The sequence below is a fragment of the Phaenicophaeus curvirostris genome, chromosome 2, assembly GCF_032191515.1.
Source record: "Phaenicophaeus curvirostris isolate KB17595 chromosome 2, BPBGC_Pcur_1.0, whole genome shotgun sequence".
In the NCBI taxonomy this organism is placed as follows: domain Eukaryota; kingdom Metazoa; phylum Chordata; class Aves; order Cuculiformes; family Cuculidae; genus Phaenicophaeus; species Phaenicophaeus curvirostris.
In genome coordinates this window covers 10827650-10899738 of record NC_091393.1, presented here as the reverse complement: position 1 = coordinate 10899738, position 72089 = coordinate 10827650, and the positions used below count along the sequence as shown (strand labels likewise).

The 72089-nt window shown below is 41.0% G+C and overlaps 1 protein-coding gene across 4 annotated transcripts; it reads left to right on the top strand.

The window, feature by feature from the left end:
- The first annotated feature begins 37703 nt into the window (after positions 1-37703).
- Positions 37704-71886, top strand: CYB5R4 (cytochrome b5 reductase 4). 4 transcript variants are annotated; one of them, XM_069851274.1, is made up of 16 exons: positions 37704-37722; positions 39739-39892; positions 42828-42928; positions 44748-44832; positions 48561-48602; positions 53742-53796; positions 55896-55953; positions 56071-56164; positions 56748-56780; positions 57465-57587; positions 61523-61663; positions 62853-63005; positions 63617-63767; positions 68771-68857; positions 70220-70384; positions 71262-71886. In XM_069851274.1, exons 2-16 carry the CDS (start codon positions 39766-39768, stop codon positions 71314-71316), a joined length of 1470 nt encoding a protein of 489 aa, XP_069707375.1. In that variant the 5' UTR covers positions 37704-37722; positions 39739-39765; the 3' UTR covers positions 71317-71886. The 4 variants fall into 4 exon arrangements, with proteins under 4 accessions (XP_069707375.1, XP_069707376.1, XP_069707373.1 ...); XM_069851275.1 differs by lacking the exon at positions 37704-37722 and adding an exon at positions 38404-38503; XM_069851272.1 differs by lacking the exons at positions 37704-37722; positions 48561-48602 and adding an exon at positions 38424-38503.
- Positions 71887-72089: the final 203 nt, after the last annotated feature.

The following is a 72089-nucleotide window of genomic DNA, read 5'->3' as shown; positions in this document are numbered from 1 at the left end:
CAGTGTGATGTGCAATGCCACAGAGGAAAATTGCCAACAGAAAGAAGCAATGATACAAGTTGAAACCAACTTTTTTTCTTTTTAAATGAATATTTTTTGTATTTCAGCTGCATAGTCTCTTGAAGCACATCTGTGTGGTCAGTTCTAATTATAGAACATTTCTGGGACATAACCCTGCATACACTGGAAACCAGGGCTGCATGAGAGGCTTTGGAAAGCAGCAGATGAGAAGGGAGATCCTGCAGATCCAGATTTCTCTGAAAGAGCAGATGCAATTTTGGTAATTCAAGGCGAGCAAAGTTGTCAAAGATGGGGCAAATTGAAGGTCATCTGTGTTCTCAGTGAAGGGAAGCAGGATTGACAGCAGTGGATAATTCTGGGCTTTGGAGATGACTGCATCTCTGTCAATGAGCCAAGAGAAAAGATAGATTCTTCTGCTTCAGCGGGGTTGACTATTGCTTCAACTTCAGAAACTGGCTTATTTGTATAGCTGCATTTAGATGCTTTGCCAGAAGTGAGGCTGCTGGCTATGTACTAGTTTCTTTTAGAAAAGATATGTTCAAATATTACAAATCTGCAAATGTTTCTTTCCTTTTTATCTCTGCAGCATACCCTGTATATGAAAGGATGATAAGAGATTTAACCCCTTCCATATTAAAAACCACTAGAATATTTGCTATAATAAAAAATATTCTGGGTTTAAAGATCAAGTAGAGTAAATACTCTGGAAATACTGCAGATACAGAAAATATGATTTTATTTTCATTCAGATTTGCATTTTGAGGCACCAGATCATGATATGCAAGAGATCCCTGTAGGGTACAAACATGATCCAGTAAAATATGGACGTAAATCCAAGATGAATACATACCTGCAAGCAAACCCGCAAATGTACAATTGACCGCGAAGTCTGTGAAGTATCCCCCAAAAGGATTTGAACATCAAATTTTTGCAATATTTTTATAGTATTTACAGTAAAACCATCAGAACAGTCAAACAATAATGATTAATTTTATGCTTTAGCTCTTTGAAAACACTAGTTCATCCTGTGACCATGGAGAGAAAAAAAATGCATAAATGAGTGGGTTCCTAGTTATCAGCCCTCCTTGGTATATGCCTTTCTCATTCAGAAAACCCTTAAGTTCCAAACTGAGTTTGTAACAACCTCATCCTGGGACAAAGATTGTATTAATACACCTCTGTCAAGGGTCTGGACCAGTTTAATTGGCAGCTAAACAGAGTTGTAGAGTGGTCCCAATGCCCTTCCCCACCCCCACCAGGAAAAGAGATATGGGAGAGACTTGTGGGCTGGAAATTAAAACTAAAACAGCTTTAATGAAACAACAACACAATACTACTACTACTACTACTACTACTACTAATAATAATAATAATAATAATAAAGTATTAATAAGAAAATAATAAAATGTATATAAAAACGTGAAAATGCCCCACCTCTTGATGACTATGTCACCACTGATGCTGCAGGCATGGGGAAAAGGTCCCAGGCTGGACTCAGCGGCAGGAGGGAGCTGGACTCAGGAACTGAAGTCAGGAACATATGGATCCAGGATCAGGGGCAAAAAGACAGACTAAGTCCTCACTGAACGTTGGCCATCAAAGGAAAGAGCTTGACCCTCATGATCTCTCAGTTTTATACTGACTATGATGTATATGGGATGGAATACTCTGTCAGTCAGTTTTGGAAACTTGTCCTGTTCACTCCTCCCTGCAGGCGTGACCCTTTTTTGCCCCTTTCACTTATGGCATTCCACCAGCTCAAGGATGGCTTTGGTTTCTACAGAAAAAAGTATAAGCAGTGGCCTTTCTGCATACCAATGACCCATGTTATCACTTCTAGACAGAAATACTGTCTGAAAAATATTTCAGAAAATGAAGTCACTTAGATGGGGCTTAACTGAAAAGTTAGAAAACTGATTCTACTTCAGCTCAAAACAGAACACCCTCTGCCCTAGCTAGCCAAATACAGAGCTTGGTCCTCTAGGTCTTTCTCAGGAGACATAAGCCTTTAGGTCCTGCTCCACAATGTCTTAGATTGGCCTCTGCTCAGGCACAGCCTGGTGCAGCTGAGGAGAGACAGAGCTTAGGAAGACAAGACAGCCAACTTAAATCACTGCAATGTGAAAAACTCACCTCCATCCTCTTCTGGGTTTGCTGGGTAAAAAGGTCAAAGAAATGCTGCATTAAAAGCAAAATTGCAAAAGAGCCAATGGATGTTATACCAGTGTAGGATGTACCGTGAGTCTCCACTGGAGCTAAAGAACTCAGACTGGGACACTGTCAGGCAAAAGAGACAAATTATAATCTTCTTACAAGTGGCTAGGTGAAAAACTTCATCATCTAGGCACAGTAATGTAGATGTCAGGTCATTTATCCAGAAAAGAAATTCTAGGACATATATTGAAAGGATTTATGACGTATTTATGACCTCTTCTCCCAAGTGACAGGGGACAGGACAAGAGGCAATGGCCTCAAGCTGTTCCAGGGGAGGTTCAGGCTTGACATTAGGAAAAAAAATTTCACAGAAAGGGTCATTGGGCACTGGAACAGGCTACCCAGGGAGGTGGTTGAGTCACCTTCCCTGGAGGTGTTTAAGGCACGGGTGGACGAGGTGCTAAGGGGCATGGTTTAGTGTTTGATAGGAATGATTGGACTCGATGATCCGGTGGGTCTCTTCCAACCTGGTTATTCTATGATTCTATGATTCTATTTATATCACAGTGATCAACCTAATAAAAAAATATATGAATAAGCTGAGATCTACAAAGAAAGAAAGGCAACACAGCATTCGTATATTTGCATTCACTTTCACGTGTTTGATTTGCATAAAGTCCCTGTGTTTTTTCATGATAATTAGACACAAGCTGTTTTGAACTGCGCATTGCTCTTTCTGACATGAACTATGAACTAAAGGATTCACTTAGTCTCAGTTCTTCTTCACCTCCTTGTCCGAAAACCAAGAAAGGTTTTGCTTCTTGTTGAAATAAATGGCATTGTAAGTGCCAAGTATTACAGTCCTGTTGTCTGAAGAAGATCAAACCCATTATTCCAGGTGTACAATGCTGAGACTGGCTGCTGTATTTACTACCGTTGAAGTAATTGCACTTGTAAAGCTTAAAATGTTATTTCTCTGACTATGTATTGGTAAGTTTGATTTTTAAAAGCCAAGGGCCTCTTAAAGGCTACTACACACCACGCTCAGACAACAAACAATGCCAATTGTGCCTTACAAACACAGTTGCTTCAGCGAAAACAACTGTATTTCTAAAGTTCTTTATACCTTCTGTTCCTCTCTTCAATTTTTTCCTCTTTTGTGAGGTGGGAGGAGAATGATGGCATGCCAGAGATCTGCCTGATTTACTTTTACAAGATGATAATGGAGTAAAAGACTTCTTAAGAAATTGCTGTGATTATTAGACTATTGGAGGATAGCGTTGCTATCACTGACCAAATTCAGTCTCAATAGTGCCATATCCAATCCTATTTCATGTACTTTCAATAATACAGAAGCCTTCAAAATTCTTTGTAAGTTCTCTGTAATGTTATACCCAATCACCTTGAGAAGAAAAGGTCCCAATACTACAGTGTTTTTTGTCATTTAACAGCTTTACCATATTAAATTCCCTCTTTCTCTGATCCTGTATCCACTTTTACTATAATCTGCATCCACTTTTTTCTCTTTAATATTCTTGTATGTTTTGCATGTCAGGGCTTGACACCTGTTGTTTTTTGTGTCTTTTCCCCCTACTCTCCAGCTGCATTTATTGCTTTCTATTATATATATCTCCTGAACAGTTTAGGTAGCTAACATTGATTCATTACATTTGGTTCCTACAGAGGCTGGAATACCTGGAAGCAATACCTCTTTCTAAGTATTGTCTTTTTCTAAAATCCAACAAATAAATTTGCAGCCTATTAGCAAAGTAAACATCACAAACAGTGAGGGGCTTTCAAATTCTTAGCCTTCAAACCCCTTACTAGTAAAATTCTGGATCATGTGTCATCTACAGCAATTTTATTATCAATGTGAAAGAGCTGATTTTAGTCAAAATATGAGAAGGCATTTCCTACCCCTTTTCTCTGGCTCATGCAGACAGCATGCATATGCACAACACCTTCTCCAATCAAGTATTACATCAGAAACCTCACTATCATTGCCGGAAGATGCACTGCATGAATAAACATCAGATGATTGAGACTAGATATAGATCTGTAGACAATTTTTGAGTCATTTGGCTGTTTAAATAATAAGTTAAAATATCCTTTTAAATTCAGTAGTCTCCACAACCTGAACTGTCTAATTAGCACTGCAGCCATTAATTGTGCCAGTAGAAATTATTGGTGCAATAGTATGAGTAATTGAAGGAAATTCTGAGGTCTGTTTTGTATAAAGACAGCACCAGCTGGTCATGTGTTGTCAGTCGCTCTGAGAAGACAGCAATACAGTCAGTAGGATTCAGCTCAAGGCCAACACACCTGAATTTAAGTGCCACACAGGCATCTAGATCCTTTTGAACATTCCTTGGGTGTCCTGCCGGGCCACCAGCTCCTGCTGCAGAAGAGTTTGTATCTCCTGCAGGTCACATTGTCCTGCGTGGCAGCTCTGTGTGGATGAGTGAGATACTCAAAGGGTAGCTCACACGGCACTGTGTGTTTGGGCACTGCCTCCCACTCATGTTGTCTCTCAGTGGTGGCAAGAGTTTGGATGCTTGGACCATGTGTACACCTAGATCTGCAGATATCTACGTGCATATGTTTGCATCCTTCCCTGTATGTCATCTAGGAGACACTCTCATTTCAAGAGGCTGTTTGGGAATACCCAAGTTTGGTCCCAGCCTTGGTGTGCCCTAATTTTCTCCAGAGTTACTTTGGGAGGCCTCACAGCTGTTCGCAAATGCAGATTTGGATAATGGGACTGAACCGAGAGGAGGACTTCTGCCTCAGGACAGGGAGACCCTGCAAGGAGCACTAGGTTTGTGCACATGCCCTTGCCCATGATGCTGGTTGCCCCCCAAGCAGAGGAGCTGCTGCAGGGGATGGAGTCCACAGGCAGCACTGCCAACATTGCTTGCCTAGAGACGGATACACAGACATGCTGCAGCATGGCAGGGATGAACAGCCCTGCCAAAGCCTCTGCTTAGCCACTCAGTAGACTTTTCATCTGAGAGCCAGTTTTGTAAAGCCGTGGTCACAGCCAGACAAGATCCACTGAAACCACACAACCGCCTCTGGCCATGGCACTGACTGCTGCCCATCCTTGAGGATATACAAGAAGGGGAAAAGATACAGCAACCAACACCTGTAGTGAATACATCATTTGTATAGACAAACAGATGCTCTATTTTCTCCAACACCATGCTTCATTTTCTCCAGTACAGTTTCTGAACTCCATACTCCAAATTAATGTATTGTACTTGGTCTACGAAGGCCAAGCTGAAAAATATTTAATAACTCCAGAAGCTATGAATAGCCTATAGAAGCTCATTGATAGCATCCAAAAGCTGGCAGAGAAGTGATATGTGAATAACCATAGATATATTTATAGATGCATTGTATATCAGTGTAGTTGCTGATCCCATTAAAACACATCTGCATACTTGCCTTCTTAAAATGATCCTAGGATGTATGAAGGATTTTCAGTCTCTGGCCGTAGATGGCACCAAACAACCATGAGCGGAGCGATCCCTCCTTGCTACTGGAGCAGCCAGGGCGAGGCTGCTGGCTTGCAGCTGCACCCAGAGCAGCCCCAGGAGGAGACCTTTGTGATTTAGATGCTACAAATTTCACAGCTGCTTCTTCCACCACACAATTCTGCCTATCCCTCAAAAATCAAATAGCCTTTCTGAGCTTCACAACTAGTTTTCCCCTGCCCCCTACTTCCCACTCCATTCTTTTTTTTTAAAATACAGCAATATAAAAAGAGCCCATCCATGGTCAAAGATGGCACTTTGAAGGAGCAGAAGAAGGGACCATTGCTGCCTTGAAGACCTAGCAGTCTGGATAGGCTGCTGCATAGGATAGTAAGGGACTTTCAGAGTCACAAAGGTTAATGTTTGCTTTTGCAGGCAATTAAGTAAAGTAAGCTATTCATAAATGTGTGAAAATCTATCTTAAAATCTAGTTAGAGTCATAGAGTCGTGTTTTGGGTTGGAAGGGATCAGGAAGGTCATCTAGTCCAATCCCCCGGCAGTGAGCAGGGACATCTTCAACTAGATCAGGTTGTTCAGACCTTAAATGTTTCCAGTGATGGGGCATCTACCACCTCTATGGACAACCTGTGCCAGTGTTTCACTGCCCTCAAAGAGAAAAAAATTGTTCTTAAAATCTAGTCTAAAATTCTCCTCTTTTAGTTTAAAACCATTAGCCCTTGTCCTATTGCTAAAGGTCCTGATAAAAAGTTTTTCCCCTTTAAGTCTTGAAAGGCTACAATAAGGTCTCTTCCGAGTTTTCCCTTCTCCAAGCTGAACAACCCCAACTTTCTCAGCCTCTCTTCACAGAGCAGGTGTTCCAGGCATTTGATCGTTTTGACCCATTCCAACAGGTCCATGCCTTTCCTGTGCTGAGGGCTCCAGAGCTGGATGCAGTATTCCAGGTGTAGACTCTCTAGAGCAGAGTAGAGGGGCAGAACCACCTCACTCAACCCACAATGCTTCTTTTGATGCAGCCCAGGACATGGTTGGCCTTCTGAGCTGCAAGCACACATTGCTGGTTTATGTTTAAGGTTTTTGGGAGTTTTGCCTCAGTAAAGACTGGACGCAAAGTGCTAAACTAGGATATAAAAAAAGCTCAGTCAGCTCTGACTGGATACATGATCTTCATCCTATCAGAAAGTGAAGGGTCAAGGGGAACATAAAGGGATACTGTTTTACGTCCACAGCTTCCAGGAGTCTGGCACTTGTTCTGGTTCATAGTCTGCTTATTCTCAACTCATCTCAGCGTTGTAGTAAAATGCATTTTGAAAGGTTGCATATTGTTAAAGAAGTGAGGGTTAATAGCTCTTGTTGTTTAGACATTTCATGTCCTTGACATCTGTTTCTTTCCTTTTAACCTTTGGTGGTGGCAAAGCTAATGTAGTCTCAAGACCTCTAACACCAATATTTATTTGAGCAGATGCATAAATTATATGTAAGACAGATAAACTGATACTCAAGCTCAGATATCACAGCTTCTTCTCCCCCTTATCACAAAGCAAAATACCTTAAGCACTTCTCTTCTATTGTATTTGCTACTGGTCATTAAGTGATTACTGTGATACGTCCAAGTAACAGCTGTAGGCCGTGTTCACAAGTCTTCTGTAATCTGTATTAGTGTATTTTCTTCTTTAAAGTACATTTTGCCATTGCTGTCCAACAGAATGAAATGTTGATTAATACCAGCTCACCAAAGGAAAACAGGAAGGAGAAGTGGAATAACTAGACTGGTCACTACCCTTATCTGAGTTTGCTACAATTAAAAAAACATTTTCTATCCTTTTTTCTATTTGCTAAATAATGTAATAGTGATTTTATTTTATAGCTTTCCCTGAACTTCATCTGTCCTTCCTTTCCTTTTAGCCATTTAGTCTTTTTCCTTTTTTTTTTTGCTTAATTTTCTGCATTACCAATGACCCCTCTGAATTAATGCTCATATAAAAAATGCAGAACATTTTCACTTTCAGTTCAGTATCTATTTTCTCTCTCTCCTTTACAGAAATGAACTCCAAAGCAGGGTGCCAGATAAATTCACCTGCCTGTCTTCAAGTCCCACACACCTAAAATCAAACTCTTGCTTTTTAGGCAGGCTGAATGTTTCACATTTTCCAAAACCTAGCAGCACTGAGGGTGGGCTTGTATTATCTCAGGCAATAAAACCATTTCTGCATGCACACGCAGGCAGAAAGCTCCCAGGGTCCCCAGTATGCCTGAGTTCCTGGAAAATTAAGACTCTCCCTTTGGGTCCTGGAGGGATTTGGAACATTTACTGCTGGTGGCATGGAGGGTGTTATTTTTCCCCTGACCCCGAAGCCTTGAAGCATGAAATTTTATTGTAATCATTGTCCCATTGCAGAGCTGCAAAATTTATGAGCATTAAGAGCACAGCAGCAAGTTTTCTTTTTTCTGCAGAAGACCATCAGTGGGTATATGGGATTAGCTCCAGATTTCATACACACACACACACACACACACAGAGCGCTTTCCCTGCTGGGGAGAAGTAAGACAGCTAACTCACCTGACAGCACATGAGCAGCATTTATTGCTTTCCTGCGTAAGGTACTCAATCGTTTTGTTCCTATTTCCAAGGATTAAACCACCTCAGTTTCTCAGCATGAGACTCAGTTATCCAGTCACTTCCTAGCTTCCTTTTGTGAAAAGTGTTTTGTAAGCTCTGGAATTATTTCTTGTCTCTTCTCAAAGCTGGTGCAATGCAGGAACTCTCCCAGCTGGGCTGCATGTAAGGCAGGTTTGTCTTGTTGCTCCAGGCCACCTCCTTCCTGAGGTGACCTGAAGTGACCCTCCCTACAGCTGCAGAAGCAGCAGTGCACCACAGTTTGTCTTCTTCCCCCATGCTTCCCTTTCCAATTTCATTATCCTCAGAGCTGCTCATTTCCAGCACATTCTCTCGCATTGAAAAGTGTAGAAATAACTTCTTCCCTCAATAACTGTATCTTTCTTTTGTACGTGTTAGAACAAGCTCTACTGGATCAGAACAACATACACAGCAGATCCAGAGATCCAACTGCTGATCCAATTGCAAATCCAATTGCTAGTATGCATTACTGATGCTGTCTCCTGAGATCCAAAAATCTTGTCAGCAAAGTCTTTGTGACACACCCTGTGAATCATCAGGATAAATGCTGAGTAGCCTTGGACTAGGAACTGAGTACTGGGAAACCCGACTGAACAAGCCCAGTTTGTCAGATGTCTCCTTTCTCTTCTCGCTTGAGATCTGTGAACCACTGGTTATTGATGCGCTGTGCCTTTACTCCGTATCCTGCTCTACAGGGTACAGAGTACTTGAACCCTTAGCAAGTTTGCGGACGACACTAAGCTGGGTGGAAGTGTCGATCTGCTGGAGGGTCGGGAGGCTCTGCAAAGGGATCTGAACAGGCTGGACCGCTGGGCAGAGTCCAATGGCGTGAGGTTTAACAAGGCCAAATGCCGGGTCCTGCACTTGGGGCACAACAACCCTATGCAGTGCTACAGACTAGGAGAAGTCTGTCTAGAAAGCTGCCTGGAGAAGAGGGACCTGGGGGTGTTCGTTGACAGCGACTGAACATGAGCCAGCAGTGTGCCCAGGTGGCCAAGAAGGCCAATGGCATCTTGGCTTGGATCAGAAACGGCGTGACCAGCAGGTCCAGGGAGGTTATTCTCCCTCTGTACTCGGCACTGGTGAGGCCGCTCCTCGAATCCTGTGTTCAGTTCTGAGCCCCTCACTACAAGAAGGATGTTGAGGCTCTGGAGCGAGTCCAGAGAAGAGCAACAAAGCTGGTGAGGGGGCTGGAGAACAGGCCTTATGAGGAACGGCTGAGAGAGCTGGGGTTGTTTAGCCTGGAGAAGAGGAGGCTGAAGGGAGACCTTATTGCTCTCTACAGCTACCTGAAAGGAGGTTGTGGAGAGGAGGGTGCTGGCCTCTTCTCCCAGGTGACAGGGGACAGACAAGAGGGAATGGCCTCAAGCTCTGCCAGGGGAGGTTTAGGCTGGACATTAGGAAGAAATTCTTCACAGAAAGGGTCATTGGGCACTGAAACGGGCTGCCCAGGGAGGTGGTTGAGTCACCTTCCCTGGAGGTGTTTAACGCACGAGTGGACGAGGTGCTAAGGGACATGGTTTAGTGTTTGATAGGAATGGTTGGACTCAATGATCCGGTGGGTCTCTTCCAACGTGGTTATTTTATGATTCTATGATTCTATGATTCTGTGATACAGCTTTTCTCTCCCTGACGCTTAATTCTGATCTTCAGTGTGTACTTAAGCCCTACAAAAAAAATTAGCTGACATTGCAAAGCGTTTACTGTGTATCTTGGCAGTAACTGCATTGCCAATCTTGTTTTCTCTTCGCAGTTATTACTTATGATACCTGTATCAGGCCTTCCCCTGGAGAGCCTAATTGATGTTGGTGTTATCGATGGCTGTGGTTTGGTGACTCTGCCCTTTTGTTGCGCTGGGGCATTTTGCTCTCAGATTGCATCAAATATTATTTAAAATTATTACTGAATTTGAAATTACAGAAATGAGAGTGGATTCTTTAAACCACTTCACCTTCAACGTGGAAATAGAATTCCTATGCCTAGCTTACATCCTGGCAATAGTAGCTGTGATAAAGTGCTGGGGTGCTTTGGGATCACTCAGGGCACTTCAGTAGTTCCCCTGTGAGATTCAGTTGTTTCCTTCTTGTTACATTACACAATAAGAGGCAGTTGTGGTTTTTTTTCTTATGGACTATCATTGCTAAAGAAAATCACAACAAAATTCTTGCTGCTTCAGAAAGCTTAACCTGAAGAACAAAATTCATGGCATGATGTAAAAGTGCCAGGAAGCGGAGGGGGAACAAAAGGCAGCAGGAGGGAAAGGCTGGGGAAATGCCAGGTGTGCCAGGCTGGGGCTGTATGGCTCACAGAGCAACTGCTGCTGTGGCATCGCTGCAAATATTTCCTCTACTAAAGAGCCAGGTCAAGTCTACCAACCTGGCATCTTTTTGTCCTGCCAGACGAGACATGGACAAAATAGCCCAGACACAAGATGAAAGACACTTTCCAGCCTGTATTTCTCAGTAGCCTGCAGAAGCAGAAGAGCCACTGGAAGCTGAACTGTGTGTTGTCCCCAAAAAAGCTGAAGTGGAGAAGAGGGCCTGCCTGGCTCCAAGGTATAGTATCCTTTCCTCACTGCTTCCTTTGCATAGGAACTGCTGAAATGGAGAAAGGGAGGTTTTGGTACAGTTACCTTTGCTTTCTGTTACGCTTAGCAGACAGAGCTGAACGGTTGGCGCTTCTGGAAATCAGACTGGAATCCCAGCCAAGGCTCCAGTTCTGACAATATTAATATTTGTCATTTGGTCAGTAAAACATGAGTTTTTGTCAGGCCTAATTATCGTCCTGTTTGGTTTAAGTATTTGATTCTCATGTAATATGGATGTGAACCTTAGTTGCTTTAACTGAAATATTAAAATAAATCCTAAAGGATTCTGCTGTTAGCTGCTTTTGTAAAATGCTTCTGATGCTTTAACCAAATTGTCCACAATAGCTAAGCAGGTAGACAAAATCACATTCAGGTAAGAGGAAGGGCTGTGCTCAGATATTTTTAAATATTGCATTATACGATCTGTACTGGAAATTAACATACCTTTGAAGACATGCATATGTGAGCTTAACTCGTTCCTACTTTGTTAGAACACTTGCATGTAATCTCTCCCTCCTGTTAAGCGATCTCACATTCTCAGGGAAGTAATATAGCACTAATGGGAAACATTAAACACAAATCTATTTTTTATATTTAATAGCTGTGTCCGCAGTACAGATGAGAAATGCTAAAGTGTGCTGATTAAATGCTGCCCTATGTTGGGCAAGCATATGGAGCAGCTGAAGAGCAACATAGACATAAACATAGAATTAAATGTGGATCTTTCATACTGAAGGAACCAAGTCAGCTTTTCAATGAACTGTGAAACCTGGGAAATCTCACAAACATTGGATCAGTGCACAGGCTGAGAGCAGTTACTGATCCTCCATGCCTGCTGCTTCTTTCAGCTGAGCTGTGGTTTTGTTAAAGTATCAAAGATGCATAGCATCAAAACAACTAAATAGCACAACTGAGCCTTTTTAGATCACTCTGCTTCTTACACGTGACAATTACAGGTTCCCTAGACAAGCAGGGATTCAATAGATATAACATTAACACAAGTTACACATGTATTCATAGTGCAATAAAGCTGTTAGTGTACATCTGGGAAAGCACTACTTTTATTACAAAGTACATCTGTAAATGCATTTGCTTTGTGTAGGAGCTCCTCTGCTGCTCCTTCCATGAGACACAGAGGAGACAATGAAAATATCAAATGAACCACTTCACAGTTTGAAAAGAGAGGGTGTGTTTCCTTGGTTTCTTGTAAAAAAAATCCATTAGCTCCTCAAAACATCGGTTACTTCCCTCTGTGGTTAGCATGGGAGATGCAAAAACTTACAGTGCTCAAGTAGAGCCATGAAAGATAGCAAGCAATAGGGAGATTTTATCCCCAGGCCGTTTTAATTGGAGATCGTGAAATGATGGTGATCCCCAAGAATGCTTTGAGTGATGGGTCAGCAAAGTGTGAAGTCAAAGGCAGCTGCTTTCAGTGAGCTGAGCTGAACACAGGGAAGAATAATATCTTTTTAATGATGCTTCCCTAGGGGACACCCATATGGGAATTATAACTATAATGTGGTACGCTTTATTTAAAAGGCAGTGCTTTACTTAAAGGATGTGAGATCATAACTCAGGAGTCACTCTTCACTCACTGGCAGTTGGTTCTGAACCAATGATTTAATTGTAGTAAGTTTTAAAAAAATCTTCATCTCTAATATGTCTAAGCTAGTAGAGCAGGGAAAAAGAATATGCATTAAAGTATAGAGGCTCAAATTAAACAATACCCTTGAAAAGCTTTTTTAATCAAGTGTCCACTATAAATAAGTCTGCACTTGAACAGGCTGAATGGGCATTTCTGACATTACATAGCTTCAGCTTTTGTTGTTTTACATGCTCCAATACCAATATGAGTCCTGATCTCTGCTGCAGTTAACTAGGGAAGATTTAATAACAGGTCTAAGACCTCATTTTTTTCCCTCTTCCTTAGATTCCATTATTATATTTCAATTTTTCAGATTCCTTATTTCTCCTATTTCATATAATGAAATGTAACACATATAGTTGTACTGGCACAGCCAGCAAACCCCACCTTTGATGCTTTAGTGACTGTGAGAAATGCGAGATGGTAAAAACCTTCAGGATAAAATGCCTGTCAGGGACCCCCAAATTTAATTTCTCATGACATTGCTTTATTTTGTGCTATTAAATCTAGCTGAAAGAAAACAGGATCTTAGGTTCCTAAGACTTTGTTTCCTTCCACTATTTTTTCCTATACTAAGCCACAGATTGTAATCCTGTTTGTCATTAGCCTGTCGTGGGAATTATGATATAATGCCATTCTCACTGACGGCAAAATTCATTTTGACTTAGGAACACAGGCAACCACATTGTATAATCTCTTTCCTCAGTTTATCTGATATACAGTCAGCACTAAGGTATCAAATGGGATAAAGGGTGCAACACTCAGTTCTCATACAAGGAAAAGATTTAGAAAGTAGAATGTTCTAGGTATAAGAAAAAGAATGAATGAATGAATGAATGAATGAATGAATGAATGAATGAGAAAAATATCAAGAACTGTAAAGAATTTTTCTTATAGACACAGTACATCTTTATCAGAAAAGAAAGGTTATATGAGAAAAAATATACAGGGTATTGGTGCTATACCATGATCATCAGATTTCCCACTATGCTTTTAATGCACCTGGAGTAAGGAATGCACTTTCAATCTATTCTTCTGTTACATTATAGAAATATGCAGCCTAAGAAGACTACTACACAAAATCTTCATGGATTATAAAAGAACATAAAGCTCATCCTCTAAAAGACTGCTCACCTTGAGTCTCTTCATAGATGCTGCCTACCAAAAAGACAATCTCTGTACTTACAAGTAATTGCACTTGCAAACTCATCTTGCAGACTTTTCTCATCTAATTTTGTGCATTGTGTTGGATGAAGGTTCAGCCAGATTTCCTCAGAGAATTGCCAAGGTTATCAAAATACATACTCAGGGTTTACAGTGAGGAAGAAAAAAATAAAGGCATCATACTGGCAACAGAGATAACGAGGGGAGAGATTGAGACAGCACACATTCAGCATCTTTTCTTTGCTGATCTCTGGAGAAAAAGCAGGTCATTCTCATATTGAAGAAGTGCCGACAGGTGGAGTTAAAATTGGAACTCAGAAACCCTGCATTGAATGCAGGGAAGGTAATTAAGCAGGTGAAAAGGTAAAATCAGCTCTGAGAGCGGCTGTATCAGTGGCATAGTCAGCAAGGGAGGCTCTCAAGGAGGAAAAAAGGCAATATTGAAAATGCTTCTGCACAAGGAAGTCTTGAAAGCAAAGGAAAAATAGACATATATTTTAGCAACAAGAGACATTTTAATTACTTAACCTGTGAGCATGGATCTTGAGAACAGTGCCACTTTGCTTCTCACAGGATAATCATGCCAATAGTTATAAATTATGTTTATGCATCTGACAACATCCTCCTCATGTGGACTGCAGATGGAGGTTTCAGTAGCAAGGCACTCACATCCTTTGGCCGTGTTCTCCTCCTGCCAGCCCAGCGCCTCTCACCCAAATTAAAGAAGAATGAACTTTGATGAAATTGAGCAAAGTGCAGCAGTGATGGAACCAGAACTGGCTTCAAAAAATGGCAGCCAGCAACTTCCTTGAGATCAACATCTTCGACTCAGCGACTGCAGGCATGGGCTGCACCAGGTACACCAGCCTCAAGCTCCAGGTGCAGCAACAGTAATCCAGCACCACACACCATCTTTCCCACCCTAAAGACTGTTATGATAGATGGAGCCTGAAGTCATGGATTAAACGAACTCAATGCACGTTTTAGAGGGATGGCCCATAGGCTAAGGGAATGATATCTCTGTGTGTATTTTATATATCAAAGACAGGAAAATTGTGGTGATTAGTTGGAAGGTAAAGGGTCTGGGAATGACGTGGATGGCATAGAATAAGGGGTGGATGGTATAGAATAAGGGGTGGATAATGTCCTGGGTTTGGCTGTAGTAGAGTTCATTTTCACAAGAAACTGGGAGGGGACACAGCTGGGGGAGCTGACCCAAACTGGCCAAAGGGATATTCAACACCATGACATCATGCTCAGTATATCAAGTGGGTAGTTGGCCAATGTGTGGGGTTCACGGCTTGGTTTTGTGGCTCGGCTTGCAGCTTGGTTCACCATTTGGCTTTGCACCTCAGTAAACACAGCTCAGTAACTGTGACTCGGTAATTGCAGCTTGGGTCACAGCCTGGGTTTGTGGCTCAGGAGCACAGTTTGGGATTCTGGATTGAGAGCACACGGGGCATCGGTTTCCAGGCAGTGAGCAGTTTGCATTATGTAACATTTGCTTGTATATTATTTATTTTTATTGTTGTTATTGTTTTTCTCCTCCTTTGCTGCCCTGTTAAACTGTTTTTATCCCAACCCATTAATTTTGCCTTCCTTGTTTCTGATTCTTCTCTCCATCCCATGCTAGGGTGAGAAAGAGTGAATGAGCAGCCACACGGTTCTTTGTTGCCAGCTGGGGTTAAACCATGACATCCTCCCTAGATGTTTTTCCATGCATCCTCTTCCTTACACCCATTTCCTCCCCAGTATAGCTGATGTGCTGAGAGGGCTTGGGCTCCTACCATCCTTTCATGATCTGTTTTCCTCTGTAGATTCAGGAGATGCTTTCCCCTATCTTCTGCCATGAACCCTGAGATACTTTTCTGTATAACAGAAAGAGTGTCTTCAGGAGAGTTAGAAACCTTTTCCCTCCAGCAACAGGATGGCCTGTTGTCTCCTGATAAGGCCATTTTCTAGGGAAGCTGAAGACCTAAATTTCAGTTCTTTCAGCCTGAGATAACAGTGAAACAGATATACCGTGGGGCAGAGCTCAGCTGAGATCTTTCAGATGGATTATAAGAATAATCAACCCCACCTTCAGCTGATAAATAAGGCAGATAAAATGGATGTAGCCCACTGCAGTTGATGGTCCACCCTGTCTTCTCCCCGAATTTAGCCCTCCAAACACAGTGACGTGTTTTTCTGCTCAGTTCAAGATACACAGCTCTGTGGGTACGGATAGGAAGTTCCCGTGCACATTATGTCTACAGCATTTCTAATTGTAGTATTATTTTAAATTCAGGAAGGCTGGTGAGATGTGAAAACATAAAGGGAACTGATCCTGATGATAACGATAAGGACAACTAACTAACAAAGGGCCCTTACGTGTTTAGCTCATGTTCTCTGAGACAACTGCCTGGTAATAAAAGGGAACAAAAGAAACGTGATGAATGAGAGTGGGACTCCTAAGAGGAAACAAAACACAGTTGCAAACAAAGATAGTGAAATAATAGGGAACCTTTAAACCAGTCGGCACTTTCCTGCAAAACCTACAAGACACAAAATCCACATAGGCCAAAAAGGCTGACTGCTAAACATGTACACGTTTGTAAACAAGACATAGTTTGGAGTCAGGAAAAGGGTGAGGACTAGATGATGTGTTGACTGAACAGCACATTAATTGGGTCAGCTGATCCTTCAGTGCTCATATAACTTCAAAGACTTATTTCAATAATATTCCTATACTATATTTCAAATGAAAAAAATAATCTTGGATGCAAGAATTTTCCTATTTTCAGATTTTGCTAGACATAATTTGCCACTCAGCAGCAGAACACAAAATGCACAAAACCACAACAAATGAACTGAGGGGGGTTGCATCTAGTTTGGAAGAAACAGAAATAATAAAGAATATCAAGGCAAGTAACCAGGCCAAGGCCTGATGTCCATCAGTGCAAACAGATGCTTTGGTTTCCTTTTACGGAAATACTGACAACTCACAGAATCATAGAATCATAGAATCACTAGGTTGAAAAGGACCCACTGGATCATTGAGTCCAACCATTCCTATCAAACACTAAACCGTGCCCCTCAGCACCTCGTCCACCCGTCCCTTAAACACCTCCAGGGATTGTGACTCAACCACCTCCCTGGGCAGCCTGTTCCAGTGTCCAATGACCCTTTCTGTGAAATATTTTTTCCTGATGTCCAGCCTGAACCTACCCTGGCGGAGCTTGAGGCCATTCCCTCTTGTCCTGTCCCCTGTCACTGGGGAGAAGAGGCCAGCACCCTCCTCTCCACAACCTCCTTTCAGGTAGTTGTAGAGAGCAATGAGGTCTCCCCTCAGCCTCCTCTTCTCCAGGCTGAACAACCCCAGCTCTCTCAGCCGCTCCTCATAGAAACCCTTTCAGCTTTCTCTTTCTACATTGTAATCAAAGGCAGAAGAAACAACAACAAAAATCCCATTTTACCATTTTCACTGCTACTTTCGTTGCTAAATTTAAACATGGCTTAACTCAAAGTGAAACAAGATCCAACCTCATTGCTCAGTCTCGTTGACTCTCACTAAGTTTCTGCATTTCTGATGCTTCACTGAGCTAGCGTGCAATGCACACGTCCCCACAGGGCCGCAAAGCTACCTTACCAAAAACCCTTAGGGAAGCTCTACAGAACCTCCAGAAGGCCCACAGGACCTCAGCTGTGCTGCCATTGTTAAGCCATTGCTCCACCACGTCATTGTTCCCAAATTCTCCTCTTATGAATAAGTTCAAGAGTTAATGGTCCTTATTGATCAATATAATAACTCATGTATAACTATGCACATGCCAAAGCAAATGTGCCTTTTGCATATCAGTATAAAATATAGATGCCAAGTACAAAATTGGACAAAAGTAACTCTAGCCCTTCCAGACCATGGCAGGAGGGTGGGCTGTAAAAAATCCAACCTGCTCAACATCACTGGGGAATATCTGCAGATTTAAGTTCAAGTTACCTGGGGGGCTGGGTTTTGCTGTTTGTTTTTACGTCTGGGAGGATAATTTAGAGCCTTCTAAGCACAGATCACCCCTTCCTTATCCCAAAGAAATAATTTCATGTATTCACACAAAAGATTCCACTCATGAATAACAAAGTGAGAAGTGTGATCAACACTTGCGAGAAAATATTTCAGGACCATTTGTAAAAATAGCTAAGTTGTGTTGTTTATATTAGCACTCTGAACTGTTCCCAAGCTGAGACCAGATTTTTCTGTTTGCTCAGGAGTGAGGGCAAGTGTTAATATTTACTGAGTCAGAAGGAGCTTAATTAAATTTATTATTCCAGACTCATACTGTCTCAAGACCAGTCACAGAATGCACCAAGCCACCAAGACAGATAAGAATAACACCATTTTCTATGTTTTCTGAGTAACCAACTGCAATGAGGAGAAGCATCAGTCTGAAAATTACCCTATTATTGTTAACAGTTTTTCTTACCAAATTCTCACTGTAACAGAGGAATGTGAAAGTGGAAATCATTGAATTGCACATTGAAAGGGATATATTTCATAGAATCATAGAATAACCAGGTTGCAAGAGACCCACCGGATCATCGAGTCCAACCGTTCCTATCAAACACTAAACCTCAGCACCTCGTCCACCCGCGCTTTAAACACCTCCAGGGAAGGTGACTCAACCACCTCCCTGGGCAGCCTGTTCCAGTGCCCAATGACCCTTTCATATGAATTTCATATGAATTAAAGATGTTTATCTTAATTGAAATAACCAAACAGAGGACTGCTGTGCTTCACTCAGTCAAGAAAGGCTTGATATTCATGGTTTTTTTTCCATTTACAAATGAGAGCCCCTGGGATATGATAACTTAGCTGGAACTGTTCATCTTGAAATTATCACTTGGAATCCAGCCCAGTTTGCAATAATCAGAGGTTACTGTCTGATGGGTAGAAGTGGAGAAAATAATAACCTGTTTTTTCCTCCAATTTGTAAATTACTTTGGCTAGAAGGTAAGAACAGCTACCCCCAGCTACGCAAGGCACCTGTCCAGTTCAGTCTCTGATGCTGGATGCTGAGAAGGCTGGGATGTATCTGTCTTATCTGTGGCTGATACTTTTCAAAACTTCTCTCTGCTTTTGATCTCTATGGCACCCTGTGGTAAGAAATTTCTCAGTTTAATTACACATTATATGAAAAAGGATCTTCTGTTATTTTTAAGTCCACTACATGGCAACTTTATATGATACTTTGAGATCTTCGATTATGAGAAATATCTGTTTATTATCTCTGTATCATTAATGATTTATAGGTATACAAAAAAATACTTTGTCACCTTTTTTTTCAAGCTGAAGATGAATGTTTTCTCTCTCTGCCTAGATGCTGTTTCCAGTCTCTGATCCTAATTGCTGCCTTTCTGTACCTTTCCTAGCTGTACAATATATGTGGAGCAAAAGTCTTTGCAATACTTCAATACAAGCCATGCTTACTCCCTCACATACAAAACATTCACCTTTATTTTATTCTTTTATGACTCTCATCACTTACTTTTGACTAGCTTCACCATTCATAAGCAGCTTGCTTCTTGAACTTGGGATGTTGGTGCCTTTTCAATTTTTGCAGAGGTACTGGATTTGAATACCTCAGACTCACTGCTACAGAGCAGTAGTAGTCATCTATAGTCATCTGTAGAAACAGCTCCTGCAGACTGCTCAGAATTAAATCTAGAGTGGCTTTTCCTCTTGTGGATCATGTGACTCGTTGGGCCAAGAAGTAAAACTGTCTAAAACTGTCCTTTCCAAACAATACCATGCTCTGAACTTTTCCCAATCCCCTTGTAGACAGCTGAAGTTTCCCATTGAACCTAACTGACCCTTGCAGCCCTTAACCTGAGGGTATGTTGCAACTGTTGTCACTACCTGGTGAAGTCAATAGCAGCACAGTTTTGATCATTGGGTGGAGTTATTATGTTTAACTTTACCAACTGAACAGTTAAGCATTTTGTCAAAGCTTGCCAGGCAGGCTCCTGAGCTTGTCATCAGCAGAGGGGGATGGGCACTTGCAGAGAGGAGCTGGTTCCACCCATCTGTTACCCTGCCTTGGGATGAGGTCCTCTAGATAGTCTGGTCTGACCCCCAAGTACAGGACAACTGGGTTTTGACTGTTGCTTCTTCTCAGGCAGGGAATTTCATCCCAAACAGATTTTACAGCTTATTTTCACTCTGTCATGAATTTGAAACTTAGCTTTCTTTTAATAAATGCTCCTGCTCCACTAACGGTTTAATCATCTCTGTCATTCAGATATATGTACTCTACTGTATTACAGTATCCCACTGATTATCTTCTAGCAGATACCCACTGTTATAAACATTTAAAATTACATTTGAAATTCCAGTTCACTAATCTCCAACCTTAGATTCCTGTCACACCCTTTTTGTATGTCCAGTTTTCTTTTGGATTGTTTGCATTGATCTTTGTTGTCTCCTATCTAGATTTCACCATCTTCTCTTGGGCATACAGAGTGTTTTTGGTTTTACCCTTTCAACAATGAGTCACTCCAACTGGCGTGCTCTTCTGCACCTGTCATCTTGTCCTCAATCCTCCATTTAAAAACACTCCTATGGTCTGTTTTGAATCCTGAGTGCTAGCAGACTCCTTCCACTACCCACTGGAAGCTAGAGTTTTCACACGCTCTTGATTTGCCTTTATTCTGTTTACTGGAATGCTGATTTATGAAAATAAAGACCCTTAAACACAATCCTGGAGATGTTTGGGGAAAAGAAAACTGACAAATTCGTATGTGTGCAAGATCCTCATTGGAAACTTATTCATAGCACTCCAACTCAACAAGAGAGCAGAGAGACATGAAGAGTCTGTCTGTCTCTCTGACAGACTTCCTCAATACAGCTCAGTTTGGTTAGAAGGAACTGCAAAACCAGGTCATGCATAATTTATTGAAATTGTCATGTGTGATTTAAAATAAATTAACAAAATCCAAGTATTTCTCAGCCTGTTCACAATTATACTACAAAAATAAAGAAACATGCACACTTGAACACAACACGCAGAGATGAACCTTTTGAAATAAATGATTTGTTGGAAACTATTCACCCTGTTGCAGTGCTCATAGGGGCATGCTATTAACTTGAGCTAATTTCTCGTATCCGCCTCAGAAAGCCATTACTGCAACTGTCACTATGGTATCATAGAATCATAGAATCACCAGGTTTGAAAAGACCCACCGGATCCTGTATGCACACACAGGACAGAGGAGAACACAAACCTCATGTCCTCTTCCTCCAGGGAGTGCTGTCAGAAAGCTTATGCTGCCACTGCTTTCTGTCCTTGATATCCATAAAGATTCATCCTGCTACTTGGCTTGTGACAGCAAATCCCACATCCATATAAAGCCTATAAAAATAACAAAGCCTTTTCAATGCATGCCTCTGCTCTTTCTCCACTACCAGCCTTATATACGAAATTGCCACAGGCACCGAAAGGATAAGCCAGGGAGGCTGAGGCTGATGCCACTCATAAATCTGAGAGTTTATAAGGTATTCCTGATGCTTCCTCTGTCATTCCAATATGGATGTGAGGAGAGATTAAGACTGGTCAAGCCAATACTTCCCAGTGATACTACCCTCCCCCTAAAATACATCTGAAATTCTCCAGAAGATTAAAGCTATAAGTATCTATGATATGATATGATGCCTGAGAGTAAGGAACTGAAAAGCCAGTGTTGAACTTCCTGCGTGTGTTGTGCATGCAGAGACCCTTGGGCATTTTACACAGAAATGTTGATTATAATTATAGGACTAGAACATATTTTTCTGCCAAAGCGTCTGCCTTGCACCTGCTCTCCTGCCATGGAAAGAGAGCAATAAGAGAGAACAGAAGCTGCAGCAGGAAGAGGAAGAAAAATAGCAACCTCTTTAGAAAAGCTCCATCAGTTTTTCTTCAAACAATTTTTTTCTTGGCGTCAGTGTGGGGAAAAGCAAGTGTGGCTCCTCCACTGTCTCCTTGCTGATGGATATAAGCAATCTCGTGAAAGGCATCTCAGCTCTACATTTCTTTGAAGAGCTGAAATGAAAGGACGGGTCCTCAGAAGCTGGCATTTTCTCTTTGTCTGGCTGAGCAGGCACAGGTCTTGCAGTGTCAAGACACACTTTCTTTCACTCCTAACGATGGCAACACCTTTATTGGCACCGTGGCATGGCCTGAGAACTGACACAACCCCTTTACAGTTCAAAGTAAAGTTGCTGCAGGATTCAGAGGGAGCAGGGGCAGCCTTCAAAGCTGCCTTTCCTTTTGAGGACATTGAATTCCTTTTGGATTGCCAGCTTGATGCCAGTCAACACGAGGATTTTTTTCTGATAAAGCAGAAAACGTACCAGGAAACAAGACTCCACCTGCTCTGTAGTTCCTACATAGTCCTGGTTTTCCTCTGTTACTAATATAAGCCCAAATTCAAAGAAAAATACTTTGTTTCAACAATGTACTTAAGAAAATATATGTATAAAAGTTGCTTGAACAGAGCATTTACTTAAAACTTTTAGAAATTAAGTCTCACGCTCCCTATTTGTGTCCTCTGAATCCTAAGTAAATCAGTAAATAAACCCATCATCAAATATATGTGTTTAAATGTATTTAAAATACTTGTTTCAGGCAAAAAAAGCTGCTCATTGTCCATGTCAATATTTTATTTGGTGTATTTGTTGAATGCTAATGTCATGGACAGTATAAGGGATCTCTTCAGTGCTGAGACAACGAATACCCAAGGTAATCATTTCCATTAAGCTGGAAAAAACACTCAAAACTTCCTTTGTGTTTTAAATTATTCCTTCTTAATAGTAAAACCATTTTTAAAAATATATATTTATCAAAACTTACGTACTTAGGAAGAGATATCTGACAAAATTTAGATTTTTTTAATGTGTCAGTTTCCAACTAGGTCATATACATTCAGGTAAAAATGAATTTAGTATGTATTTTGTATATATAAAAATAAACCATGTATATATATTCATATTAAGAATATATATTCTTTCTATATATTTTATATGTATTATAGATAGATAGCATAAATAAATATACACATACAAATACTATAACTATAACTATAACTATAACTATAACTAACTATAATTATAAATTCTGCAAAGGTAAGACCAACCAAACATCAAGAACTTATATCATCTAGTACAGCCATAAAGCATTTCAACAACAAAAAAATTTATATGATACGAACTGTTATTTTGGAGAAAGAACTAGTTTAAAAAGACAGGAGGTAAATGTAATGGAAAAAAATCTCAGACTTTTTCTTTAATACTTATGCTGCATTAATGCCTTGAGGCCAGAGAGATACTTGGCTGACTAACAAAATTATAATTATTCAGAGGCTTCTGCTCCACAAAGTAAAGCCACATCAGTAACTTGGGTAGTGGGATCTGTGGAATTCTTAAAGCGTACTAATGAATAAATCTGTCAGGAGAAATTGTAAATGATGAGACAAGACAATTTTCAGAAATTTGACGTCACTCTGATTTGCTCTTCTGTACTGTGTGTTTTGAATGCTAGGATGTATAAGAATGTAACATCTGATAATGAGATTGGCTACAGGTCAAAGAGAAAAGAAATCAAACAAATGTTGAGCAGAGGAGGCTGATAAGAATATTGAGGATGCAGCTATAAAAAATGCTATAGTAGTTCTTCAAATTCTTTAAAAGTGACACATTTATGTCTATCAGAGAAAATTTGCCATCATTGACTTTTTAGTTTTTCCTTTTATTAACTTCAGCATATATATTCGTATCAAAATCAAGCACTGCAACCCAGAGTTTATCACCCTATATAAAGTAAATTGAATATTTTGGTATGTTTTACAGTGAATACTCTTAATGTCTCAATATTGAGTTAAGGCATATAAAGACATGTACAGCAGCTTTTGAGGGTAATTAAAAAAAAGGCAGGATCTCAGACAAATTATCCAGATGGAATAAACCAGAGACAAATCTGTGTCACAATCCCTGACACTTGTGTTTCAAAAAAACCCACATTATTAAGACTCTGACAGCAAGCACCAGAAAGTTAGAAAAATGCCAGAATAATGGTTGTCTGCACAACCTAAATTCAGTTCATATGTGTATATGCATTATGGCAGTCAATGGCATCACCATATTCTGTTTTTCACAAGTTCCTTCCTTCTCCCAGTGCCCAGACTAGGTGATGACAATGTACTGAGATGCTATTTATTTGTTCTCTACACAGCTTGCACACTCTGGTGTTTTTCTTGCGTAGCAGAAATTTACAGATGGGATTTCAAAATGCTGCTCTGATGAATTTCCCTAAGAGTTTTCTGCAGTGCCAGTAACTGTGGTGGCAGCAGGAATTAATTAACAGTCTTCACAGAGCCTTCAGGGATTGAGGGTGCCTTACTACTGCTGCCATTTTACACACAGGTAACAAAGGACACACATTAATGCTAAAAAGGCTCTTTAAACCTGGCTGGCCAGCCTGAGATAACAATGATCTCATTTTTATACAGCCTTGCATTACATATTACTGCATTTAAGGCATGATTCTCATTAATTTCAGCTGCAGTCATCCTTCAGCTGCACCTGAAGCTGCAGAGCTTCAGATCATAGAATCATAGAATCGTAGAATCGTAGAATCATAGAATCACCAGGTTGGAAAAGACCCACCGGATCATCAAGTCCAATAATTCCTATCAAACCATGCCCCTCAGATCCATAGTGTTCAACCTATTTAGGACACACAAACGCAAGAGGGAATTTGCACTTACAAACTGTGGGATAGCTGGACTTAAACGTTTCTACAACTCATACTGCACATTCTCATGTGAGACACAAATACAGAAACACATCATTTGGATTCACATGACCTAGCCCGAGACATCTAAAAGCTCTTTGCAAGCTCAACTGGTCATTTCTAAGCTAAACTAGTCATCTTTTATAGTCAATACAGAGATACAGACAGTGCCAGCGAGCGTAACATCTTGCTTGCCCAGTACATTTCAGACATCTCATCTTAGAATTAAGTGAGCTCTCCTCCAAAATCTCCAGTCTAACAGCAGTCTGAATCCACTGTCTTAGACTTAGATGACTAACCCTTAAACATTTAAATTAGATGAAGTATAACTCACACATAAACCCCACAGAATGTTTTTTTCAAAAATTTCAGGATTTTTGAGGGATTGACTTTGCAGTGTTAGAAGTGTTCCTCATCACAGTCTGAAGGTAAATTCCTATGTTTGTACGACTGTAAACAGAACTACTAGGGGTGGAGGGGATTATCAGGTAATGCAATAGTAGCACCTGGGAAAGAAAACTTCAAGTCTATGAAGCAGGCTTTTCAGCTAAAAGAGTGACTGTTAGTGGGATCGACTTGCAGCTTCCCTAGAAAGTGATGGGACCTTGCCAGCAGGTTTCTCAGGCTTTGCTGGAGTGAGGTCTCCCAAGGTCCATCCTAGGCTTTGGAAAGGCATACACTGGGCCCACAACACCAATACCGTTTTTTTTCCAAACCTTACTCCTTTCTCCCTTCCCCTCAACTGCACTAATATGTTCATCATATCTCTTTCTGATTTTGGGTCTACCCAATGTTTCTACCATTTCTTCTTCATTTTTGGAAATGGCTCAGTTTGAGATGTCTTATTTTGACTGCAGCTTTCCTCCAAATTAAGCCAGAATAAACCTTCCATGGAAAAAAATTTAGTCTGAATAAACTTTGAAAAGTTATAAACCATGGAAAATGTGATTTTTAAGGGAACTGACAGGCAGTCTTAAAAATAAGTGCCACCAATATCCACTTTTGGTACCCCTGCTATTTATCTGCATCTTCATTAAGACAAGCAGGCTATTACCAGCCTGTGCAATGAATTCCCTATTCTCTGTGCTTGACACTACCATTAAGGATCACTGGGAGGTGAAATTCTGTCATGATAGAATTTGCAGCCTCATAACATCAGCCACCAGGAGCCAGGGCGGAACCGCAGGGCTAGAGGGTCTCTGTCAGTACTTATCTCTCGACACCTATGTGACAGCTCTGACATCCCCACAGTGCGGTGCAGGATTCCGTGTGTGCTCCTCAGGGCTGGCACTGTGGTCTTCAGGATTCACATTCTCTTTCTCAGGTGCTTCTTTGTCAGAGGTATGGCTCACACATCACTGTTTCTTGCAATTCACTCCCTCCTGCCAGAGGTTAAATGCTACATTACATCTATCACCAGCTTAGTGGCATGCATTCTTTTTGACAGTTGATGCTGGGCTGATGTCTCAGAGATACAGGGGAAACCAAAAAGCAAGCACTCTGCCTCCATGACTATCTTTGTAGCCAGGAAAGCAATAAATCTGAAGAAACAGTTAATTGAATGAACATTGTGAGAGGAGAGATGACATTGCTAGGGACTCTTATTACCAGTCAGAGGAGACAGGTCAGGACATTCCAATGCTTACCTAATTTCTTCAAACCTTCCATCAATAGCTGTTGGGCTAGAACAACTTCATTTCATTTGGCTGCCTCTCAGTTCTTTTAAGAGGCGAGAAGGCAAATCCTTCCAGTACCACACTGCAGCACGACGCGCTCCAGCTGCAGCAAGCACTGTGACTTTCTGCTGCATTATGCTGCGCGAGCCAGACACTTCTGCTGAGCCCTGGAATTAACGACGTATCAGTGTTTCACTGCCTCCCATTCTATCAAAACAAGTCAGAAGATGGGTGTTCAGCACCAAAGTCTCTGTTTCTTATTTAAAGTGCCCATAATTCAACAGCAAGCAATATTCTTATTTTTAAAAAGATCCTTGTAACTCGTGGCTGGCCCCATTCCACATTCTTGGTTCCTTAATGTGTTGCTTTCCCATGTGGCTCCGTTATCCCTTACCATTTGCCAGCCAGGTCCTGGGAGCAGAGCGCACTGGGGGAAGGAAATGAGGACGCCCAACCTGCTGTGTGGGGTCACACCTCGCCACATGGACACACCGGGGACTCAAGTAGGTGTGCGTGTGCCACACACACAAACACAAACGTATGTTCCCCAGTAGATACCAATGATTCCCCATGAATGCTTATGCGGCCACAAAGTTTATGATGTTATCAGGCCTGGGATAAATCTGGAGGTTTTTAGTTCCATTGACAGAGTGAACCGTAGAGCTGTGCCACTTGGACTGAGGCCATGTGCTGCGGAATCCTCCAACCCCAGACGATGGTGCGGCCCAAATCACCGGGAATTAGGTTCCCAATAGCACAAAGAGGGTGAATAGACATTTCCTGGAAATGCATCTGTCCTTTTCACAAAGTTTTCCTTCCAGTGTTTTTGCAACCCTTCATCTCCAGCTGAATAGAGGAAGGGGAAGAATAATTTTCTCCATAAAATGAGCCTAGTCAAAATCTGTAGAGACAGGAAGAATGTCTCCATGAAAGATGGACGTCTCCATGAAAGAGCATTTCATTTTTAGGCCCCTAAATATACCTCTCTGTAAGAAACACCAGGCACTCGGGCTGAAGTGGAATTAGACTATTTGAATATGTGCTGCATTTTTGTAAATAAATAAGATGGAAAAAAACCCACAACAACCACAGGACAAGCATGGCCTTTATTAGCCAAATACTAGCTTTATAGCCATTGGTAATGTGAATAGACTGATTTGATGGTTAAGTTCTGTTCCTTTTTGGATGGGGGTTTTTTCATATGAAAACTTAACTTGTATTTATGTTATTTCTTAGGACCTAGTTTGGATCTCATATTATTTACTGACAAAAAAGTCATTTTGGGGAAATGTTGAACAATGCCCATTTTCAGGTATATTTGTGCTATTAAAAACACAGTATCAAAACCAGATAACAGCAAGGACAGAGGTTGGCAAAACCATCTATGCTGTTCTTTTTTCTTTACAAACTGATGATTTACTTTCAAATTACAGCAGAAAAAAATTATCACATATATAACATTACAACTACAAAATGCTTGATGCCTCAAAAGACACTACTGCTAAGTTTCCAGTTAATTACAATTGCACACAAATTAACATCTACTAAAGTTTTGCACATAAATTTCCTATACAAACTTTGCATTTACTGGCAAAAAAACTACCCACTTATGAGCTAACAGAACAAGCATATAAATAAATTACATATACACGTACAGCCAATATTTGTATGCAAATATCAGGCATACACTTATTTTCCAAAACCTGGCCATACAGTGTTGCCAAAATTGGAAGCACCAAGATAAAGCTAGTCTGTAAAATACTCAAGACAAAATATTGTCTGTTAATCAGTTACCTCAGTCCAGTCTCAGTAAACAGTGGAACAATTCCATGTGATTCATCCTGCTTTTCTCACTAAAACAATGTCCTAACAAGATCAAGCCTATTCTCTCCCTACATAAACTTATGCAATAATTTTCATTCAAAGGCCCCATTTTACTAATAAATGAGAGCTATCACTGCCATCAGAGAAGCTAATATGAAGCCAGTTGAGTATCCTCTGTCCAGATATTCCCATGTCCAAGTGTGATTAGCACTGTCTTGTCAAATTTAGCTCTAAGCCATTTGTGAACACCCTCTTTGTTTGTAGTAGCACACAAATCTGCACAGACCTCTGTGTTTGCTCTTCTGTGTATCCTATTAACGGTGCATTACTTTTCAAGATGTCATACTGCAGGAAGCCACAAAAGCACTTTTAATCAGTTTAAACTAAATCAAGTGAATTACTTTGATTCTGGATAAATACTGCTCGGTATACATTCTGAGAAAACAAAATTGGCTCTTCAGTCCTACTGCTGTTCTATATCCAGCGTAACTGTAAAAGAATTATTTGTACTGTATTAGAAATTGTTCAATTGCAATTATACAAAAATCCCTACAAAAATCAAAATACGGTTAAACAGGAAGAATTATATAAGGAAATAAAAAATCCATGATCTTGAGAGAAATTTTCAAGAAGCTGAGAACTGATGGAATGCCTAGATATTTTATTATTGAATAAGAAAGTAAATAAAACTGTGTAACATCATATTTCAGTTTTTGTCCCACTATACTATTTACAGCACAGTGTATTGGCACAGTGTATTAGATCCTGACTCCTTGCCTTGCTTTACTAAAGATAGTCTAGTTACACACACAACCAGAACAACCTTCAGCTCTGCCTCTATCAGACTTTGTGAATTCTCAACTATACTACCCATAACTATATGAAAAAAAAAAATTTGATTTAAAGATTTCTAGCCTACATTTCAAGGTCAGTGCCAATGAGAATAAGCTATTATTGCAAAGACAGACAATTGTATTTCTCTCAATAAACAGGACTTCATTACTAAACTGTAAAGCCAAGAGGAGTCATCGAGTGTGAAAAAATGCAGAGGAACAACAACTGTTAGTCATTATTTTCTCCTTATCTTTTCAACACCTCAGTTTCAGTTTGCTCACTAATGGGTAAATCACACTTTCTCCCTGGGACATTTTCTCATCCCAGGCAGGTACTAAAAAGAATCCTGAGACAATTAAGAGTAATCAGCCAAAGACACCCCTTCTTTTGTCGCTTTTACTATATACACTGAAACTCATTTTTATGCTTTATCAAACAGATAAAGCTGATGCCTCCTCTTTGCCCTTTTGTCAGTACTAATGTGATGGAAGTTGTGCCTTTTCTTCTTTACACAACGGACCTTGCCTTGTTTTTTTTTCTTCTTACACAGCCTGTGTTATGTTTCTCAGAAGAGAAACATGAGCTACAAAAAATATTGCTCTCTCTCCATTTAGGCAAAAGAAGAACAGATAGCTTTTAAACATCTGTTTTACGCTTTACCTCATCTGACAAGTTTTCACAGTAGCCATTTGGAAACAGAGAAAAATAGAAAAAATCTTACTTATGATCAAACTCAACTTACGGCACAAGCTACTTTGCTCTGTTCTCAATTTCTCAACTGCAAGATAAATATTTACAGGGAGTTAGAGCCTTTTGTTCACTGTGATTTTAGTTTATCTGACTCTGGGCACAGTGAAAATCAGGCAGGAAAAAAATACAAATGGCTACAAACATCATAGTAAAATTACTCTGGAAATCTTATTCTTCAATACACTCGGTTTAACTCTAATGTCCTACTATGTGGGGCTTTTCACTGTGAAATACATTTTCCTTTAATAACTCCTAAAGTCATAATAACTGTCATTTTTTTTCCAAGTGGTCAAATAGTGGAAACTTTTGAAATGACAGACATCCACTGTTGAAGTTGGAATGTATCACAGCATGTGCAAGCTTAAATGTGTGCACTCTTCCATCTGTTTGTCTTTCAGAGTAAAAGGTTGTTCTTCTTCGGAAAGGCAATTCAGTCAACATTGGGGTTTGACTTAAAGATCTGAAAAAAAATGCTATTAATCAAATGCTATTAATCTGATTACATTTCCCACACAGCTTCTAATATTTAATGCCTTTTACAACTGGTACTGCTGACACTGTTTAGTGAAATGGATAGTGCTGAAGATACTGCAGAGAAGGCACAAGTAACCTTCTACCTGCAGCTGTCCTTGGGCAGTGCTAGGGCAGACACACTCCTTATGGCTTTGCTGAAAAAGGCAAAAATATTATTCCAAAGGGTATATAGTGCCTCAGTCTTTGTGGTGCCTCCAGGCTTGTTCAACCTGGAGAAGAGAAGGCTCTGAGGAGATCTTATAGCGATCTTTAAGTACCTGGAAGGGGCCTACAGGAAAGCTGGAGATGGACTATTCATAATGGCTTGTGGTGGTAGGATGAGGGGGAATGGGTATGAACTGGAGAGAGGCAGATTTAGGCTTGATATAAGGAGGAATTTCTTCACCATTAGAGTGGTGATGCATTGGCACAGGCTGCCCAGAGAAGCTGTGGCTGCCCCATCCCTGGAGGTGTTCAAGGCCAGGTTGGATGGGGCCTTGGGAAGCCTGATCTAGTGGAATGTGTCTGTATCCATGTCAGGGGGGTTGGAAACGAGTGATCTTTAAGGCCCCTTCCAACCCAAACTATTCTATGATGTCTTCACCTGGTTCGAAGCTTTCCTTCAGCGTCTAGGACAGCTCCATCCCACCAGCCCTCCTAGCCTCTCCAGGACTGATACTGTTTCCTAGGTCTTGTATATGGTCACTCTGTGGTTTATGTCCTCCTCACATGCATCAGTGACAGCAATGTCAGAAAGAAAAGGAGGAGAAAAAAAAAATAAAGCTAGAAATAAATATAAGCTCCCTTGGAACACGGAAATAGTATGAGTTTAGTGGCTGATAGGAATGGTCGGACTCGATGATCCTGGAGGTTTTTTCCAACCTAGTGATTCCGTGATTCTGAGCTTGGCATGAAACGTTGCACATGTAGCAACAGCGTGTGGTGCTGGCGGAGGAAAGAGGTATTGGGACCACATGGGAAAAAATAAAGGAAGGCACGTTTCCTCAGTAAAATACTCTATTAAAAAATAAAAATAAAAATAAAAAAAAGCCACTCTGCTAACTAAGGAAGCAACGTTATCTCCATGGAATGTGTCATGGAGATTACGTGGAGGGGAGGTGGGGGGGATGCGGTAGCAATAAGGACCCCTGTGAGGAGCATCATTTTCTCCACGACCCTCGGGGGGAAATTCCTTTGTGTGCGCCCGGCATCCCGCGTGGGCAGCGCCGTTCGGGGGGGGGGGGGGGCAGGGGGCACACAAACACGTTCTCAACAACAAAAGCGAGCGGCCCCGGCACGTCCCCGGCGCTGCCCCGGCCCCGCTCGGCTCCCACCACCCCCCAGGCACCAGCCATGTGGCCGCTCGGGTGCGATTAACACCGACTCGCCAAATCCATCCACCCCCCTCCCCGAGCCCGGGGGCTATAAAACCCTCCGGGGCGGGCGGCAGCGGCCGAGCGGCGAGGATGCAGGGCGGAGGGACGGGGTGCGGCTGCCTCCGCCCGCAGGGATGCTCCAGTCTCTCCTCCTCCTCCCGGCGCGGAGCCGCAGTCCCGGCGCTGCCCCCGCAGGGATGCTCGCCCCTCTCCTCCTCCTCCTCCTCCTCCCGGCGCGGGGTCGCGGTCCCGGCGCGGCCCTTCTGGCGGCCCTGGGTGGGCGAGGCGGGCGGGCGGCGCGGCGGAGCGGTGAGTGGGGAGGGCGCGGGGGGCGATGTGCGCGGGGGGCGCCCCCGGGAGCCGCGGGGGCTCATCGCTGCTCTCTCCTCCCCAGCCTCCCGGGCCCCGCGCGCCGGTGGAAGCCTCCCCAAAGCTGGCGCCGTTCGCGCACCCCGTCAGGTAACGGGCTGGCCCGGGATGCGCCCGGGGCCCGCGGGAGGGAGGGAAGGAGGGAGGGAGGGACGGAGGGAAGGATGGACGGATGGAGGGATGGATGTTCCCGCGGGAGGAACGGAGGAATGCTCCCGGGTTCCGCGGGAAGGATGGAGGGATGCTCCCCGTTCCCGCAGGATGGATGGATGGATGGATGGATGCTCCCGGTTCCCGCAGGAGGGATGGAGGGATGTTCCCCGTTTCCTCGGGATGGATGGGTGGGTGGGTGGATGGGTGGGTGGATGGGTGGGTGGATGGGTGGGTGGATGGATGGATGGATGGATGGATGGATGGATGGATGGATGGATGGATGGATGTTCGCATGGGATGGATGCACCTGGTTCCTGCGGGAGGGAGGGATGTGTGGATGGATGGACGGATGGTTGTTCCCACGGGATGGATGCTCCCGGTTCCTGCGGGAGGGACGGAGGGAGGAAGGGAGAAAGGGAGGAATGGATGCTCCTCGTTCTCGCAGGAGGGATGGGTGGATGAGTGGGTGGGTGGATGGGTGGGTGGATGAGAGGGTGGGTGGGTGGATGGGTGGGTGGATGGATGGATGTTCCTGCGGGATGGATGCTCCCGGTTCCCATAGGAGGGAGGGACGGAGGGATGCTCCCTGTTTCCGTGGGAGGGATGGATGGATGGGCAGATGGATGGATGTTCACACGGGATGAATGCACCTGGTTCCTGCGGGAGGGAGGGATGGAGGGAGGGATGGATGGATGGACGGACAGATGGACGTTCACGCGGAATGGATGCACCTGGTTCCTGCTGGCTGGCTGGCTGGCTGGCTGGCTGGCTGGATGTTCACGCAGAATGGATGCACCTGGTACCCACGGGAGGGAGGGAGGGATGGATGGATGGATGGATGGATGGATAGATGGATGGATGGACGAATGGATGTTCACGCGGAATGGATGCACCTGGTTCCTTGCTGGACGGATGGACAGATGGATGGACGGATGGACGGATGGATGGAAGTTCACATGGGATGGATGCACCTGGTTCCTGCAGGATGGATGGATGGATGGATGGATGGATGGATGGATGGATGTTCCCGTGGGATGGATGCTCCCGGTTCCCGCAGGAGGGACGGAGGGATGCTCCCCGTTTCCTCAGGATGGATGGATGGGTGGGTGGGTGGATGGATGGATGGATGTTCGCATGAGATGGATGCACCTGGTTCCTGCGGGAGGGAGAGAGGGAGGAAGGGAGGGAGGGATGGATGCTCCTCGTTCTCATGGGAGGGATGGATGGGTGGATGGATGGATGTTCCTGCGGGATGGATGCTCCCGGTTCCCACGGGAGGGAGGGACGGAGGGATGCTCCCTGTTTCCGTGGGAGGGATGGGTGGGTGGATGGATGGATGGATGGGCAGATGGATGGATGTTCACACGGGATGAATGCACCTGGTTCCTGCAGGAGGGATGGAGGGATGCTCCTCGTTTGCACAGGAGGGATGGGCAGATGGATGGATGGATGTTCGCGTGGGGTGGATGCTCCTGGTTCCCACGGGAGGGAGGGAGTATGGGAGGGAGGGATGCTCCCTGTTCCCGTGGGAGGGAGGGAGGGAGGGAGGGATGGATGGATGGATGGATGGATGGATGGATGGATGGATGGACTTTCACGCGGAATGGATGCACCTGGTTCCTGCAGGATGGACAGACAGATGGAGGAACGGATGGATGGATGGATGTTCATGCAGGATGGATGCACCTGGTTTCCACGGGATGGATGGATGGATGGATGGATGGATGGATGGATGGATGGATGGATGCTCCCAGCTCCAGCCAGGGGGAATGCTTCAGGTTCCCATGGGCAGGAAGATGCTCCCAGTTCCTGCGGTGAACACCTGCAGGCAGCCGCCCCACAGCGCTGCAGGGCCTGTGGTGCAGGCACCAGAAGGGCCTCCTGCTCGGCAATGTGGGGCCAGGCTGGCCAAGAACTGGCTCCCCCACCCCTTTTGATCCCACCCATATAATTTATGTGGATATTAAAGGGCCTTTGCTGTGATTTAGTGGTCTAAGTGCTTTTGAACTGACAGGTCTTCCAGCAAATGATTGCCAGCACTTGTGGATTTACCAGATCTTTAAGATGAACTTTTGACGTTCTTCTGCAGTGTGGGACTTAAGATGTGTTACACAGTGGTTGTGGCTTTCTTTATTTGTGGTGGCAGGGCTGGCAGAAGCACCTTGCTACTCATTCCTGTGCCCAGGATTAAACAAGAGGGCAGGGGTAGTTCCTAGGCTGTCTGTCCGTGCAAACCTACAGTGTCTTCCTAGTGCAAGGAAGCTGGTGCAGGTATGGGACAGAGTGGCAGGAGATGAAGTTATGGACTAAGCAAGCATTGGCTGAGTTACTCGTGTAACTCCTGCTTTAATGATGAAGGCCATGACAGCAGCTGCAGTGTTGGTTCTGAAAAGGAAATAAAATACCTACAGTTGAGCCTGTAGGAGAGTCTGTATTCAGAAGTACTAGTAGGTGTTGCAAGGTGTTTGAGGTGAACGCACATGTAGTTCTTCCAGATAAGATACAGCTTTATCCCAAATCTAGGCTCTGATCTTTCAAATACTGATGCACCAGACTATCTAAACAACTGTACAGACTCTGACCTCACTTTGACTGCTCCCCTACTTAGGTGCGGGTGAATGCTGCAGAGAGCACTGAGAATGCAGAGATGTTACCAAGCAAGTGTCAGTTGTGTCCTGTTAAACGGTAGCCTAGAAAGCACTTTCTGTGATTGCTAGAAAACCTCTAGTTCTGTTTCTTAATGTATTTCTATCATAAGCAATCTGTAATCAGCCTTTAATTATATTGCACGTGCTATTCTTGTAGATCTTGGGACTTTCATTGTCTGTTTTTTTGAGGTACTTCCAAGCTGTAAGCAAAAGAGGATGCTAACTGAAATGGAACAGGAACTGTGGAGTATAATAAATGCAATATATTAATTCAATCTCCAATAGCCCTTGTAAAATCAGAATACAACCAGCAACTTTTATTAATTTCTGGATACAACACAGACTACTTTAAAATCTAGACCCAGGGGGCATCTTCTGTAAGGAGTCTGTTGGATGCTTCTTCTTGAGAAGAGAGGAGTTTCAGGTGAAACATCTGGGGTTGATTCCCTTAGGCCTTTAACATTCCTTTCATTTGGAGATTTGTCTCAGACCATTGTAAACAATGAATGAGGTGGGGGACCTTCAGTAACAAAATACATACAGTTCAATCCAAATACATAAATACATAAGAGATCCTGTTTCACACCCAGTATATTCCATAGGAACAATTCCAGTAACGGCAGTACTTTTTGAACAGGATCCCCAGGTTATACTGTTAATGAGGTACTGGAGTGGTAAGTTCCAGATGCAGTGGACCTTGGGCTTTAGAGAAGTTTTACTGCAAAACTAGCAATTTTAAGTCCATCTTCATCCTTTCAGGTGAAAATACAGTATCCAGAGAATATTTTTCTACTTAAACATAGAAAGCATTTAATTAAGCATGCGAGGAAAAATTCTGCAGGATGCTTAACAGAATTTCAGTGCTGTTTCTTGTCTGTCAGCCTCCCAGTACATCATGTAATAAATAACAATAAGCAAACCTATTGTGCACTTTTTTCAGACTATTTTGGCCCAAATCAAGATGCTATGATTATTTATATCAGGAAGCTGAAGCACTTCTGAAAAACTTTCCAGTTCAAGCTACAATTTCCTTTTATGAAGATTCGGATAGCGAAGATGATGAAGATGAACTGGAAGAAGACTCAAGAACAGAATCAGATTGCTGATTGCAGGAAAGGCCAATGTGACTTCAAAGATTTAATATAAACTTAATATAAAAATGTATTATAGTATTTTTAAAGATAATATATTTGTATATAAGTTATTCTTAATAAAATGGAAAAGTTTTGTAATTTTACCTTTCTGAGCCTTTTCCCTTTGTTCTACTGTTCTGTTTTGGGCAGGGAAGGTGTACTTTTTATCTAAGGTCCTACATTTTGTAGACCAAAACTTGGACACCACTTTTAGGAGCAGAGAATGGATGTTTTGTTTTGAAGGGCTCAATTGTTATGTGATTTCCTCAAAGTCTGAGGATACATGGGAAGTTTTTTCACTGTGATTTAGGAGGCTCCATGTGGAAATGTATCAAAGAACCATATTGGATTAAGTATTCTAATGTTGTGCCTGCTGTTACAACAGAATTTCAAACATGGAAAAGAGAAGCTGTTTTCCAGATGGACACAAGGGTCCAAATCCCACTCTAATTATAATGATTCAATTTAGGTTTTGCTCTTAAGGAAAGGGTTTGCCTTAAGTCACTCACGCTCTCTTATGTGTGTGAGCTGTATTGTTATACATAAATGTGGTAGGAGACTTTCAGTTTTGTTTGTAAAGCAGACAACATTTCAGAAAAGAGAAAGACCTGCTCTGAGTTGTTTCAAATGTGAGCTCGTTTTCTCTCAATGAAGTCTGGTACTCATCACCATGCAGGCCAGAGCCCCTGAAGGGACTGTTCAGCCTAGAGAAGAGCAGGATCCAAGCAGACCTATAGCAGCTTTGCAGTACTTAAAGGGGGCTACAGGAAAGCTAGAAAGGGGCTCATCATAGACTCACCAGGTTGGAAAAGACCCACCGGATCATCGAGTCCAACCATTCCTATCAAACACTAAACCATGCCCCTCAGCACCTCGTCCACCCGTGCCTTAAACACCTCCAGGGAAGGTGACTCAACCACCTCCCTGGGCAGCCCGTTTCAGTGCCCAATGACCCTTTCTGTGAAATTTTTTTTATAATGTCCAGCCTAAATCTCCCCTGGCGGAGCTTGAGGTTTGTCCTGTCCCTTGTCACCTGAGAGAAGAGCCCAGCTCCCTGCTCTCCACAACCTCTTTTCAGGTAGTTATAGAGAGCAATGAGGTCCCCGTCAGCCTCCTCTTCTCCAGGCTAAACAACCCCAGCTCTCTCAGCCGTTCCTCATAAGGCCTGTTCTCCAGCCCCCTCACCAGCTTTGTTGCTCTTCTCTGGACTCTCTCCAGAGCCTCAACATCCTTCTTGTGGTGAGGGGCCCAGAACTGAACACAGGATTCGAGGAGCGGTCTCACCAGTGCTGAGCACAGAGGGAGAATAACCTCCCTGGACCTGCTGGTCACGCCGTTTCTGACACAAGCCAGGATGCCTTGTGATCAGCAAGTACAGGGATAGAACCATTTCAGGATGAAAGAGGGGAGGCTTAGATTAGATACTGGGAAGGATTTGGTGAGGCAATGGTGCAGGTTGCCCAAAGAAGCCGCGGATGCCCCATCCCTGGAGGTGTTCCACACCAGGTTAGGTGAGGCTTGGAGCAACCTGAAGTGGGAAGTGTCCCTACCCACGGCAGAGGGGTTGTAACGGGATGACCTTTAAGGTCCCTTCCAACCCAAATCATTCCGCGATTCTATTAAACCTATCACTTCAACTGCAACGCCAGCGCCGCTGTCGGCACAGCCTGTACACATGCCCCAGCCCCTCCTCGCCGGGCACCGGGCTGCCTCGGCGTGGGAACCGCATCCCTGGAATGCGCATCCCTGGAATCTGCTCCCAGGGGCCCCGACGCAGCTCGGCAGCAGGGAGCCGCCCTCCACGCAGAGCCACCCTCGACTTTCTGCCTCCGAACGGCGGGCAGCAGCGATCGCGCCCGCCGGGACCCTCTCCGCGCTCCGACCCCGCACCCGGAGAAGCGGCGGCGGGAGCATCCTCGGCGCAGCGGGACACCGGCTCCCACGGTGAGACAAAAAAGCGAACGCAGCGCAAAAAGGCGAACGCGAGAGGCGTCCCTCCCTCCGCACCGCCCGCCGGGGGTGCCCTTGGGATGGGGGGGAGCCGCCACCGTCCCGCGGGACCCTCGCGGTGGCGGCGGGGACGGACGGACGGACGGACAGTCGGCTCCCTTCCCCCCCCCGCGCCAGCTCGGGCCCCGCTCTGCTGCTTCTGCGCCCTGAACCCGGCTGGGACCGGGCCCCGCCCGCTGCCGCGCCTGCGCCCTGCACCGAGGAGCTCGGCCCCTGCGCCGGGGAGGCCTGCGGGCGGGCGCCCGGTGCCGGGAGGCGCTGAGCCCGAGGGCCGAGCTCGGCCTGCACCGGAGCGCCCCTCACCGGAGCGCCGAGCTCGCCCTGCACCGGGGCGGCCTCCACCCGGGCGCTGAGCTCGTTCTGCACCGGGGTGCCCCGCACCGGAGCGCCGAGGTCGCTCTGCACCGGGACGGCCTCCACCCGAGCGCTGAGCTCGCCCCGCGCCCGAGCGGCCTGCACTGAAGCGCCGAGCTCGTTCTGCGCCGGGACGCGCTGAAGCCCAGGACCGAGCCCGCTGTGCCCCGGGGTGCCTCGCCTCGGAGCGCCCCTCCCCCGAGCTCGCTCTGCGGCAGGACGGCCTCCCCCGCTTCTCGCCGCGGCCCTGCTCGCCGGTGCCGGCCGCCGCGGGGCCCCGAGGATGCTGAACGTGCCGCCGCCGCGGCCCTTCCCCGCGGCCCGCTCCCCGCAGCGCGCGGCGGCCGGCGGCCGCGCCAAGGTAGGGGCGGCTCGGCAACCCCCGCGGGGCCCGAGGGCGCCTCCCTCCCTCGGCAGGGGGGGCCGCTCCTTCGGGAAGCCCTCCCGGGGGCCTGGGGGGAGCGGCGGAGTCAGGTTGTGCGGGTCTGTGCTCTCTGCGGCTCTGCTGCAGTTGCTCAACTGCGGGATTCTTTCACCCCGTCCTCTGCTGTTAGAAAGGAAGGTGCTGGAGGTCTTACGCTGTCTTCCAGGGCAGACTGGGGCCGGGGTATCCCTGGTGATCCCTGGCCTCAGGTTCTGCCAGTTTAGAAGCATAGAATAGTTTGGGTTGGAAAGGACCTCAAAGATCATCCAGCTCCAGCCCCCGTGCGATGGGCAGGGACGCGTCCTGCTAGACCAGGCTGCCCAAGGTCCCATCCAACGCGGCCTTTAGACTAGATATTAGGAAAGATTTCATTACTGGAAGAGTGCTGAAGCATTGGCACAGGCTGCCCAGGGAAGGGGTGGAGTCGCTGTCACGGGGGGTGTTCAGAAATGTGTAGATGTGGTGCTTTGGGATGTGGTTTAGTAGGTGTGTTGGTATTTGATGATCTTCTACGTCTTTTCATAGAATCATAGAATCACCAGGTTGGAAGAGACCTCTTGGATCATCAAGTCCAACCATGCCTACCTGCCACTAAACCATGTCGCTCAGCACCTTGTCTTCCCATCTTTTAAACATCTCCAGGGATGGTGACTCAATCATCTCCCTGGGCAGCCTCTGCCGGTGCCCAATGACCCTTTCCATGAAGAATTCCGTGATTCCGTTATAGAAGACTTCAGTCCCCGCTTTCTCTAGGTGAAATTTCCAGTTGCTGTAGGACTTGCAGAAAGTCTTTGTAAATGCTGTGAAAGTGAACTTTCCTACCTTGTCCTACCTGGTCACGGTCTTCAAATCTTCTTTGTTGGTTCTAGGCTGTATCTTAAATGATGCTGATAAATTCTTTTTTACCACCACAGGAGGGCTAGGTGTGTGCAATTTGCTTTGGGACAAGTTATCTAAACGCTTATTGATGCTTGAGAATTCCCATGTCTGGATTACTAGACAGGATGCTCCCATAAGCACCCTTACTGCTGAGTAGGGCTCCCAAATAGCAGTGAAGAATACGGGTTGTGTTATTTCATATTTTGTCCGAGTCCTCCCAGGGAGCTTAGAAAAGTGTATTGAATGGCTCTTTCTTTCTTTTTAATGAAGTTTGTGCATTTGTTGTTTTTCAGGTGCCTTTAAAACCAGGAAGGAGTCTTATGGATTGGATTCGACTAACTAAAAGTGGGAAGGACTTGACCGGTTTAAAAGGGAGGTTAATTGAAGTGACCGAAGATGAGCTTGCTAAACACAACAAAAAAGAGGACTGCTGGATATGTATAAGAGGTTGGTTGCCGGGATGTTTTTTTGTACATTTCTCAGCTAGCTTATATCTTCTGTACTTGAAGAAGAAGAAACAAAACCCAGACAGCAACAATTACAAAAGCCACAGCCCCAAACAAACTATGCCCCTTCTATTTTTAGGCCAGGTGTAATTTTGACCTAATTGAACACAACTTCGTTCAAGTTAGAGATTTTGTGTCACCAAGATGTTCTTTGCTTTCGAGAAGTCTTCCAAGTGGGCATATTTTGTGCCTATTTTATATCTGCATATGAAAATAATAAAACTCAAGATTGTAGGTGATGCTTCCAATAACAAGGGCTTAACACAAGGCATTGGAAATGTTGACGTGTATGTAGACCACTCAGTCTTGGAGAGTTTATCCTTAGCAGTTGACTGTGTTTAGTGATTGCCTTAAAGCATCCAGAGACCTATAAGTTTTAAAAATGTTACTTAAGCCTGTAGAATCGTCTTTGGGAAGCAAGTGTACAAGCCCACGTATTACTTCATAAAACTTTATAAGGCAAATGACAGTTGCCACACATACCAATAGTAATCTTTGTCTAGCATAACAAATATCTGTGGTAACTAAACTATTCTACTTAAGTTAGTATTTTACTGAAAATATTGCTGAGAATTTGAAAGTATTATATGTTGTAAATCAACAACATGTGGAATGTGGTTTTGAGCAATAGCCGTGGCTAAAGAAGTATTTTCAGTGCTGAAAATGAAGTTTTTCATTTTCTTTCAGAAAGGAGTAAAATATTTGCTCTCCAGTTTAATCATTTAGAGGCTGAAACACATTAATATTGTGTTAAATTTGTTGTGAGATAGCAGCACTTGTATGAAGAGAGATTAAGAAGATCAGAGTAACTAATGTGACGCTTCTCTAGAAAAGTGGTTCGTTTAGTGATAACTGTGATCTGGGAAGGAACAGCATTGATATTTGACATGATGTCATCTATGACTCCAGCAAAAAATGTTAAGAATTTTTCTGTGAGGGCAGCTGGGGTTTTGTTGAATGTTAAAAGGGGATGAGTGAAAGTAGGGGTGAAATGTCGCTCCATACTGGCTTTTGAAAAAAAATAATGGAATTATTAATGCTCTGTGTACTGCTCTTGCATGTGTTAGCAAAACTATAGTGGGAGGAAAGCTAGAGAAAGCTTATTTACTGTGAACGTCTGTTCTTTTTTTTTTTTCTCTCTCAAAAGGGGACACATCTGTTACTACAGACAGAATCACTGCTTGAAAATGCTTGTGTTTTGGTTTTAATCTCTTTTTCCTTTTAGACTGTTTCTCTGAGGTTGTTTTTTACAAGAACTCTATAGTGCTGCTTCCGTGTCTGTCTTTAAATTTTTCCATGTCTGCCTTTTCTTTGTTTTGGAACTACTAATGAAAAAAACAGCATAACTGAGAATCCTGGTAGGTCTGTAGACCTGATATGTGGACAGGTAGTAAAACACCACCAGCGTGGAAAAACTAAATAAGATATCTGCATTGGTGGGTAGACTATACCTCTGTAAGAAGACCAGGAATTGACGAGAGGAATGTGAAGGAGAAGATCAGGAGCTGCCTTTTTTGAGAATGCAGTATGATGGTCATCAAAGAAAGCTGTTGTATAGGCCACAAATTTACATAAGAAGTGGGGTGTTGGGGCATAAAAAAAAAAAAGTAAAGGGTATATAAATGAGATTTCATTTGCTCCTGCAAGTTTGTTGGGAAATTGGACATAAGGCCTGTATTCAGGGGGTGCAAACTATGTAGATATTTACATTTTGTTGCATGCAGTAATCGGTGCTGCACACAAGATGGCATAGTGAATATGTCCATCAGGAGATCAGGGCAGTAAAATACGCAAAAATCCTTCCTTTGTTATCCAGGATGGTTGTTCTTACCAACTAGGATTGTCCCAAGTATGTCTCCTTCCTGCTCAGTGCTGAACGCCTAACACTCCTTCTGAAGTAATCAATGTATGCTTCTTAATTTGTTAAAATCTTCTTATGAAAGCACTGGCACAGTTCTGCTTCTGGTAGCTTCCTGTTTTGTTAATGTTGTATATCTTTAAATATTCTGCTAGGTCAACCTGCAATAGTCCTGTTAGCAGCAATGTGTCTGTAGTTAAATCTGTTCGTACTGCATTCTACAGGCTCTAATTACTCTGGTTGCGAGGCAACAATAATTAGACTTCATCATTTTGGACCTGTAAAGAAGCATCATTTTATCTGCCTGGAAATACTAAGAATAGTAACCATGTAGAAAGAATGCTGAGCCCTTTTACTGGGACAAATTTGACACCAGAGTTGTAAGCTGTTAATGAGCATAGGTTATGTTAAGTTTTTTGTCTGGCCTACTTGGATGAATGGAAGTTTTGTTGCTGATGGTAGCAGTTTTTCTGTATGGAAGACAGTATGTTCCAGTAGGCGTTCTATTCCATAGGATATGGGTGGTAGGGAAACAACTATGACAGCACTTTAGGAGTAATTTAATTGGAAGGGAGAGTGAAAACAATTCTGGCTTAATTTTTTGTCTTTGCGTGAATCAGCCTCTGGTTATTTTACCCTCGGGTTAGAATCACAGAATAAGCAGGTTGGAAGAGACCCACCGGATCATCGAGTCCAACCATTAGCATACATACCCTTCAGCTTAAGGGTTTCTTTTGTTATAGTCTTAGCACTGCAGGTTTCTTCAGATGTTCACTGGGGCAGGCGGTATGGCATTGTAGGATTGGCCCCTCTGTGTATTAAGAAATGTCTTGTGCTCTATAGAATTGTGTAACTTACGTTTCTGTTTTTGTAAAGTCATACTGTTTGTTCCGATCATGTCTACTGTTTGCCATTAGTGCATTTAGTGTGCACTAACTTTTCCGCTGGTTTTGGAGGTAGGGGTTGTTTCAGTGGTTGTAGAAATGCTGCTCATGTTTCTGTATTTCATTTTCTGCAGGATTTGTGTATAATGTCACGCCATACATGGAATATCATCCCGGTGGTGAGGATGAACTAATGAAAGCAGCAGGAACCGACGGTACAGATCTCTTTGATCAGGTGAGAACAGCTGACAGAGAGTAACACTTGCTCACTGAAAGGTATTTTTAATAATGCTTGTCTGCTGATTATTTTTAGGGCATTCCAGTTGAAATGGTAATTTCAAGATTTTCAGGTCTAAGGAAAGTGGGTTACCTTGCAGAATGGTATTTCTGTGTGCTCGGAGACACCCGTCATTTAAACTTTGTGCCAGAAGGCAATAATGAAAATGTCACTTTATGTTGTTGGAAGATTCAGTTTGACCGTTCTATTAAATTACTTTTTTAACAGAAATAGCAATAAAGCTGGCAACAATTCGAGAGAACACCTTCTTGAGAAATTACTGCAACAACTACTTGCTGTCATTTGAGAGGTGTTTTTTTTCTTGAAACTTCCACTTTTTGAAAAGTAGTATTCTTTTAGCAGTTAACTTGACTGTCGCATTATCAGTGAACAAGTACTGAGAAAAAGTGCTGGTGCTGCTGGTAACTGGTTGTGAGCAAATCACAAGATAATAGTTGGTCACTTCCTTGTCTGAGAAAGTTGGGGTTGTTCAGCCTGGAGAAGAGAAGGCTCCAAAGAGATCTTATAGCGACCTTCCAGTACCTGAAGGGGCTGCAAGAAAGCTATGGAGGGACTGTTCACAAAGGCATGTGGTGATAGGACGAGGGGGAATGGGTATAAACTGGAGAGGGGCAGATTTTGACTAGACATAAGGACGAATTTCTTCACTATGAGTGTGATGAGGCACTGGCACAGGCTGCCCAGGGAAGCTGTGGCTGCCCCATCCCTGGAGGTGTTCCAGGCCAGGTTGGGTAACCTGATCTGGTGGGAGGTGTCGCTACCCATGGCAGGGGGGTTGGAACCAGATGATCTTTACGTTTCCTTCCAGCCCAAATTCTATGATTCTATGATTCTATGATGTCTTTCTTGTTCTGGGGGCATTTCTGTTGCTATCCCCTCTACTTTAGCATTCTGTGTCTGTCAGATACTGATCCCTTTAGGAGTTTGGCAGGTTGCGAGCATTTCTCAAATTTCTGGAAAAAGATAACTGTCATTCAAAATCCTTGATTTCTTTCTGTTATCTGTATATGAGGAAACTACAACTTTTTATCTCATCTCATTGGCTTGTCCAGTTTAAAGTTTTTGGTTTTAAGTCTCTACGTACCATTCAAATTTGTCATGCAGCACTTTGTTTCCTTTTCTCCTTTTGTGATGTTACCCTGGATGCCCTGTCAGAATTGGCTTTTCTGCCATCCATTTCCTCTGCAAGTTCTCCAGTTCTGGTCTGTAAAGCTGCTGTTTTTTCTTCACTTTATTTGGCTTTCTGAAATAGGTAATTTCCAAATGATTCAATGATCGTAAGACAGAAACAAACTGAAATAGACCAGCTTGGTAGGAGATGTTTGTGTGTTTTAACAACTGTTCATCTTTGTTTCCTTCATCCTTTTTCCCCTCACTTGTATCTAAATGACACTAATTACTCTTCTTGTAAAGGCAATGTCTTTTTTCTGTTAATTGCATAGCACACATCGTAAAAATGCTCTTCTGAAATATGTTCTGTAGCTCAAGTAAATGATAATCAGATATTGCAAAGCGTAAGAAGAATAAATTGCATGATTGGTATTTTTTCATTGTCCTATATTTTTTCATGTAATTATGAGATCTGTAATACGAGTAGAAAGAAGTTCTGCGTGTTGGAATAATGAGTGTTTATGTTGAAGAAAAATCTGCTAACTGAATTACATTAGCCTCTGTACAAAAGCGAATTTTTCGATTTCTTCATAGAATGATGAAGTAAGAATTAAAGACTTTTTGAAAACCAATTTTGTTAATTTAGGTTCATCGCTGGGTCAATTATGAATCGATGCTGAAGGAGTGTCTTGTTGGGAGAATGGCTGTCAAGCCTATTGCTGCTCCAAAAGGTGAGGGTTTTAAGAATGAAATAATTTCTATTAGGCTTTATTCTGTACTTTTCTGGAAATAATGAGAAATCCAATATCATCCTATTTATGAGCAGAGTCTCTGTTCTTGCATACAGATGAAGGATGTTCAGTATATTCAGTCTTTTTACAGCAGATACCTGAATATGAAACTATTTTATGCATGAAGACTTTTTAAGTAATGTACTGCTACATTTCTTCTTTTATTTTTAGGCATCAGAAAACACACGTTTGTGTGTGCTATGGGTATATGTACATAGAATTTTTTTTTTCCCCAAGATTCCTTTATCTTTGATCCCGGGGGACAAACTCTCATCGGCAGTGCTCTCATCTTGAAATAAAACTCAGTATTCTCAATCTGGTAATTTCAGCACCAAACTCTAGTCTGGCCAGTTGTGTATGTATTGAGATATTTCAATACACTTTATGAACAGTTATCCTTCCAGAACACTTTATTAATCCCTTTAGTTTGAATTTATGTGCAGAAAATTCTGCTTACGCAACAGATTCTTCTGAGCCAGGACAGCAAGAGGTGTAGTAATTGTCAGTATTTGTTTTGGTTTGTCGGCCACAGCACAAATTTCCCCACCTAGGAAGCAGTAACTGTAACTGTATATTGACGCTTAGCAAAACCACAGTGAAAATGTGAAAGAATTAGATGTTTCTAGCTGTTTTTCTCAAATTCTGTGGCTTCCTTTACACAAATTCACAAATTCAGTCATCACCTGTAGCTCTTCGGCTTCTGACAAGGTGAACTGGATGCTGTCTTAGCACTTGGATCACATCGCCTATGGTTGGACTCGATGATCCAATGGGTCTCTTCCAGCCTGGTTATTCTATGATTCTGCGATTCTATGATTCTAACAGTTACACTGAGTTTGGTCTGTACGTGAAGGGGAATGGTATTTCACATCTCCATGTTGCTATGTAGCCAGTTCTAGTGTAGAGCTCTTAAGGTAAATGCTCCAAAGTATGAAGAAACCTGGACAGTGTAACTGCTTCATGGAGTTGAGGTGTTACAGAAAAGTTAACAGCTACTTTGTCAGCTGAGTTAGACATTTAAATGTAAATCTGACTTTTGCCAATTTCATTTAACTAAGTTTTCTGCAACTGGAAGGAATTCATGTGACAGCCAGTCAGTAAAAAGTAAACATCTCTTTGCCCCACCTTCTATGACAATCCATTTTCTGCTATTAAATCTTTCTGCTTCCGTCCATAATAGAACTCCTCTATCCATTTTGCTGTAGTAAAATTTGCAGGATAAAGGTTGCCAGCTGTATAAACCCTGTTTTGTCGCTTGTGTATCTTTTAGCCATCTTGGACTGAAAAAAAAAGTAATTTCATTAATTGAGGATCAAACTGATTAGACTGAATTTACTGAATTTATTCAGGGTAATATTCTTAATGTTTACTTTGATTACTGGTAGGTTATGTATCCTCCTCTTTTGAATTATCAAAAATGTGATTGACCAGCTTTATTGCCAGCCAGCAATAATTCTAGACTTGCATCCTTCTAGAAGGCCATTTTCAGCAAAGTCTGCATTTGAAAACAGGATAAAATACTAAGTTAATTTGCATGTTTTTGAATATAGGATTAAATGGGCTCATAAATGTAGAGACAGGACTTCGAATTACGGCATACGTTGTTTGCGTTTTGTGGCAGAGGGTGTGTGTTTGGCAGTAGGACAAGCATTGGCACGTGCTGTTTGATGCAATCTCAGTATAGTGCAAGAAAGGGAGGTGCAGGTTTGTCGGGGCATTGCTCTAAGATTTGTGGTTGTTTAGCTTAGTTTTTGTTTCCTGTGTTCTAGTGGTTTTTTGGAAGATGGTGCAATTATTTAACCACTGAACTGTTTAAGGAAGCTGAAGCTTGTCCTTGTGTACTCTAGGGCATTTTTAAGAAAGAAGAGTCTTTTGAAGATGCTGGTGATAGTTAATGTTTTGTCAGTTTGTCTTTTGGAAATGCTTTTTGATGGTTTGGTGGTGACTATAAGGAAATTCTGATGTGTCCCTCCTGTGGTGTCACAGTGGAGTTGTGCGCTGAAACGTGTCATGTTTGTACTTGCTGAGAAGGCCAGTGCAGTAACTACAGCAGTACCCAGGCATGTAAGAGATGATTTCAGTATTTCTCCCAGCAAACTTGTACAGCCTTAAACTGCTTGCATTCCCTTCAGGGTACTTGGCTGAAAACAGTAGCATGAACATTAGTTTGTTGTCTGGTATCTTTTAACACCATTAGTGTTTCTCATAAACGTATATTAGTATCTGTCTCAATGTTACTTCAATGGTGACATAACTTGGGAGTCAGAATGCGTAATGTATTATTGTTAATTCAGTGAGATTAGGAGAGCTCTGGTGTCACTCAAGCAAGAGAGGTAGAGCTGTGTCTTGAAAAGGTTTTAAACTGTCCATAACATTGCGACCCAATTTCAGCGCAGTGTGTTAAAATGTAGTGAAATGAGAATAGACTTCTGAACACAAAGAATTACCTTTAATCAGAAACGAGTTTTTGTGAATGAGTTGCCTATCCTGGCAGAAAGCTCAAAGCAGTGCATTGCAGAATACACACACAAATACAGCCTCAACCAAAAATTTTGGGTCAACTGTCCCATTCATCTTGTGGAGTGTCTGTTTTCACCTTATAGCAGCACAACATGAAAGCCTCTGGTGAAGGCTTTTCTTGGTTAGCTCTGAAGTAATTTTGCAGTACTGTATGCTTGATGCTTTGTTCCAAGAGCTGATCCTTCGCTTTTCTCATAAGGGCATTTTTCCTCTAACACTGGCTGGTGTGGGAGGGAGCACTGGAAGGGATTCGGAATAAAAGGGAAGAAACATTTGTATTTTGGTTTTCATAAAAAGGAGCAAGAAGAACACATTCATTTCTTCATCTTGCCCAAAGCTGGCTCCCATAAAACATAGTATGGTTAAAATGGGCCTTCATATTGGGACATTGAGATATGTGTGTAGAGGAGGCAGAAGGAGGCTTGGGTGCATCCAGAGGACTAGTTTCCCCACAGGTTTGCTGTGAGCAGAAGGATTCGTGGCTCAGAGGCACAGTGGTTTTCCCCTCAAGCTGTGCATCGCATATATGAATTGAAGCCATATAATACACCTGCTTGGTCTTTGTCTTGCTTTTTTTTTTTGCTGGTGTGTGTTTGTTTGCAGTAGGTCCAGTGTACTGTAGATGTAATGACAAATTTGGATAATAACTTGTCAAATAAAACCGTTTTGCAGAAGGAACTTATAGAAAGATTTTCATTTTCCTGGTTTTCGGCCAAGGATTAGGTTTAGATTGCTAAGCACTGGGTTTGTCAGATTCAGTGTCTACCATGTGTTGTTGTGAGACAAGCGTCATTGAAAGCCTGACAGATTTAGCGAGCTTCTTGACTATGACGTTTACAATTTCACAGGATAATCTGTGGTGCTTGTTTTGAAGTCCCAGAGTTCTTGCATTTCTTGTCCTTTTGTACTGTACAACTTTTGGCATTTTTAACATAGTATTCTTTTACTTATAAATAAACTTTTGGAGTGGTAATTGGTGCATTAATTTGTGAGTTCTTGATAATTGAAGTGTCCTGGTCAATCTGTTAATGTTTTATAAGTTTTATTTGAAGATCCTTCCTTTGGCTTAATTCTTTAGCATGATATGTGCAAATACTGTGCCATGACTTCTTACTGTCATGCTCGTTATTTTTTCTTAATGCTTGTAGAGATTTCTTCTACTCTATCTGAAGAGAAGAAACATCTTAATGGTAAGTATTCACCTGGAGTGAGGTAGGGAGTAAATCTTAAACTTATTTGAATATTATCAAATGAGCAGTGTTCATCCAGACTTCTGTCTGTCTTACATTTATCAATCTGATGTAGAGGCTGTAGTGATCTGTGGAAATTACATACAGCAAAATTCTAATCCGCTATTGTGAATTCACTGTCTAAAAGTAGTATAAGACTTCAATAGAGTAGTATAGATAAAGAAGGTGAAATGGACAAGCTTTCTGCTCGAGTCAGACAAGATAGGTCGCAAATTACTATGAGCTATGAAATAAACCACTGCAAAATTGCGAGGCTTTTTGATCTTCTGTCAGAAAAGCTAGGTTGCCATGGGGCTGGAGTAGCAGAGATAAGATGAGATCCTGGGGAACACTTCAAATTAGTAAGTCTCTACTAAAAGCTGGAAGGTCATCTCTGGGAAGTGAATCAAAATGGAGATGTATTAGCTGGTCGCAGCAAGACTGAACTTTCTGAGATGTAACTGTGAGAATGACTGGACTGACAGTCAGTGTAGCTCTAAGAGAAGCAAGTATAGTCCTGTGAGTATATTAGGAGGTTGACAGTAGTCCTTGTAGAGATAGGGAAGCATTCAGACCTTCACTGAGCCCTTTCTTGAGTGTAGCTTTGGTTGCTAGCAATCATTTGAGTTTGATGCTCTAAGGGAAATTAGTTACAGAGTGATCAGTCATATTAGTATGCGGCTTCCTAAATAACATGGCTTATGAAGTCCCACCAAATTAGGTATGATGGGGGTGTGTTGGTAGAGGAAATAAGATGAACACCCTTGAAGGGAAGTAATACAATATGAACTCAAGGCTGACTTATTGGCACGGAAGGGGACTGGTCATGTGAAAGTCTAGGCTGAAACTTTTGAAAATGAGTCTGGAACATTCAAATTCTGGAGTGGCAGGAGGAGCAGAGACCTAGATGTGTCTTAAGATGAAGCCAGAAAAGTTCTCAGGGTGATGTCCCAGCAAGTCCAGGCACAATGGAGGGGAAGATAACTTGTTCATGCTTAGTCTGGTGAATTTGAGTTCTCCTTTGTTTTCTTTTTTCTCATATTGTTTCCCTTGCGCTCTCTTTGTGTTCTTTGAATGTTGTATTTGACTTCTAAAAGGCAGTTTGCCTTTCAGTATGCACAAGCACTGAGCAACACAAAAAGTTAAACATATGTCATATAGAAGTAAGCAAGACAGACTTTGTTCTTGTTTTGCTCTAGAACAGCCTTATAAGATATTAAGCAAAATTTTGTCGGGGTCTGCTGACTGACTTTACTTTTTTCCCTTCCATCAGTGAACAAGTTGCTGAAATCCATTATCTTGCTTTGAAGGACTGGGGGAATTAGAAAACAAACTCTGCATTACTTTATCAGAGTGATACCACTAGCAGCTAGTAGTCATTACATACATGATAAATATTTTGTATTCAGGTAGAAGACTAGTTTTACCATCTATTTCAGTTTTCTTCTCATCTTGGTTATTTTGGATCATGAATTTCTTACATTTTTCCTTGTCTACCTGTCCTGAGCTTTCCTAAGCATCTTTCATATTCACAGTGGATCCAGATAAAGAGAAAGTGGTATTGCTTCTCTCTTCCATCTTGCTTCCCCTTCTGTGCCTAGCAATGAGTTTTCTTGTCCAGATTATGTGACTTGTCTTGAGACATAGGAAATTATTCTGCTGGTAGTTTCCAATACAATTACTGAAGTACTGAGGCTTGCTTATTGTATTTGGTTAACCTGTTTGGCAAGACTTTTGCAAAATAGGAGAGGTCAGTTCCTGAAGTTACCTTCCATGAGGTTTTTCATATACAGTTGTTGCGTTTTGGTGCTTAACTTTAGCTCTTGTAAATATAAGTAAGTTGCAACGAGTTTAGAAATAAACATTGCTGTCTGAAAGTGGGGGAGGGAAGCCTATGGTATGGGCTTTGATTTTTTTTCCGAAGTTGTTGGCACTACTGAAGACGGTTTTGTCTTATCGATTTGAAATGTATAAGTGAGTTTATTTTGAGTGTAGTCAGATCTATCAAAAATGTATCACTGATTCTTGTGAATATTAGTTGTACATAATGTTAGGGGTAATTAAAGCTTAAGTTTTCAGGATATATTTCTAGTCATAACAATTAGTGTGGGTGTGGTCTGCTGTGCTCTTCAACATCTTTTTGTGCTCAAGTTTCAAACAAGACATAAAAATTTTGTAACACTGGCATTACCAAAGCATGCCTGAAAATTTCGTATTTGTTTGAGAACAAATATACATGTTTTAAATACATGTTTTAAATATTTACATGTTTTAAATATTACCTTTTCAAGCTTGCACTTTTGAGTTAACCTGAGTTTCTCTTCCACCCAAGCTACTATTGGTTATTATTACTATTTTTCAATTATAATTGGAAAAATTATGATGATTTTTGTAATATTAATGGTAAAAAATAATTACTTGGGCAGTTTCACTCTCTGAAAACAAGCTGGTGTTTGAGTATATATATACATCAGACCTTAAGGAAGAGATGTGGTATTTTGGCTTTTCTTTTGATGTTTTGTGTTTGTTTTTTTCCTATATACATAACTAGAATTTTCACTGCTACTTGTGTATTGCCTCTTGTCCTTTTGCTGTGCCCCTCAGAAGAGTCTTATCTTCTTTGTACTTCCTCTTCTCTTATCCTTTCTCTTTAGGCAGTTGAAGGCTACAGTTGGATTTCTCATGTAGCCTTTTCTTCTGCAGGATGAAGAACTGCAATTCCCTTAGCCTCCTTTCATATATCCTGTGCTCCAGCTGCTGACCGTCTTGGTGGCTTTTCCTTGGACTTGATGTCTGTCCTGCACTGTGGACAGTGCTCCACAGTGCAGGACAGACATCAAGTCCAAGGAAAAGCCACCAAGACACAGTGCTCCAGACGTAGTCTCAGAAATGCTGAACAGAGAGGGAGAATCATTTCCTCTGAACAGTTTATTGTGCTCTCGCTTAGAATGAAGTTGGTTTTCATCACCACGGTGATTTGCCCGAATTTGGCTTGTCTACTGAATCCCTGGAAGGTTTTCTTCAAAATTGCTTTCTATCCAGTCAGGCTCCCCACTTGTTTTGTTGCATAAGGTTATTTTTTACCAAGTGCAAAATTTTGCATTTGCTTTTGAGCTTCGTGGAGCTTTTGTCATCCCATTCCTTCAGTCTGTTAGGGACTCTCTGAGTGGTAACCGTGACCTGTTGTGGTTTGATTGCTTCCCATGATTTGTTACTGCTCACTTACTTCCTGACAGCGGGAGAGTGTGTGCCCTTCAGGTTGCTAATAATGATACTGAATAGTATCAACGGTTCCTGTTCTTAGGGAATGACAGCTGTAACTAGACCCCAGCTGGACTTTGTACTGTTCATCACACCTTTTACAACTGGCAATCCTACTAGTTTTCTATCCAGGTTATTATCCACATATCAAACACAGCTCTCTTCAGCGTGGCTACGAGGATAGCGTGAGGTACTCTGTCAGTAGCTTTGCGATCTCGTCTCCTGTGGCATTCTGGTGGTGCAGAGTTCTAATTCTGCTGATCACTTCTCCCAGGACTTTAAATTCCTTCATTTCGTGCCTGCCATCAGCCTTTGGCTTCACTATTAGGTCTTCTTTATTTATGGCCACCATGACCATTAGAATGCTTTCCTTAATTAGTACACTGATCACTTGAATCGTTGCCCTTTTATTGCAATGTGACTTCAGTGTGACTTCTTGTTTTCACATAGCATCTTGGAATATTTTAGAATAATTCGTATATAACTTGGTTTGCCAGAAGGTTGTATTTCGTTGTGGCTCTTTGCATATTTTTTTTTGACCTGCAAAAGCAAATAGGGGTGTGTATGACCATGAATGTCTCTTATTGATGGAGGCCAGCATAAGCATATAATAGATGTCCTCAAGAAAGGTTTAGCCTTTGAGAAGGCCTTTTATTATTAGGTGATTGGTTTTCTTTTGCAGTGATCTGACTGCTCTGCCATCTAGCTTCCTTGGCAGCTGCAGATGGTGTGTGCTTAGGGGTAATTAAAGATCAAAGAATAAGTAATTCCAGCAAGTTCTAATTGCTTTGGGTTAATTCCACCATCTGGATGATCAAATACTCTTGACAGATTGGATTAGACCAGAGTGGCTCTTTTTTTCTGCTTTCCACACAGTGGAGCCACTCAATTACTATGTTTAAACTTGTAATCAAACTACATTAATTATTTTATGTATAGCCATTTCAGTTTTACAGGGTTTGCCTTTGCATGGGCTTGAAACCAGCACTAACCACCTGTTGTCTTAGACCTCTGCCCAACCATTGCTAAACTCCTGCTGTTACAAATCATCTTCTCTTTCAGTCTTTGCAGCTTTCTCCATCCTGATTCTATTTAACTTCCTTGTTTAAAAATTGAAGAAGAATTGGAGTTGCTTTTATCTGACTTCCCTGCTCAAGTTTTTACCAAACATATTCAGTTTCTTTTCAACCAGAGATTAGTACAGTTGACATTTTCAAAGACTAACCAAGCGTTGCCTTCCAGCAAAGGCTTTTTCAGACTGTTTTGTGTTGTTTAATACTGAAAGTGAGTAGCTGACTTATGTGAAAATTCCTAACAAAGTGCAAAGTGGAGAGATTTAGGCAGGTATCTTAGGTTAACTGACTGATGGGAAATTTTACTTGTGAATTTGGTTATACCAGATGCCACAAATGGAATTTGTTCATCTGAATTCTATGAAGAAACAGTTCTGTTAAAGGAAATTAATTCGTATAACCTTTATTCCACACTTCACTATGGCAAAGTGTGAAAACACAAGCTAATAACAGATGGTGAAACCGAGACCAGCCTACATGTACCAGAAGGGCTGCATGCACAGGTTCTGTGGTATATGGAACTCTTAATTTCTGAAGTAGAACTTCATGTTCTAGGAACCTGGTCTCCTAGAGAAAGTGCTGAATAAAAACAAAATTTAAAAAGTACCTGCGTACTTCTGGCTGCCTGTGGAAATAAAGCCAGTAAATATTGTGGAAGTGTATTTAGGACGTTCTGTTTGAATTAAACCCAACAAACCTCTCTGATTAGGATTTCTATTAAAAGAGCATCACAGCAAATATTTTAATGATTCTCTTCTCTTTGTAGGTATGCTTCCTGAGAAGAAAGTACTGGGTGCTTCTGCTAAAGATAAAACTCCAAGGTAAACCTTTGTCTTCCATTGTCTGTTGAACATTCTATTTAATAATTCAGTGCTGTTCTTAATGCAAACAACTTCTTCCATGGTTAGTTCTTTAAGTTTCAACTAAATGGTGATAAAAGGTTCTTGGCTTGCTCAGTTGGTTCCTAATACTTGCACTGCCTTTCATCACATAGAAAGTAATGAAAATATGCAAACAAATGGGATTCCAGATGATGGACAGTCTGTTTCCTCTACTGATAATCTGGAAACAGATGTATCTAGACATCAAACTGTTGCCAGTTTTTGCCCTGTTCTATAAAAGGTTGGCTTCCTTGTGTTCAAGTGGTTGTGCAAGCTCTCCATGAAAACACCTGATGGTTTTTTCTAGATCCCCAATCCCATGAAAAGCTTTCTAAGATAGTATCTCTCCAACTTCTTCAGTACTGCAGAGTGCTGGTCCAGTTTTCAGGACACACAGAAGGTTCATTGATGCAATCAAGCAACATCTTTGTGTAGCACTCTCTAAAAATGGAGTCTCTTCTGTTCCTGATGTATTCGATCTCCCTCTTGCCACCTCTCTCACACTGCTTTTGAATTTTATGATCCATTTAAAAATGCAGATTGAGGTCTTCATCAGAGAGATCTTCTGGAATATTCTAGAGACTTCTTCAAGTTCTTCTGAACACTAGTGGATGGTGATTCAGACTTTTACTAGAGTTTTTGCAGAAGCCCTGTGTGTAGTGGGTATTTATGTTAGCTCTGACTGTGATTTAAATGCTGCTAATATATTTGAGCACCTTGTAAATGATTTGTCCAAAGCGTGGCTTACATTTGCAGACTTCTCAGCCTTGCTTGCTTGAGAAAACTCCTGGAAAGTGATTCCAACTGGGCTGATTACTTTTTTGATTTCAGTTAATATGTCTGTAAACGTATGAGTTGGCATGCCTTGCTTAAATACTTCATTTCTAGCTGGAATATATTAAGATCTGGCAGTTGTGGTCAAGTTATGACAGTATGCAAAGCAAAGCAGGCCCTGAAACCCCACTGTGATATACCTGCTGTTGTCACTGAGGTATCATTTGACTCCATGATGCCTTGTGTCACCAAGGTTCCTTTTCTCACTTTGAATCAAAATCTGGTGTGAATGTATAATCTCTGGGCCAGTTACATACAGTCACAGAAAATACTGTGGTGCGTAAACGACTGGAGTGTGGCTTGTCTTCTGCAGCACTCCCCAAACCTTGCTGCCTTTCTTCGTGTGTCTGTGGTGTGTGACTGAAAGGTGGACAGCCTAGAACATGTTGGTTGTCAGGAGCATCTGCTGCAGGGGACATCCTCCCTCTCTGCCACCTTTTCTGGTCCAAGAGTCCAAACAGTAGATAGAGCTGGTCAGGACACTGGGGAAGGGAGAAGATGTGAGGGTTTAACCTTGTTGTGGGGCCAGAGTTGGCTTTCACTTGCTAGGATTGCAACCTTCAAGAATTGCAGCTGCCACATGGTGGAAAGCTTAGGGGCATGAGACTGTGAGATGTATGGTCCTCATGAAAAGGTCTGGAGAGAAGAACAGCTTTTCTGAGGTAGGTAAGTTGCTTCTTGGCAAGCATAAGGCAATACAAGCAATTAGCGTTTGAAAGTTTTCTATTTCTTAACTTGCCCTGGGTTTATTACAAGTTTTGTTCAGCTTGGGAATATAGGAATGTATGTAAAGTCTTGATTTGGGGAGATTAAGGGAACTGTGATGTTTTTTGGTATGTGTGTGGAATCTACAACCCTTGGAAGCTAGCCTGGCTATTTAATACTTTTGTCTGCAGTCAAGGATTTTAGTCATCTTGTTAGGAATGTCCATATAGTGTAGAAGATGCACAGGTTTTTTAAGTAAAACCAATGCCATATAGTTTTAGCTATATCCTGACTATCAGGCTGCATGATTTAGACTGTTCTTATTTTAATGTCTTTTAATGGTCTTTTCAACAGGGACTTACCTCTTAAAAAACAGTAAATAGTGTATTTGCCTAGTAGACTCATGAAAGAAACTCTACTTGAAAAGTACTAATTAAATGTATTTTGGTATACCCGAAGAAAGTGTATTTTTTTTCTTTACTGTATTTTGTGTTTTACAGTTTTGACTGGTTCCAAACAGAGAGTTTGATCACTATTGTTGTATATACTAAGCAGAAGGTAAGCATGTTTTTATGAAAAGAAGAATTACAAGATCCAGTTATGATTGAGCTTGAGTTCTGGGAGAACTTTATTAAAATATTTGTGGTTTGTTTTTTCTTTCCTTGCCTATGAAAGGATATGAATGCAGAGTTGGTGATAGTTGATTGTCAAGACAAACAATTAAGGGGAGAGATCAGTGTGGATGACCACTCGTATCTTGTAGAAATTGGTAGGTACTGTAATTTTGGGGTTGAAAATACTGAATTTTCATTCTTTTTTTATTAAGCCCCTCTCATGAGACCATGTGCATTTTGCATATACTAAGTTACACTTTATTCCTCTTTCATTAGAGATGAATGCTTTAAAGTACCTTGCTGTAAAGAAATTACATTGTTTATCAACTCACAGCTTCATTTATTTAGTGTGTACTTAATTTTTTTTATACATGGAATAAGATGTACTAGGAAATTGATGTGAAAGTCGTGGAGTTTTTCTTCAGATGTTTTTGGTGGTTATTGAAATGTCCTCATTCAAAAAGTGCAAGTGGAATGATTTAGATAAATGCAGATTGGTAGGTTCACGTAGTTCATTATTAAAAGTAATGGGGAAAATGATGTCTTTCTCAATGTTATGTACTAGGCCTGCAGATATCACTGGGACTGACACAATACACAAATGAAATTTCAAGCCCCCATAAAGATGTGTAGGCTTATTAGTTCACTCGGTATTTCTAGCCTTTAACTGTATATGTGTATGACAACTAGAATGTAATTTTGTTTTGGCTTAAAATAGTTTGTTTCTCTTTATTTCAGACTTGGATCACGCAGTTCAAGAAGACTTGACTGGTAGGTTCTGCCTCTTGTAGCAGTTCTGTATCTCTTCTAATATCAGAATGCAGAACTTCAATTTATTTTTCTGACTCATCAGATGCTTTAGTTTTGCTTGATGGCAGGTTCTGATGCAATCAAGGAAATCAGGCCATAACTCCAGATTTTTTTATTTTTTTTTTAAATTTTGGCATTTAGGCCTGTGAAAGTTAAGTTGATGGTGCTGTGATCCCTCTTGAGTATGACATAATGTTAAAATTATTCAAAGTTAGTTCTGTTATGTATTTGTAAACTGTTTTTTGCTTAGACTGGGATTTTCTTGGATTTAATTATTCATTTAAATGCCCTTGAAAAAAATGAAGCAATAAATAGTGGGTAGTTACCAATTTCCAGTAAATGAGGACTCTGAATTCGTGAGCATCCTTTTTGACTATACGGGCTGTGAAGCTTTTTACAGTGTATTTAGAAAATAAGGTACGTTAATTATGCATATTAAGTTAGTGCTTGTTGTTTTAAATGCATTGTAAAACATTATAAAGAGATAGCTGGAAGTAAATTTTATTTGATATTTTAATTTAACGGATTAATTCCCTGTGTCTTGGGAAATGACTAATCCTAAATTTCACTATAATGGAAGAGTTAAATCATTGTTTTGTACAAAAAGTAACTAAAAGCAACAGTATGAAACCTTTTCTCTTTAAGTGAATATTGCTGAAAACGTTGGGAAAGTAGAGATTATCTTAAAGAAAAAGGATAACACTCATTGGAAAATGCTGGGACAGCCCTTGGAGGGTCACAATACATTTATCAAGCGCACAGACAGAGGTAAGCAGTTTCATGGCCATGTTACCCATTGTTATAAGACCTTTTGGAGCATGTTAGGCATACTTGGTTTCTCCTAGGATTTTCTTTTCCTGTAGTCGTACTTCATTTCTTTCAGGAATATTCTCTGGTCCTGTCGAAAGCTGCTCAGGAATTCTCCTTGAAAGGATTCAGCTTAGAGGTGTATTTTGCTTTGCTTTGTTGGTTTGTTTTGTCCTGCAGTAAGGGTTGGAGGTCATCCAGTCTTGCAGAAAGACTGGAAGAACCTAGTAGAGGGAGATGAAGACCATTTGAATGTCATTGCATCTCATGACTACCTGTGTACTTAATATGAAAACCTCAGTAGACCCTGAGGAGACAGTGCATGGCCTTGTGTCAATCATCATATGAATAACTGTAGTGAAGTAACAAACATCTCCTCTTCCAAGTGTTTACTGTACATGTAGTAATATTTTTCAACACTGTAGTGTTCGAGCACCCTGCATCTTTGTTAAAATAAGGCACTTCAAGCCATGTATAGGTATCAGAGCTAGCTCCGAGTAAGCTATAGGAAGCAATAGATGTTACCTATGAGTTCATTTTGTGGTAATGGAATAGTACGAACTTGATGCAGCCCCAAAGCACATTGACATGAAAAATGTGCTGCTTTTTTTTTTTTAACAGCTAAATTAAAAATTACATTATCTAGAACAAGCACGCTTCCCATGTTATTGCAGCTGTCCAGTTTCGCAAAAGCCTTCTTGACTCTCTGTCTAATAACGCTCAAAAATTGACATTAGTCTGCCTTATTATGTGTGAAAGCAAAGCTGTAAATTTTTAAGAGCTAATTAAATGTTGCTCACATGTTGTACACCTCTTACTGGCTCTCAGTTATGCTACTTAGGCCTTTAAAATCGAGAGATTACTATGGTACAAAAAAGAAGACTGCATAAAAGCACATCTCTTTAGCTGCCTTTAGGTTATGTAGAATGTAATTTTCCTTATGAGAGTTTCAGAAACTGTTGAGTCATCCACTTTAATATTAGATTTTTCAATATAATCCTCTCTATTTAAGCGGATACAGCCTAGACTCATATGTTGTCCGTTGTCCATTGCTCATTTGCCCCCTCCTTATTGCTTTTCATGATTATGGAAAACAAAATAAGAAAATAACCTGAAAGAGCAAGAGGTGTAGAATAGAGTGGCTTTATAGATCCTTTGCAAATGAGGGAGATTAGAATGACAGCATGCAATTAGCAAATATCCAAATAGAGCATTAGTAACCAACGCTTGCTAGACATTTATTTTGCATTTTTTTCTAAGTCAGTCTCCAACATAGCATTTGTCATGTTATCGAGAGGACGAGTGTCATAGATATTGCATAACTTTATTATGTATCACTGACTGACTGAGTTCAGGTTTAAATTGAATCTCCAGAAAACTTAAGTCAAGAGGCTTGCTAAGCCTGAGTTTCTTCCATTCCCTGATTACAAAGGTGGAGAATCTAGCAAACATGTTAATATCTATGGCTTTTTATCCCTACACCAGAAACATATTCTGCAGTTTTCCTAATTTTAAATCCCCTAAATTTAAAGTTGATCACGTCAGAAGATTTCTAGAGAAATATTCAGGCCGAAATGTCTTTCTGATATTCCAGTCACATTTCACACATAAAATCTATTTGTTGGAGGCTTGTGTTTGCTCAGCTTAGCCTTAAGAAGTCACTCTCTGTTTTTGCTTAGAATTATGCCCCATTACTGTAAGCTGCAGGGTTTTTTAAACGTTGCTTCCACTTCTGTTGGACTGAAATAATGTTATGTGAAGAAACTTCTACTTCAAGCAGTGTGAGCACAGAAATAGTGATTAATAACTACAGACAATTTGCTTGTTGTTTGTGGGTGTGCAGTTGTTTTTGTATGCATAACTACTTTTTCTGAAGCAAAATATCTTTATATTGGAAATAAAATAACAGAGGCTTCCAGCCTGGTAATTTCTGACCTCATAAATGAATTCACGCATTTCATAGATGATGTTAAATAGATCTTTGAAGAGGAGATTAGATTGTTCTTTGATAGATTGCAGAATTGCTTAGTGTGAAGTGTGTTACAGATATAGAGGTTCCTTAATGCTAATTACACTTCAGTTTATTTTGCATGTTAGTTTGCTCGTGCTCATGCTAGGGGAGCTTTTAACACTGACAGGCAATGTCAAGAACTACTAAAATACAGGTAAATTCTGAAGTACGATATCGTATATGTGTATGCTGCTCACCAAAGTCTGATTTCCTATAGATGCTTAGGCGCTTACGTGCTACCAGTATGTAGCTGTGATGACAAAGATCACCAAGGACTTGAAACAGGGCAGAGGAAGGATGTACTAGCTGTGTCAATAGCTGTGATTACGTGATATATCAATTGCATTCTGTGTGTGGTAGGTGAAGTAGCCTAGCTCTGTTCCATTGAGAAGCAGAGTACCTCAAGTTGTTCCCAGGTAGTCAAATGCTGGCAATGGTAATAGATTATTACGGTAGAGAGTTGAGGGATATCTTCCTATATTTGGCATTTGTTGCTAAATTAACCTTTGTGAGCATGTTTCTTTCCAGAGTGAAAGCTGTAAGTGGTTGGTTTTGCATCTGTGACCTTTGTTATTTAAAGTACTTTTTCCTTGCCTCTTTACCGCTACTTATGTTCTGCAGTCTCTGGTTGTAATCAGCAGGGCACAGCCCTCTATTATGTTGTGTTTTCAAATCCTCTCTTAGACCATGAAGTGATGTAATGGAGCAGATTTCATAAATCAGGATGGCTGCTTATTTAAAACAAGTGCAGGTCTGGCCAGGTTTATACTCACCACAGAGGCTGTTTCCAGTAGAAGTGATTAGTTATTGCCGTAGCAGAGGCAGAGTAAATGGCTTATCTTGCTCTGAGCCTGTTGCAGGTATAGGAAAAACACATTAATTTAAGCTTTTATATGATATTGGTGAAACTGTAATAGTTTATTTCCCCTTTGTCCCTGAACAAAGCTAAATATTTTAGGGTGTTCCTTCCTGTTTCCCTGCTATCTTTTTTTTTTAATCTCCTTTAGTAATACCGGTGTGCAAGTGTTTGGTTTTTTTACATCTTTCCTTGGTTTTGTTATGCTTCTTGGAAAATTTTTGTGAAGAAGCAGACCTTGTATAGTGGTTGTTTTTTTATGCTTTCTTTTTTTCCTCCTTAACTTTTGTATAGCACTTAGTGCACAGGTTGAAAAACGCTGTATTTGAAACCCTTACCCTTGCCTCCAAAACAGCCATATCAACAAAGCTTGTGCTTTACCTATGGCCTTGTAGTTGATTTAAATAAGCATGTGAATGTATCACTGGAGTTGATAATTTCTAATTAGCCAAAAGACACCAATTCACATCTAAGTAATGCTAAAATGTGTGTTGCCCATGTAGGCATAGATGTTTTATTTTATGTTGTGTGCAAAGCTGTATCAGAAATACTCGTTGTGCTAATCGCAGTCAAACTGCAGCAGTGCAGGATGGTCAGCCCAATGAATATCATGGTTTAGATAGTCTGTGACTGAGGACTGTGGTGCTGTGCTTTGCTTCACTTTCATTTGCTTTACACATGCTAGTGTTAGTCTGCATATGTGTATTTGTGCTGTAGTCCTTTGGTGAATTTAGTGTATAAAGCGATTTAGTACAGTGGGCCTGCTTTCTTATAGTATTTGGTGGTTTTCTACTTCTTTCCAGTCAACGCTCATAACTCATGTTATGTGCCTACTGTAAGGCTATAAATGAGTCCTTAGTCCAAAGTTAGAAAAACAATTATAAGTAATGATACAGGAAGCACCTGATTATATTCTTTTTATAACTGTATAAGATGAAATACATACCTCTCTCTTATCTCTTATTAAAAGATGTATAAAACCAGAAAGACTGATTAAGACTTAAGTAGCAGTAAAAAACATGTTTTTAGGACTGTTCTACAGAAAATGCAAGTTGGTTTCTAAGACAGAAGTTACCCACGACACCAAGCTTTTCTGCTTACAGTTACCTAGGAGCACTCATCTCCAGATTCCCACTGGACAACATATTTACCTCAAACAAATCATTGCAGGTAAGAAAAATTGAGAATGTAGCCATGGATATATTAACATAAATCCCTTTTCATTGTCTTGGGAGAATGCCAAGTACACGACCACTAATTCTTTGGTTATAGTTAGAAAGTCTGTGTTTCCAGGATCACAATTAGTGCTTAATAATGAACTGACTGGATTAATATTGCTGGAAAGCTAACTGTCAAGGTGGCTGACATTTGCTGTTGCTGTTTCTCTTCTTTCAAGTCTCCCTTTAAAACTTCCTCTCTGCTAAAGTAGTGCTGCTCATCTTTGAAGGTGGGGAAGCTCATTGTATGCATAACGTGTGATTAGTCAGTTCCTTTTAGTTTGCAGCTTTTTTGGCATGTGGATGGTAATGTCGGAAATTTGCTTTTTATTTCTGAGGGATTCACAGCAGTCATGGTAACGCTGCTTTACACTCCAGTTGCACTATATTGCTGGTACCAGGAAGTTGTGAGAGGGAAGCCTCTTGGAAAGTGTTGTTTAACCACTATGCTTCAAAATTTTGTAAAAGAGGAATTTAAAAAAAATAAAATGGGAGGTCAAAGAAATGTCCATCTTACTTTTTCAAAGGTACTTCTAAAAATGTGCATATTAACGTTTATCCTGGTCACTGTACTTGCATTACAGTATTCATGGTAGAGAGGTTTCTCAGGAGAATTTTTAAATATCCTTTAATTGCAAACTGATTTGTCCTCTTCATCCTCCCTACCTAATTCTTTGCTAGTGCCAGACCCCTGCGGTCTTTCAATCTGTCATTATACAATAGCTTTTTGAAGTGATAGTGGAAGGAAGATGTAACTGTGCAGTACCAAAGAGCTGCTATTTCAATTTAGAAAAAATCAAGCTGTGTTACTTGCAAGTCTAAACATTTGCATTTATATTTTCATGTTCCTTAGGGATGAATATAGATCTTTTATTCCAGTGTTTTGAATTGCTAAGTAGTGCAGAAATAACATGCTGTACAGTGGGCTTGAAGATTTTAATTTGAAGTGGAATTCTACTGTAATAAGAACTTGTGCAGTGGAAAGTAATGTACTTGCTTAAAAGTATGTGGTGGTGGTGTTTCTATGGGATATGCAGATTATTTTTTTACTATTTGTTTATTTTGGTATTTGTTGACATTAAATTTGCTGGCTATAGAGTGCTTTTCATATTCTGTCAGCTACCTTTTTGTCTTCTGTCTAGGGACAGAGATAGTAAAACCATATACGCCTGTATTGCCTTTTTTGCCACTGGATTTCAAAGAACCATCTTGCCGTGATGGTGCACATATATATTTAATTATTAAAATTTATTCCTGTGGACTGTTCACACAGGCACTTGACCGCCTACAAATTGGTGAGTATATATTGGTATATTTTGTGTTTGATTTTGCAGTCATTGCTTTCATCTTTTCAGATTCATGATCTGGGTATTGTGATGTTCTGGTTTATCTGCTTGTACAACAGGACATACTTTTAAACCTTATTCTCCATGCCCCAAATACACAAGCTTATCTTCACTGTAACTACAAGTTGTCCATTACATACAGCTCTCATGACCTGTCTTCCAAATGCGTTCATATTTAACTTCAGATGTGTGAACTGTGTCACGCAGTAGTTGTGTTTGATTGTATACATTCTTAGAACAACTTTTTGTACTTCTGAATAAAGAAAGCTAGATCTATTTAATAGACTTCAGATGCACCTCCTTTTCTGTTTGTAACACTGACTTCAGAAATGTTTGTGTACTTCTATAGTGTAAAACCCGTCACAACAAGACATCTTAATTGAACGTCTGTTCTTTTAACAAGAGTGATCCTTGTGTGAAATGTATAGTACACTTCTGAAAGGAACCCTAATGCTACAAAGATGAAGGCAATATGATAGGTCCTATTAAAAATTCAGTACACTAATTGGCTTGTTTACATCAGATTAACATTTATCATTCTATTTTTTTTTTAAATAAAGGAGACTATATTTCTGTCAGCAATCCTGAAGGTAACTTGAAGAAGTCAAAAGTTCAAGCTGCAGAAGAACTCTTCTTATTGGCAGCAGGCACAGGGTTCACACCAATGGTTAAACTGATGAATTTTGCTCTGACTGAAGTTAGTTGCCTCCGGTATGTACAATTCTTATGATTTAACCCCAAGCTAGAATAAATGGTTCATAGGTGAAACTTAATAGGCAATTTCAGTGCTAATAAAATAGTTTGAAAAAAAGTAGTAAATGGTATGGAAGCTTTTTTCTTTAGGGAAGAGTCTGTCATTGTCTAGGGGGACTTAGACATATTTGGTTATTAGCTACCATCAGAAAAATGGATTGATTTTCATTTTGGGTTTTAGTCATGATACAAATGAGCTCACCACGTAGAAAATCCAAGTTTTTTTAATAACTATCTTTGCATTTCAGGACCTTTTTTTTTGGATTGAAGTGTTTCAGTACAGATATTGTTTTTCAGACTGAGGAGGTTTAATTATGGCCTCTATTTAATCTATTACAATAGCTAGCATACTTTTATATTGTTTTCACCTGCTGAGCAACTGTAACACATTTTTACCATGTGAGTTCCAGTTTTCACAGAAGCGCAACTTATGTAAGCATAGAATTAAGTGTATTCAAATGCATAAAAATACTTATATTGCAAATGCAGTCTGTGCTCTGCTCATAAAAATCTGCAAAAGGAAGCATTGTTGCTATTCAAGTGAACAGGACTTCTTGGCTGCCTATGTCCTTCAGAACTCTAGAACTAGTACTTCTCTTTGAGGTGGTTGGCCATTTACAACTGTGATATAAATTAAATTGTGACATTGAGTGTAAAAAGTCTTAACTGAAGGTAGTACACAATTTCTCAGCTTTAAAAGGAAGAGCAAAGGATTACTGATGGGATGTGCTTTGATAAGACATGAGATGTGCTTGTGTTACTTTTAGAAGTTTGCCGCTAGAATCAGATCTTGCAAAATTTCTTAGCAGATTATCTTTTTGCTACTGTGAGAAAAATTGTATAACATGGAAGAGTATAAAAATGAAAAATACACCTGATCTGTATTTTCTTTAAAGCTGTTGCAGAGGACAGCTCAGCAGACTTGCTACTGTTTTCCTGTACCTTTTGAATTGAGACACTTGTAAGAGATTGGTTTCTAACACTGGATTTTATGCTTACACTGGTAAGCACAGAATGTTTTGGTTCATTATGTCTTTATAAAGCACATTTTGAAACAACACAGAGATTAATTGGCCACTACTCTTCATAGTAAAGCTAAGAAGGATTACATGTGCTGCAGAGATCTGTTTCTAGAAAAAAATTATAAATGCCGACATTATTCTTGTATTGTTTATTGTCCAGCAATTGTAACATATAATCCTCTTTTGTGAGGAGAGAGACTCTGCTTTGGCTTTTCCAAAGTATCATGTATTGTCAGTTGTGAATAACACATCAGGCAGGCTTTTTGGATCCAAAAGAGAAATTTGTTGCCTGGCAAAATGCTTGGAAAATGCTACTAAGCGAATTTGGAATAAATTTCTTTTTTTTACTTCTTGAGGGAAAAACTAGTATATCCAATAAAAGTAGTTGTGATAATTTGAAAGCAAAACTAAGGAGGGCAGTAATAACGGGTACAGATCTTGACATTTTGTCCATAACCAGAATAAACAGAGTAAATAATGTGTGTAAAGACTACTACTGTGCAGATAGTGCTTGTATTTTCCTGTCCTTGAAAGGTGACCAGAGTGGATTATTTTAACTCTCTTCTGCAGAATTTTTTGTGGGAACTTAGTGCTTACAGTTAGCCTAGGGTGTAACAACATACATGTTCTTACTAGCTGAAGTAAAAAATTCGTTCCTTCCCATTGCAGAGGCTTGTTAGTTGCTGAAATGACTTGATGTGGCACAGGTTCTGTTCATATGCAGACGCTTGAAATTTGGTGTTTCTGACCGCTCTAGGCAACTTAGTTTCTTGGCTTTCCATTTGTTCTTTAACACTCATTTTCTCTTTTGGGATAACATTGCAAGAGTGTCTGTGTGTATATATTTATTTATATATATTATTTATATACACGAAATTATATGCACATATAAACAACATAAATATAAATTGCGTAAAATTATCTTACTGTGAAAAGTAACGATTGCTGTAGGCTTTGTTTGCATACCCTAGAACACAAATTGCAGAACAGTGAGGAAGCATCTGGATAATGGTCCCTTGAGGATGCATAAGCAATCTCTGTCTATGGTGCTAGGTGGATGCTGAACCTCAGGGGCTGCACTGCAAACGTTGGAGAATCAGCAGCTTCCCTTAGCAGCATTTGCTGTGATGTGATGGGTTCAGATCATTGGATTTCCATTCTTACTGTCTAGCTAAAGTCTACCTATTATCTTCTAAGTCTGTTATTTTTTGCTTACAGTAAATATGGAAAACTATTTGTTCTCTTCCTGTCCGCAGTATCCTTGTGTGCATGAAGCCTTAATGCTCTTCCTTCGGTCTTGTTTCTTCTCTTACAGGCCAAATTGTATTTGGCCAAAGTATTAATTTAAAGAGAAAATGATCCTCTTTTCTGTTTTGTTTTTCCTGTCCAAGATGAGATTTTTTTCTTCTTTTTACTGGTGGTGTATAACAGCTGTCATATGGGTAAAGAAGGGTGAGACACAAAGGCACTTAACACTAGGTAGAGGCATAATGCTTTTCTCAAGTAAGTATAGGATGCTTTCAGTCTGTTCTTAATTCTTCTTGATAGTTGTATCTTGTTTTGTCTCTAGCTTTTCATTCCTAAACTGCCACTCTGTTCTCATATTCACTTTTAATATAGTGTTCCACTTTCATTATCACTTTCCTGATTTTGAAGGCGATTTTGTCACTTTTTCTACCTCCTGTATTTTTCTACCTTCTGTATTAAAATCACCTAAGGATCCCTTTAACTTCTCTCCCTATATGTTTTCCATAAGATGCTTGCATGCCAGTTTTTGAGTAAATTAAAATCTGTGTCGCTTGTAGTAGTTACCAGTACATCTGATCCTCTGTATTTCCACAGAGCTGATGAAGTTTCTCATTTGTTATCTAAACTTCTGTCACTGTTCTCTCAACCGGTTTTTCTGTAGTGGTGGGGATCATATCGTTGATCTCCACCTCTTCCTTCTAGCCATTTTCTCCCTCATTTCTAGCAGAACTGTTACCAGTTTGTTCTGAGTTTGGAGGGTTTCTATTCTTTTTATATGGCTAAGTACTGAGCAGTACTGCAGCAGATATATTTTTCTATGCTGTGGAGTATCAGTGAGGGTGTCTCAAAGCATTATTCTCCAGATAACCAAGTTCTGCCTTTGTGCCCAATGAATAAAATGTTTAGCTTTCCTATCCACTTTCTGTTGACTTTTTTGCCCACCTGAGTAATGCTTGATACTTTAGTGCACCGCGCCAGCTTTGACAGCACCACATTCTTGAAGTGTCCTTTGTTTTCCATGTTTCTGGGGAACTGGGCCCTGGGAAGCATGTAAGGAACTTACATTTTTGGCACATACTAGCTTCTGAATAAGTTCTCCAAAGCTTGTATGTTGTAACTTATTCTGGGTTGTACTGTATCTGGATCTCCTTTCTCTTGGTAACATTATTGATGATGTGTTTTATACACCACTGTCATACCTCAGTTTTATATTGCGTCAGGAGAAAATGAACGTACTTCTCATAAGTAGAAGGTCTCTTACCGTTGACATTTGGTGTAGATTGTAAGACATCTCCCAATATCTTGAAGTGTGACTAAATTGCAAAAGGAGAAAAGGCTAGAAGCCTGACAAATGTGATATCTTCAGACTAGGAGAACACAGGCTTTTGAAGTGCCGTTTAAAAACAGTTGGAGATCATGAACTCTCCACAGGAGCCCTAGCAGATGTGATGTGCATGCATGAAAGGTGGCTTTCTTCAAGCTACAGAGGAGGAGGTGATAGGAATTAGTAGTTTTCAGCGCAGCATCAAGTAAATGGACTGTGTGTAGTGCTAGTCTCTCAAAGCAAGGCTGGCCACGTGTAAAAGGAGAGTGGGTAGTGGAGTGCCTTGTTTATGGAACTTTGCGGTGCGAAGGACCAGCAGGCTTCACTCAGCCTCAGTGCTGGCTCTGACAGGTACCCGTGTGGTTCTGCATGCATCTCTGTGCCAGGTATCCCAGCTTTCTGGCTTCCTGCAGGTGGAGCACTGAACTTGGAGCATCTGGCACCACAGCAACATGCTCTCTCTCCTCAGAGCTGTGCGCGAGTGGAAAAAAAAAAACAAATGTAACTTAAAGCCCTGTGGGGTGTAGTTCAGGAACTGCTTGCATTTAACAGCAGATAATCTGTCTTATAGCAGTTGTCCCCAGAGTATTAGTCTGTCATTGGCAATAAAGGAGATGTTAGGTTTATGTGGCTTCATCAAATGATAAATTCTGTTTTGTAAAGTCAGTCATTTTGTGTTTTATCTCCACTGTAGCTCAAAAATCTGAAGACAAAATAGTGCTGATCTTAATCACAGAGCATTTTTTTTTATGTCGACTTTCTGGCAAATATAGTGCTTGTAAACAATAGTTTTCAAGGTAAATCATTTTATAAATCAACAAATAAAGCAGGAATAAGATAACCTAGTACAGAGCTGTAGTTTGCTCTGAAAGCTATGAGATATTTTTTTCTTACTTCTGAGTGTTTAGTTTCCATCTTTCTAAAATTAATATTGACATATCCTTCTTGAAATTCCAGTTTCACATCTACAAGCTGGTATATGTAATATTTAAAAAGGTGTACAGAGTTCATATACCAGCTATTAATTGAAGTAGTCGTGCTCAAACACTACTGTGAAACTAGATGAAACCAAGTAAAACTTGACAAGCTGTATTACATTCTCAGGTCTTAGTAACTTCAAGAGACTCTGTTTTTCTTTATTTTGCAGCCTGAACTAGAGGTTGCAGACAGGGTTATGACATTCAGTAGAGAGGTGCAGCCAGAAAGGTATTATATTGGGTTAGTTGCACAAAGATTTGAGGATTGCAGAGTTGCAAAACAACCACAAAGTAAGTAAAAAGCTCCTGTGTAATGCAGAAAGTTCTGATTCTTTAAGACATGTTTCAAATACAGAAAAAATCTGCAGTTAATTTTTATTTTTTTTTAAGGGCAGTGAAGCTGATCTTCTTCAACAAAACTGAAGAAGACATACTGTGGAGGAACCGACTAGAGCAATTAGCTCTTAAAGATGAAAGGTATTTAAAAGTCTTGTGGAGACCAACTTGTACCATCCCGGTGTGGAGGAAGACAAGTGTTGGGGCTTAGACTAACTGCAGAGGTTTGGCACAAAGACAGGTCCTGATTCTGGAAGCTCCTAGCTAAGAATTTAATCAGGCCTAGGGAGTAGGAGATGTGCTTATATAAGGTCACAGATGCATAGCAGTAGGCTGTGTCATTATGTTTTTCAGGTCCCATAGGAAGCCAGGGTTTTGGTAGGACAGTGTTTAATAGATGTTTTTTTGAGACAGTGTGTTAGATGAGGTGATTTTTAAGACTTTCTGAGAGACTTTTTGGAGGTGAAGAAAATACAGGTGTGCAAAGAGAAGCGCAGAAGGGATAGACCAGGACAGCATACCCTTGGAGAAACATTCAGACTTTTTAGAGAAGTCTTGAAAAGTCTTTTTGGTGTTGCATAGTAGAGCAAATGTTTATCTAGAAATTCAGCTTAAATTAGGCCTGTTACTTTCATTTTTACTTAATGTCTAGTTGTTGCTTCCCCCCCACACCTCAGTAACAATGTAATTTCCGATTAAAATGCATTAGTACACCTGTAATGTCAATGTAGTTTAGGAGGCCATAGTTCTGTCAGGAGACACAGGAATATCATGTTGCGTTTTAATTTCAACACCTTTTCTTCCATCACTAGATAAATTGTCACTGCTTAGATTTTACATGGTACAAGTATGTTTTGTTTATGCTTACTTAATTCTTAGTTGAAACTGTAAAAGCAAATCAATTGCACTTGTGCCTTCACAAAATTGAAGTGAAAACATCAATATTATTTGGTGATGTCTGAAGCTTCGTAGTTTAGGCATTGTACAAATTTACAGTAAAAACCCTTTCTCCCTTTCACTGGGAGCCTCAGGTACACAAATGATGGGGTTTTGCTCAATAACTACTCTGCAGTGGGTTTTTGAGACCAGTTGTATTTTGTCTTTAATGAAATTGTACTGACATTTTCACAAGCTTGGCTGAGCATTCTTATTTCACTACTTGCATATTGAGCCGCAGCATTTGTATAAATTAATAATGGAATAATGAAGTCTCTACTTTAGTATCTTAATTGGTACCAGGTGTTTTTAATTTCTGAGGTGAAACATAGATTTAGAATTTTTAAGGTTGAAAGTCTGGGTTTAATAATTAAATACACACTACTGGAGGTAATTTGATTGACTCAATTGCTAGGACGACTAAGTGTAAGATCTGATACTGGGCAGTGAGAACTGAGCAGAACAAGAAAGTAATCATAGCAAACGTCAGTGTCTCAGTCAGTAGCATTTTGTGTGGCAGATTTCTAATCAGAGGCAATATTTCTGAAATAGCCTTCTGCTTTTCAGGTTTGAGGTTCAATTCGTTCTTTCACAACCAACAAAGGACTGGGTGGGTAAACAGGGGAAGATTTCTTCATCGCTTCTCTCTGAGTTTGTGAAAAGAAGCAGAAAAGACTCCAAAGTGCTTATCTGCATCTGTGGCCCAACACCTTTTACAGAACAAGGAGTACAGTGAGTATTTTAAGTTAACTAGAGAACAAGGACTTTTTAAAAATTTGATATCTTAAACCAGCTTTAGTGTTTCTGACTTGGTAGTCTTTCAAAAATGGCCTTACGGTTTCTGCTTTGCAAGAAAACTTTTAAAATATAAAATAAGTATTTCTTAAAAAACACCTGGCAACATACTTGAGGAGCCTATTTAGCATGTAGATAAGAAAATATCAGTAATATCTGAATTTTATGAACTCTAGTAAGTTATCCAAAACTTTCTAAGAGCATCTCTTTAACAGTGACCTTTTTTCCCCCAAGATTTTAAATGCTGCTTTAATTTGATGTACATAGAAAAGTTGCTATGATAGGAAATAAGCTTTCTGTGTTGGTGTTAGCATGACAAAATAAATTATAAAAATAAAATTCAAAGCAGTTTTTCTATCACAAGCACTTACCTCATGTTTCTTTTTTTAAATTAATTCATTTATTTATGTCTGTACATGATACTTTACTGCCCTCTAACTTTCTCTTGCCCAGATTCAAAATATTGAACAAATATGGTCATCACTTGCTTTTCTGCAGCCCTACTGAAGTCGTGTTCATGGATCTAATGGAGAGTGGAATTTGCCTGTAGTTATACTGCCTCTTGAGAAATCTGAGATAATTCAAATTATATCTGTATTGATTTTTAGATATTTTTCCAGTAATCTAAAAAGATTGTGTACTAGACGTGAGCTCCTGGGCATGAATTATTTTCTAAATGTATTTGCAAAGGTAAACTTATTGTGCCGGTCTGAATAAAAATAAGATAATGGTGCTGCAGTTATGCTGCAGCTGTGTCTCTGGTGGGGTTTGGGTTCCAAATATTAATATTATTAACTTGATTTCTGACTTTCAGGTATCTGAAGGATCTTGGATACTCCCTAGAAGAGATACACGCTTTTACTGCATAAACCCACATGAGGATATCTATGTTTGTTTGTCTAAGTCAATCTTATTTATTTATCTCCATGAGTTTAAATAAGTGTGAAGCAATTTTGTAAGACTTGAAATTTCACTCTTGGTAGCAGCCTGTTTCTTGGGAGAAATACTTATTTGAAAAAATTTTATACTGTGTTTTATCTTGTTTTTGTATATACTTTTGCTAATACTTAAGTCATCCAGGGTATTAATTTATTGTAGAGGCAAGCAAAAATGTACAGTACGTATTATGTAAGATATTCCATCTTGTTGATTTATGGGAATTCTTAAATTTGTGACAAGCACTGATTTGTTTAGATTTTGACTGAAAAAGCTTATTATTTCTTACTGTAAAAAGTCTTAAGAGCAATACTGTCTGAAATTAAATATTGCACTGTAACTCAGGTATCCGGTCATTGAAAAATGTTCTTTTTCATCTGATATCTCTGTTTGACTTGCAGGTGATCCAGATACACTTGTGGCTTTGTAAACAAAGAATACAAATACCTTTGGTAAAATACAAAATTTACATAAAATAATAAAGAAATAATAATTTTACAATACTTCACGCATTTTTGTAAATTGTTTGTATATTCAGTTTATAATGTGTTACAGAAAGGTTTGCACAACCGTACAACACCAGGTGAGAATTTAGAATGGAGGCAGTGAGTCTTGGTCTCCCACAAAACTTTCTGTGAGACCTCACTGATATCAGGCATCCCTCGTCATGAGACATTCTAGAGGTAAAAATATGACAGATTATGGC

Bases quoted from the DNA above. Each gene is read 5' to 3' on its own strand.
- CYB5R4 (XM_069851275.1), top strand. From the start codon at position 38,426: ATGCTGAACGTGCCGCCGCCGCGGCCCTTCCCCGCGGCCCGCTCCCCG. The intron at 38,504-39,738 runs GTAGGGGCGGCT...GTTGTTTTTCAG, and splicing joins CGGCCGGCGGCCGCGCCAAG to GTGCCTTTAAAACCAGGAAG. The intron at 55,954-56,070 runs GTAAGCATGTTT...TGCCTATGAAAG, and splicing joins TTGTATATACTAAGCAGAAG to GATATGAATGCAGAGTTGGT.